Source organism: Lactuca virosa, chromosome 3, assembly GCF_052849685.1.
Source record: "Lactuca virosa cultivar CGN04683 chromosome 3, Lactuca_virosa_CGN04683_v6, whole genome shotgun sequence".
In the NCBI taxonomy this organism is placed as follows: domain Eukaryota; kingdom Viridiplantae; phylum Streptophyta; class Magnoliopsida; order Asterales; family Asteraceae; genus Lactuca; species Lactuca virosa.
This window is the reverse complement of record NC_136428.1, coordinates 61,183,065-61,255,153: the sequence shown is the minus strand read 5'-3', so window position 1 is coordinate 61,255,153 and position 72,089 is coordinate 61,183,065. Positions and strand designations below refer to the sequence as shown.

The 72,089-nt window shown below is 35.6% G+C and overlaps 5 protein-coding genes across 6 annotated transcripts in view; 3 read left to right on the top strand and 2 right to left on the bottom strand.

Annotated features, from left to right (window-relative positions):
- The window catches only part of LOC145165814 (glycosyl hydrolase 5 family protein-like), a 2,297-nt gene extending 1,601 nt beyond the window's left edge, over positions 1 to 696 (bottom strand). Inside the window, exons 1-2 of the mRNA XM_079084713.1 lie at positions 274 to 696; positions 1 to 142 (exon numbers count right to left, since the gene is read on the bottom strand). The exon at positions 1 to 142 is cut by the window's left edge and continues 106 nt beyond it. Coding sequence (XP_078940839.1) covers positions 1 to 142; positions 274 to 684 — 553 coding nt within the window. The 5' untranslated portion in view covers positions 685 to 696. The remainder of the gene's footprint in view (positions 143 to 273) is intronic.
- Positions 697 to 43,910: 43,214 nt separating this feature from the next.
- LOC145165812 (uncharacterized protein At3g49055-like) lies at positions 43,911 to 46,600 on the top strand. The gene is made up of 4 exons (XM_079084712.1): positions 43,911 to 45,515; positions 45,598 to 45,786; positions 45,866 to 45,982; positions 46,073 to 46,600. Exons 1-4 carry the CDS (start codon positions 44,175 to 44,177, stop codon positions 46,439 to 46,441), a joined length of 2,016 nt encoding a protein of 671 aa, XP_078940838.1. The 5' UTR covers positions 43,911 to 44,174; the 3' UTR covers positions 46,442 to 46,600.
- A 3,123-nt stretch (positions 46,601 to 49,723) lies between these two features.
- On the top strand, positions 49,724 to 52,656 carry LOC145165810 (protein-tyrosine-phosphatase MKP1-like). Of its 2 annotated transcripts, XM_079084710.1 has the most exons (3): positions 49,724 to 50,091; positions 50,160 to 52,264; positions 52,366 to 52,656. In XM_079084710.1, the coding sequence occupies exons 2-3, from the start codon at positions 50,213 to 50,215 to the stop codon at positions 52,447 to 52,449; spliced, it is 2,136 nt and encodes a 711-aa protein (XP_078940836.1). In that variant the 5' UTR covers positions 49,724 to 50,091; positions 50,160 to 50,212; the 3' UTR covers positions 52,450 to 52,656. The 2 variants fall into 2 exon arrangements, with proteins under 2 accessions (XP_078940836.1, XP_078940835.1); XM_079084709.1 differs by having other exon boundaries at positions 49,724 to 52,264.
- Positions 52,657 to 52,717: 61 nt separating this feature from the next.
- LOC145165811 (coilin-like) lies at positions 52,718 to 57,295 on the bottom strand. Its single transcript, XM_079084711.1, has 13 exons — positions 56,909 to 57,295; positions 56,160 to 56,224; positions 55,838 to 56,068; positions 55,628 to 55,748; positions 55,461 to 55,538; positions 55,289 to 55,360; positions 55,083 to 55,209; positions 54,737 to 54,768; positions 54,211 to 54,411; positions 54,011 to 54,082; positions 53,751 to 53,882; positions 53,449 to 53,653; positions 52,718 to 53,383 (listed from the first exon to the last, which is right to left on the bottom strand). The coding sequence occupies exons 1-13, from the start codon at positions 57,104 to 57,106 to the stop codon at positions 52,929 to 52,931; spliced, it is 1,989 nt and encodes a 662-aa protein (XP_078940837.1). The 5' UTR covers positions 57,107 to 57,295; the 3' UTR covers positions 52,718 to 52,928.
- Positions 57,296 to 62,043: 4,748 nt separating this feature from the next.
- Positions 62,044 to 65,391, top strand: LOC145165809 (O-fucosyltransferase family protein). The gene is made up of 11 exons (XM_079084708.1): positions 62,044 to 62,413; positions 62,963 to 63,013; positions 63,112 to 63,202; positions 63,304 to 63,380; positions 63,450 to 63,538; positions 63,650 to 63,769; positions 63,863 to 63,979; positions 64,049 to 64,192; positions 64,279 to 64,402; positions 64,481 to 64,672; positions 64,749 to 65,391. Exons 1-11 carry the CDS (start codon positions 62,120 to 62,122, stop codon positions 65,106 to 65,108), a joined length of 1,659 nt encoding a protein of 552 aa, XP_078940834.1. The 5' UTR covers positions 62,044 to 62,119; the 3' UTR covers positions 65,109 to 65,391.
- The last annotated feature ends 6,698 nt before the right edge of the window (positions 65,392 to 72,089 follow it).

Genomic DNA, 72,089 nt, shown 5'->3' with positions numbered 1-72,089 from the left:
CTTTTAACCAGACATCAGGGTCAAAATATTGATCACCAAAGAAGCCATTACCATCGAAATCACTGCAACACCATCCAGGCTTGCTTATCTGATTATCTAATATTATCATCACGTTGTTTCTATCCAGACTTGATACAACTTCCTGTAAAAAAAAAAAAAATCAAAAAGTTATTGCACTCTGACTCGATTGATGCTTTAGTTCGCTGTACTTTTATACACTCCGATCAAATTAGTTTATAAGAAGACATGAAGTCTTAAGTAAAAATTACGTACCTGAAAAGCTTTGATGAGTGGGAGATCAATAATGGAAGGATTGTTGGCTTGAAATCCGGCAATTGACTCGATCAATCCAAGTTTTCGAAGCGATTGTCTGACTGTAACTGACCCTAGGGTGTCGTTTGTGAATAAGAAAAGTGGGTATGTTAGTCTTACACAGTTGAATCCCATCTCCAAGATTTTCTTCGAGATCATATCCACCGGTTGTTTGCTTAATCCCTCTGCAACCACCGCATCTAGATGGCTAACCCAGTTCACGCACGATAGCTTCACTCTTTCTCCGCCGTTTCCGTCGTCGACAATCCATCGTGAGTTTGTGGAGAGTGGAAGTGCCGCCGCCCTGAGGTGGTGGTGGGCGGTGGTGGCAAAAAGGAGGAGGAGGTATAAAATATTCAGACCCATATACATTGTATATGATGATTTAGGATAAGTGTGTATTTAATATTTATGGATGCCCAATATTGTGAAGGTTGACATCACTATCACTTGTTGCCGCTACTTTAGTTTTTCGTATGTAAAGTCAATATTACCCTTGTGTTCTAACAAAAATTCCAAAATAAAATGCTTGTTTGCCGTATGATCGGTTTTTAAATATTTGATTATAAACGTGTGTAAACGAAAATTACAAGTTCAAAATTTATGCTTGATTTGACAATATAAGATGAGTATGTAATATTTTAAAGATGGATATGAATCATTTTAAAATTTTGACAATTATATAAATTTTTATAAAATATATCCAAATCTATTTTAAATATTAAATAAAATAGATTAAGTAATTAACAAATTAAAATTTTAATATCTAAATATAACTAAAGTGTAAAATAAACTGTTATGAAATATAAAATCCAAAATAGACAAACCATTAAAATAATTAAAATGTTAGAGAATAATAAATTGTTGGAATGACAGAAAAACTTCATTTCAATGGAAAAAAACTTTTCAAAATTTTTTCGAATAGTAAAAACTTCTGAAAAACTATCATTAAACACGGTCTAATAGAAAGGTTTTAAAAGGTTATTGTCCTTGGACTTTTTAAAATTGATTTAAAGATTTTTAAGATAAAACAACATTAATGCTCTTATTTTTAGGGCTGACAAATATGTACCACGGATAACCAACCAACATGTTACCAACCGAACCAACAAAATCGGTAGCCAATATGTTTGGTAGCCAATATGTTTGGCTGGTAATACCATGCCAATTAAGTAGTCTTGGTACGGTCACGGTACAAAATTTTGAATACCACTGTTGTACCATACCAACCAATATATATATATATATATATATATATATATATATATATATATATATATATATATTTCTTACATTTTCAAGTTTTAAATAGGAGTAACAACTAACAAGTAATAGTCGGAGTTAGTAATATAATTCTATTGATATTGATTCTTTTTTAAACGAAACATTATAGTAAAAGAAATTACTAACACAAGGTTAAGGAAGGTACATGACAGTAAGATGATTTACTAAAACAAGCGACGACCACAACTTCAACTCACGTTCATACTTGGAAAACTTTCTAACCATTAAGTGATGATTATAATGTGAAGTCTTATATATATTATAGTCTCAAACTCAGTATAGATATTATTTAAATATTTTAGTATATACCAATACCAATATGTACCAACCAAATTTGTTGGTAACCAACTAAATTGGTACCAAGTATCATTGGTACGGTATTGGTAGGTAAAACTTCATGTCAATTATAATTAGTACGGTATACGGTTTGAAGGAAAAAAATTTGGTACCGTACCAATTTCACCCCTACTTATTTTAACATAAACAGTAAACAAACGCCCATCTTCTATTCACCTTCATATCTTTTTCCATTGATGGTTCTCCCTTGTTATCACAATATAGGTCAAAATATGTAAGCAGTTTTTGCCAAATATTCTAAAAGATGTTTATCAGATTATAATATTTTACGTTTTGAAATGCTTTTTGTTTTCAAATTTCAAAACTCAATCCCCAAACACAAGTGTATGTTCGCATATGAAAAGGTAACAAAGATCTACATGACTGATTTTGTAACCTTTTTCCTGTTTAATTGTGTTTTTAGTTTTTAGATAGCAAATGCGTCCATTCTATTTTTTTTTTCTTATCTAAAATAAATAGTAAATGATTTAAGCAGCATATTTAATATTTTTTTCTTCATAACAATATATAAATGAATTACCAAGAAAATCTTACAAACATAAAAAACTTTTCATGATTGTTGTAACTGGTAAAAAGAAAAATAAAACACGTTTTTTCCTTTTCCCAGAAAACTAGTATAAATTAAGCTCATATTTTTTTAAATCTATTTTTTCTATTTCAATGCAGTATATTAATAAGATTAATATGGCTTAAAATATTTTTATGTGCATATTGAGAAAATCATTCCCATGGTTTCCAAAATATAGAATTTTTAGTCTACAAGATTCATTTGATAAGTTTTGTTGCATATTTGGTCCCTTAAACCGAAGCTTGTTATGTCATAATCGTTAAGCCCTCTCATGTGCCTTGTGCATGAGGGTATTTTGGTCATTGTAACTAGATGCAAAACACCAAGAACAAGATGAAAAACATGCAGAATATATGATGATCCTTATTGTCTTTTCCCTTAACAAAGAAACACCCAAAAACTAACTAAAAATCTCAAAGATAATTTTGTAAAATAGAAACATAAACATAAACAACCCACAAACCAATAATCTTAAGATAAAATCAAATCACTTAAGCAAAAAATCATAGATGAATTTATGTGTATATGTAAAATCTACAAACCTGCTACATGTATGGGTCTTTGACCAAAACCTTGTCATGGAAGGTCTTGAACTCAAACTAATTTTGAAAAGAATTAGAGAAAGAATTTGTATGGATGAGTCGAGTGACGGTGGTGAGTAGTCTTGTTGAAATGACGAAAATACCCTCATGGTGGCGAATTCACGGATACTGCTTAACGGGCATTAGGTCAAGGGAATGTGAGTGTAACAAAGGTGTGAAACAGGGAAGGAAACTTAAATATCCCCACTTATGTCCGAAATATTTATTTCGTAGTATTTAGTGTCACCGTTTCCAATAAAATGTCTGATTTTATGCATTAATATCGTATATAGTTCAGATTACTATGATTATTTTTTAACTTTTTGTTAGATTTAAATAAAAATGATTTTTTTCTCAAAATTCTGGAATTGTTCATCAGATTTCAGACGTGTTCTTGAAATTCCGAAGTTCTATTTTTTTGAAATCTGAAATTTTAGCCCGGAATCCGAAATCTCGGTCCAAAATGTAATTTTTGTTTTCTTGGTCCAAAATATGAATTTCGGACTAAATGGTTATTTTTGCTAAAAAACAAATTTTTTAGGTTATTTTTTTCAAATATACATTAAATTGTGGTTAGATTACTTAATTTCCATCAGGTATTTTATCATTGATTTAGATCAAATCATTCTTAATTCTTAAATAACATATAGTAGTTCCAAAAAGGAAATGGAAAAGTAGATCGCATGGACTTTAAGAGGTTTTGGCAAGACTTCAAAGGCAAACAACAATGGCAATGCTTCTTGTACAAATGAATCATTTTCTTTTGCTTAAATTTTGTGGAATCATTGTTATACCAAGGCACGGAATATGATTGGATTAAGATTATGGAGTTTGACTTCATTTTTCAGATAATTTGAAAGAAACAAAGTTTCTTATAGAAAATTGATGCGATCAGCGATAAATGACCATGGCACTAAATTTATAGTAGTTGTATCAAATCATGGTATTTTGTAAGAATATTTACCAAGTCAATATATTTTGAAACTTATGTGCCCAAAGGAAAAACAAATAAATTTGATCATTGTAAAGAAACAAATGAATCATAAAAGACTTTATACTTCGTTCTGGAGGGTTAATCTCGGTGTGGGACCCTTCGGTTTTCTTGAAATATCGAGTTTTTAGTTCAGATAAAATGTTAATTGTAGAGGGCCTGAGGGTGAATGGGTGTTCTTAAAATTAAAATGTTTCTTGATTAATGTTTACGCGCCTCAGGAAGACTGGCAGAAAGAGGATTTATGGCGCTCGATTACTTCTTTTATGGAACAGAACCTGGTAATTACATGATTTTTGGTGATTTCAACGTGGTTTGTTATGCTTCAGAGAGATTAGAGAGACTAGGGTCGTTGTTCAATAATACCGCAACAGATGCTTTCAATGATTTTATAAGTATTTTTCATTTATGGAACGTCCCCTTGGGTGGGCATGCTTATATTCGTATCAGAAGCAACGGGGAAAAATTAAGTAAGCTTGACAGGTTCTTAGTTTCGGAGGTTGTTTTCAATATTATTCAAAATCTAGAAGTGATTGCTCTTGACATATTGATCTCAGACCACATGCCTATCGTTTTGAGACAATTTATTGAAGATTATGGTCCTGTCCCCTTTAAGTTGTATAACTCCCGGTTACATTCTCCTGATTTTGATGACTTGGTCAAAACGGCTTGGTCTGAAGCTCAAGTTTGTAAAGGCTCTAATATGTGTATTGTTTTTAAAAACAAATTGAAGTTTGTGAAAGAAAAAAATGGAGCTTACGCTCGAGATTACTCAGATGAAAAGAACTCAAAGAAACAAGTTTGATTTTAGCCATTGCTGAAACCGAAAAAGCTATTGAGGGTGGTATTGGTACGGATGACATGATAAAAGAAAGATTCAATTTATTAAAAAACCTTCGTGATTTGGAAAATGAAGATAGACCTGATGCGGCGCAAAAAGCTAAAGTTAATTGGGATATAGAGGCTGATGAAAATACGAAATTTTTCCATGGTTTGATTAATCAGAAAAGGCGGCAACTCTATATCAAAGGAATAAAGAGTGAAAGGGTGTGGCTAACTGATCATGGGGTTGTTAAAGATGTTTTTTTTCCAGTTTTTTCAAGAGAAATATAAAGCCTTTAATGGGGGTGAAAGTGAGTCACAGAAGTAATCAGTACAAATCCTTGAATGATGATCAAATTAATTCCTTGGAAGTGATTATTACTGAACAAGAGGTGCGTGATGCTATATGGGCTTGTGTGAAACGTCCTAAGAATACGATCCAAAATTTTCATTTTTAATTTAATAAAACAGTATTCCAAAACATTATCCATACAACCCAAATGAAAATAAATGTATCAAACATCATATCAATCAGAGTGATATCTCAAAAGCGGAAACCATGTGGTGTGTGCGATGTAGTCATCCCGAGCTCTTCCCCTTGGAACCGGAAGTACCTGGAACATAAACTGAAAGTCGTAAGCACAAAGCTTAGTGAGTCCCCCAAGATACCGCATACCAAACATAAAACACATAACGAGCCCCGCCCAAGAGTATAACGGGCCATGCCCAATGAGCATAACGGCCCCCGCCCAATGAGCATAACGGGCCCCGCCCTAACTCGTATAACGGGCCCCGTCCAATGAGTATAACGGGCCCCGCCCTCACTCGCATAACGAGTCCCGCCCACATACAATTCATACTACATAACAAGTAATAACATACAGGATAATCATCGGGCCCTGCCCAGCAAGCATACAAGCACACACATATACTAGTGTCACACAGACAAAGAGTATTCTAACATATCAAGTCATGGGTCGGCATTGGTGCCTTCGAACCGCTATACATGGTGAGGAAACTCACCTCTGAATATGAGCGATAGCTGAATAGTGTTGGATAAGGTGTCTAAGTCCATAACAATATTTGAGATGCACTTGACCCGACCCGGCATGGTCCATTTGGGTTCCACTTCACCCGAACGATTTGGATAACCTTTTGAGAATAATGTGTTTATGATTTATTAATATATTATAAGTTATAATATATTAATATGAAATCATATTATTTAATTAGTATTGATCATAAATTAATTTAGAATTAATTTGGTGATAAAAAAGGTGACTAATTAAATATGGGCTCTTGTATTTTATATAGTGTGGGCTAATACTCATTTGGAATGGGCTAGGCTTGCATGGGAGTCCATGGATGGTCCATGGAGCTTTTAACCCATGGATCCTTGGAAAGGAAGAGTCATGGGTATTAGGGTTTACATGGATGTAACCCTAATACTCCACACTATATAAAGGAGTCCTTGGCACTTGATTTGGCACTAGTTGTGTGTGTACAAGAGTGGTGGCCATTTCAAGAGTGTGCATTATTCTCTCAAGAGTTTTCCAAAGTTTGTGGTGATTTGTGATTTCCATTTGAGGCATCCACACTATTGGTGCTAGGCTCTCAAACTCCAAGCAATCAACCACTACTAAAAGGTATGTCATTCTACTAGTAGTTTTATGATTCAAGTTCCCCATGCCATGCTAGTTAGGATGTAAACCTTGGAAATTCTTATTTGCATGTATTTTAGAGAAAACATAGATCCAAGGTTTATAGGGTTGCATGTACACCATAGGAGTGTTAGAATGCTCAAAACCCAACAGTGGTATCAGAGACTAGGCTTGTTTTCTTGAATACTTGATGCAAACACTTGAAAAATCAAAAAATCTTACTGTTTGGACAGTGGACTCGCCGAGTCCATGGGGGAACTCGACGAGTCCATGCATATCTTCATCCTACTCGTCGAGTAGGTTCATGCACTCGACGAGTAGGAGACCCAGAATGCAGTTTTTCGAGTTTTTAAGCTGGAATTGGACTAGAATCATTACACTAAACTGTTTTGGACTTATAAAACCTGTTTTTGATATTGTAATGATTATTCTAATCCAATTTCAAAGGCTATTATCAAAATTTCAAGTTTTGTATGTGTTCATATGATTCTTGAAATTGTTGATATGAATGTTCATGAACTTATGAGTTTTGTTAGATCATAGGAATTATTTGCAAATTGTTTGTTAGTTAATTCTTGATCTTGATGTGTTTTAATGGAATCCATAATGTGTCCTCAAGTTATGGATTACCAAAAGTCTTTTCTTTTAAAGTCCATTAAAAACCATAGGTTACATGTCACACCCCAAAACCAAGAACGGCGGAAACGTTCTGGGGTGGAGGACGTCATGTAAAGTATCACAACAGTGTAAAGTAGTAAACAAGCAACAACATCATCCATTGCATTAATAGTAGAATTTTAATACATGTGTGTTCTTTCATAGTATACGACATGATAATAAGAAATCAAAATAAAAGACGAGTCTTGACCGCTCCGTCTTCTCAAAACCTGGTCATCGTACCTGTCTACTGGTGACCTGAGAATACAAGTTATTTTGAAAGCGAGTATCAGCTTTAAAGCTGGTGAGATCATAAGTATTTTAGTGTCATTGATTTGTAAAACTGTAAAGAAAAGACTTGCAATTGTTTTATGAAAACTTGGTATAAGTATGAAAACCCTAGAAAATCCCATATTTCCTATTAGTATAAAAGCAGTCTTCTATCAAGACCCGACTGTTTTGAAGGTTTGCACCTCTGCAAAAATGAAGGTTTTTCCCCTAGTATAACTATTATTATCTAAATATAGCTACATAAACGTGTATGTGATAAAATCACAAATTAACTATAATAGGGAAAATAATATTTTACCTTAGCAGTGACACTGCTGAGTATAAAGTAAATAAAACATAGACTCTAGGTGGTATCGAATGAACAATACGCCTCGAAAAGCCTAAATGAATGAAGTGTAGACTCCAGGTGGTATCGAATGAACAATACGCCTCGAAAAGCCTAAATGAATGAAGTGTAGACTCCAAGTGGTATCGAATGAACAATACGCCTCGAAAAGCCTAAATGAATGAAGTGTAGAATCCAGGTGGTATTGAATGAACAATACGCCTCGAAAAGTCTAAATGAATGAAAAGCAGACTCCAGGTGTAGGATGGTTAGTCCCGTGGGGAGTAGTGTATGTACTAGTGCATCTTTATATAGCATACAATAGTGTCCCTAAATATAGTATGTAATAGTGTCTCTTCCTATAGTATGTAATATATTCATATAGACTCATGAATGAACTGACTCTTGTGTGATTCCTTTCACTAGGAATAGTAATTAGTATCTCCTAACTATACCCATTATAGTTATTAGTAATATATGTATATGAATAAATGGAAGTATGCCTTTGCTACCCAAAGGTACTGAACTGACTGATAGAACTTTTATGTCTATATATGTATACATAATATATAACTAATATTTAGACGACCTTCGGACAAATAACAGGATACCCTAAGTTCACAACCAAACAAGGAACAAGAAATAAGGCGGGTTAGCAGTCCTAAGTCCTTTAAACATTACTTATATAACTATACATATAGAGGCATGCAATTGATAATATAAAAGTTTAAAAGAAGTTTTGTAAAACATTTGAAAAGTTTAATAATAAGAATTGATGACTTGATGTAAATTTATAAAATGATTTAAAAGCAGTTTGTTTGATATAAACAGTTTAAAGTATAGGAAATCCCTTATTTGGAACATAGTTTGAAGTACATGAAAACCTTTGCTTGAAACATAGTCATAACAGAATTTGAAAGGAAATATGTAGTTTAGAAAACAAGTTTGATAAAGAGTTTAATGTGTAAAAGCATTCGAGAAATCATTTTGAAGTAGTATGCTTGGTAAAACAGCTAGAAGTGTAGTAAATCCATAGTTTGATAGTTAATAATCACATGTGATTGATATGATAACTATCCTGATTCAACTTGTATTCCCCCCCCCCCCCATAAAAGAATTTAAAAACATTTAAAAGGTTAATTAAGGGGTATGAACTCACCTGCAGTGAGTGGTTTGGATGGAAGTGCCAGATAGGATGCTAAGTGTCAAGTGAGGACTTGAACACACACACGGATCCTATGTAACATGTAGTGATACATAAATGTATCTAATTAGTCATTTAGCAACTAATTAATCAAGTAAAGACACCCTAATACATGGAAACACTTTGGTTAAAGTGCTAGGAGTACTAAAGGGTTGTATCTAAAGAGAGTATAGCCTCACATTGGAGTTTACTTCCCATTTGGTGACCACACAAGTGTTTACGGTTTTTGGACATTTCTCCCATGAGTTTACGGCCGTAAACTCATGGTATTTTGTACCATTGTGTGATTTAAGGTCTTATACCCCTCAAGGAAGTGTTCTAGGTTTGAATCAAAGGCTTAGGAAGGGACTAGAGCTCGAAATGACCCTTCTTTGGAGTTTACGGTCCATAGACCACTCCCTTGGAGTTTACGGTCGTAAACCCATGTGTTTACGGCCGTAAACTCATGGTCACTCCTACCATTTCGTGATTTGGGGTTTCTAGCTCATGCATGCAAGGTTCTAGTCCAATATCCAAGCCCTAGAAGGTGTTGGTGGCACTCAAACACCACTTGATGGTGTTTACGGTTCAAGGAGATCCCTTGACCGTAAACACATGTGTTCTTGAGGGTTTTTGAGGTTTTTCAATGGTTTAACAAGTATACTAGGTAAATAACTAGTTAGGAGGAGTGTACCTATTATAGGAAGCTTGTAAGAGTGTTTAAGGGCCAAGAACACTAGTGTGTGTTCTTGGTGTTTTAAAGAACACTTGAAGATCTAAGAAAAGAGGAGATTTCCATGGATGAAATCGTGTATAAACACTAGATAAAGTGTTGTATCAACAAATCAAAGGAAGAAACACTTACATTTTTGGAGGATTTGAAGAACTGTGTTATGATACTTGAGAGAGAAAAGGGAGTGTTCTTGAGCTTGAAGGTGGAAAAAGTGATAAAAATGACTAAGTGTCATATCTATACTCCTTGGGGTTTACGGCCGTAAACATCATGTTTGGGCCGTAAACTCCAAGCTCTTAGGGTTTTGGGACTTTATTGATGCACCATAAACCCTAGGGTATCTTTTCTCCAGTTATCTCCTGAAGCACTAAGCTTTAAAACACTCAAACGGACTTTAAACCGGCTAAAATTTAGCAGAAAGTATTTGACTCCTATTTGAAGTGCTTGACAGTAGAGTTTGTACGAATGGAAATTTCGGGTTGTCACATTACATTAGTTGAAGAGTCTTTTTCATCATAAATAGTTTTATGAACTCCATAACTTGTCCTCAAGTTATGGATGTCCAAGAGTCTCTTCATTAAAAGTTTTTTAAAACCTTAATTAAACTCATAAGTTATGACAATCCAAATGTTTTTGAATTGTTCAAAACTTGCCCTCAAGTTTTCGAATTTGTAAAGTCTCACACACACTTTAGTTCCAACCCTTAGAGTTTTAAAAGTTAAAATTCAACCCTTATACTTTATAGTATTATAGGTTAATAATATATATATGTATAAGAGCAAGTCAGTCTTACCGTTAGTAGGCCTCATTCACGAAGCCGGTCTATAAGGGGGGTATAAGGTTGTTGCCTATAAAATGACAGCTTAATGGGTGTCCACTCTCACCCACCGCTTCCTTGACCGGAGGAGGGTCGTTAGCCGAACGGGTAGGACAAGGACTATAATTATCATTAAAAGTATAATGATGAATATAAAGTAACTAAACCTTTTATAAATCCCAATATTAGTTACTTTAGGAAAATGTGAATGTGGTGCTAACCAATGAAATTTACACTTTGCACCTTACCAAGTCGTTGGTGGAGCGTGTGTGGTTAACCGGCACACTAACTTGGACTAGTAAGGATGGCAAAGGGTGACTTAATGTTTATCATAGATCGGTGGAGCGCGTGTGGTTAACCGGCACATTGATTAGGTGATAATATTAAGGGTACCAAGTGAATTTACATGGTTATTCACACCTTGTTTTGTGATCCTCGGCATCCCAGTCACAAAACCTGAAGGGCACAATCGAGATTGAAACATGCCATTGAAAAGTTCAATGAATCTCAAAAGATCTAGGAGTTTCAAATCCAATTAAAACCTAATTTTATTTCGTTTTTCATGGTGGAAATTGGTGAATCGTCATTCACCTACCTTCAAATATTGTATAGCTTGGATTACGGCATCCCTATTCCAAGTTATAAAATATTGTGTTGGGTCCTAGCCTTAATATTTTATATTGAGTGTTATATTAAGGACTTGAAATCAACTATCTTGAATATCTCCCAAAGGATGTCTGGTTTAGACAACTATGATCTTCCCAAATCTCATGGAAATCATACTTCTCTATCTCCACCTCCTCCATTTATTCTCCCTATCCCACAAGTTCAAGGTCACTGAAGCCCTATTGGCAAGCAAGGTCTATGTGTGATCACATCTTGGAGATGAAGTCACATATTGACAAGCCGGGAGATTTGGGTGTCAAAGTCTTGAGAAAGTTGGTTGTTCAATCACTTTCTAAGTCACATAGTGAGTGTCCTTTGGGACCACTATTTAAAAGACTATGACATGACCCTTAATGATCTTATCTATTTGCTTGGTGCTGCTGAATCAGCAATGATTTGGAGTACTGGTAGAGCAAATTTGATTAAGAAGATCAACTTCCCAGACTTCCATGGACATTGAAAATGGTAACATTGAATATCCAGAAAAGCTTTCTCTTCCCAATGGAAAGGGATTGGCTTTAGTCAACTCGGTTGACCAAATGGTAAAGAGAATGGCTAAGTCTGTGATAGTCCCATGTACCATTCCCAAAGGGTCCATATGTGTCTATTTCCAAAGGAAGGGGCATTGGTTGCGAAGCTGCCTTAACTACCTGAAAGATCTGAGAGAAGGTCTAGTCAAAAAGCTTGACTCTGATTCAGGTAAGTCCACTATCAAACTCTGTTAAGTTCCTTATTGATGATTCTTAATACAAAATGTGACTCGGTTACATTTTGGTGTTTGGCAGAATCAAGCAAAGGGAAGGACACTTAAAGAAAGAGTATGCTGAATCTGATCGCGAAGATGGATTTCGATCACATGGTTCGAAGATCGGATTCTTGAGCTACTACTTAGGAGTTATGATAGATTGCTAGGAAATATGTAATAGCATAGTTTTCATTTAAATTGCATTGTAAGAAAAAAAAAATTCCGCATTTTATAAATAAATAAAATTTTTGATTTATTTTAGTTTATATCTCCTTGCAATGGCTTTTATGGAAAATTGATGATTATATGTTTCTAGCAATAATGGAAATGTGAATTTGATTCTTTCATTTGTGGTAGTGTCTAAATTTACCAAATAAGGAAAGATTCTCATCACCCAAGTTTCAATTGGACCGAAACTTGGAATCATGCAGGTTGTATTGCATGATGAATGAGAACCTTCATCTTTGGAAAATTAAGACTAATTCCTTGTTCACATGTATATGTGAGTCAAGTGAAGGACTAAGGGATCGAGAACACATTCGTGTGCACTGGTCAAGTCCACCACAAAAAGATCGATAAGACTATTCGTCATGATTTACCAAAGTTTAGTAAATATGGTTATACTTAATAGCTTAAGTATAATTCTGAAACATTGGAAAAGTTTTGATGTATGGCAGAACGAATGGGAAGAATCAAATTTTGCAGAAAGGTAAAAGTTTCTCAAATCTGAAAAGATGGGAGAGTACTTTAGTATCATGTTTTATGATCATCTTAATGATTGTGAGACCATATCACAATTCATCCTCTAGGGACATCTTAGTGCATTCTTATGGCTAAGAAGAGGAGTCATGATTTATTGAAATGGTTAAATCAAGAAGGTGATACATACTTCGTTCCAAAACAAGTCTTAGAGTCATACTCCAAGATTGTAATTTGAGTGACACATCTTAAAGAAGGTTTATAACACTTGTCAAATGTAAGAGTAAAATGTTTTCTACTCTTGTACATTTGAAATTGGTAAGTTGTGATGTTTTGGATAAAACAAAGACCAACTGAGACCAATTGTGTGAACTGTTTATCTTGATAAGAATCCGCAATGACTCTTGAATATTTGTTTGGTTGTCAAGGAATGGTTCTTGACAAAGAGAAACTTATATGTCAAGAGGACAGTGGGAGTCTTAAAGGTCTTGCAAGTTTCAAGAGCCAATCAAGGATAAAACCTATAGTTTATCGCTAGCACACGACTTGAGGTTTGTAACCTATCGTGTTGACATAAGTCTTGTTTCTGTGCCTGTTCCGGTAAAGTTGAGTATGTATATGAGTTCTATGAGTTCTCAATTGTGTACATAACAACTTGGAAGCAATGGTGGGCCCTTGCGCTACCAAGAGGCAAGAAATCAAGATTGAACAAGTTCAATCCATATGGTTTTGAGTTTGTCACTAACCTTGTCTTGTGATTATGGTTTTGACAAATTCATATGGATAGTAACACATACACCATAAAATCTAAGTGTCATAAGGTTTCTTTCCGATTCATGAAAATGATGGTGAGGAAACGCTTTCACTAAGTAGATTTTAAGTAGATAGAAATTGTGATATTTGCATTCTCAAGGTCGTTAGTGGAGCGTGTGTGGTTAACCGGCACACTAACATGGACTTGTGAAAAATGGCAAAAAGGTCTAAACATTATGATTACGGCATCCCTCTTCATAATTGTTTAGACACACATGTGAGCTATCTAAGGAAAGATGTATGAGTCTGAGAAGCTTAGATAAAGTTTTATCAAAGCATCTCGTATCAGAAATCTGAACTTTGGTAAGAATGTCAATAACGTATTGATTTCTAGAAGTCCAGCTGATTTCTGAGTACATGCCAAAGCTAGTGGGAGCATAAGTGTTATGCTAATAATTATTATGCTAGTGGGTGCATAATGATAAGTATTGTTAATTATAGAAAACAAAAGTTTCGCTTGGAAAAAGGTTGTTTTGCTATAATTAAGGGAGAGGAGATTATACTTCATTTCAATCCTAAAAGTTTAGTTTGAGATTTTAAACATTTTTAGTCAAGAATATATATATATGAATTTTATGTTGAAATGGTTCAACATGAGGGAATTCTATTTATATTGCGTTCTCAAATTTTGATTATGATTACGGCATCCCTCTTCATAGTCGATTTTTTGAAAACATGGCAAATAAAAATATTGTAGCAAAAGACTGATCTAGTATCATGTCTTTATGTGAGACATCATGAATCGTGTCCCATATGCTTCGGGTGTAGGATCGATCACATGTGCTACAATATCTATCCGTTCTAAGTTTTCAAAATGCCTAGAGCATTAAGAGGGACAAAGGAATAAAACCGGATATGACTGAAATGATTAAGCAATTGTCGAGAACAATCTGAGGTTTACCTAAGATTGGTTTCTCATGGACAGTTGGAAGTATGATGCTAAATTTTGGAAAGGGCCATATTGACATAATCTGGAAAAAGAGGTAGCTCTTGTTCAGAAGTGATAGTCAAAATGGGAATATGGAAATGTTTTCCATATTGGGAGTTGGATTTTAAGAATCTATGATAAAGTTATAATCTTTTATGCAAGAAGGATATTCAAAGGAATGTACTTTGAATGTGAGACTTCGTTTCCATGGAATGGATCTCCACTGGAATACTTTGTAATGTCTGTTGCCAGGTCTCTATGACTTTTGTGCATAGTCATTGCAAGAGGAACAATGCATATGAGTTTAAAATCTAACAGATTACAGTAAATGACAAGAATTTGATATTCTTACGTTTACGGTAAGGATTTGGGATTGTGAAATAAGCATCATTGGAATCATGTTCAATTGATCTACTTCACAAATTAAGGATCATAGACAAACATAGTTTGCATACTTAGAGTATGGCATGACTATTGTTTAGAAAACATAGTGTACATGCTTGGAGCATGGGACGACTATTGTTTTAATTCAAATGTTCAGTTGATAAATCAAAACAGAATAATGTGTAATCAATATGATGATGAATAAAAGGTGTTTTATTTTTCATAAGTGCTGAGACCATATTGGATTCAATTATTCTTGTGTTTCACTTTGCATGTTTTGACTTCCATAATAACTAGGTTATTATTTCCGAATGACTAAGTTATTCAAACTTCCACAGTCGGTCATACGTCGGAAGTAGGTATGAACTAAGACTGTCATGAATTAGGCTTGTAGATGACTAAAGGTGTTTAGCCATAGCAATGGTTGCTACAACATTCATGAGTGCTCATAAGTTCTGAGTATTGGAATAAACCCACGCTCACTTGCATCACTTCATGGAATTTATCTCGAGTGATCGTGAGACGGTAATATCATATAAGTCTTCAAACCTAGAGATATGAGTTGTTGCCTATGAGTTGGTTATGCATTGATTGCACGAAAACGCATCAGTAAATTGATGTTATAAAACGTGCCTTTGTGTATAATTCAACAAGTAGTAGAAACAAGTATATGAGTCGAAGTTTATCTGCTCCTTCTTGGATTAGAAGCGATATCTGGGCCCCTCGATGATTTTGTTTTGACCTATGTATCGGGCCCGGTCAGAACCTAATTGATGTGTTCAATTTAGTTCTATGTCAAAAAAATCGGAAATTGGGAAACAAACTGCTGCACAATAAGTAAGACATTGTTCCATGTATTTGTCCGGCTGATATCTAGAACATAGGATTATATGATCACTTATCTAAAATGGCGCTTCATAGTTCAACAGAGTTTTGAGAGCTACGATTGTCGGTTGGTTCCTGAAGTCATATCTACAAATATAGTTATTAGACTTATCCAAGTGGGAGATTGTTGGATAAGGTGTCTAAGTCCATAACAATATTTGAGATGAACTTGACCCGACCCGGCATGGTCCATTTGGATTCCACTTCACCCGAACGATTTGGATAACCTTTTAAGAATAATGTGTTTATGATTTGTTAATATATTATAAGTTATAATATATTAATATGAAATCATATTATTTAATTATTATTGATCATAAATTAATTTAGAATTAATTTGGTGATCAAAAAGGTGACTAATTAAATATGGGCTCTTGTATTTTATATAGTGTGGGCTAATACTCATTTGGAATGGGCTAGGCTTGCATGGGAGTCCATGGATGGTTCATGGAGCTTTTAACCCATGGATCCTTGGAAAGGAAGAGTCATGGGTATTAGGGTTTACATGGATGTAACCCTAATACTCCACACTATATAAAGGAGTCCTTGGCACTTGATTTGGCACTAGTTGTGTGTGTACAAGAGTGGTGGCCATTTCAAGAGTGTGCATTATTCTCTCAAGAGTTTTCCAAAGTTTGTGGTGATTTGTGATTTCCATTTGAGGCATCCACACTATTGGTGCTAGGCTCTCAAACTCCAAGAAATCAACCACTACTAAAAGGTATGTCATTCTACTAGTAGTTTTATGATTCAAGTCCCCATGCCATGCTAGTTAGGATGTAAACCTTGGAAATTCTTATTTGCATGTATTTTAGAGAAAACATAGATCCAAGGTTTATAGGGTTGCATGTACACCATAGGAGTGTTATAATGCTCAAAACCCAACAAATAGATCCCGGCTCCGAATATCAGTTCAACCCGACACCTAAACAGTAACCAATCCTTAGATACCACTCAAAATACCTCAACACCCCCTTTAGGTCAAACTTGGTCAAAGACAGAAGTCAAGGTCAAGGTCAAAAATCCATGTTGACCCAACACGCCGTGTTGACTTGAAAATACACGTTGTTTCGCCATCATCCAAATAGTCAGGGAAAACCCCAGCGAACACGCCGTGTTGACTTGCAAACACGTCGTGTTTGCCTGAGTTCCAACAACTTAACACATTAAGCTGCCTTCTTCGACTCCAAGAGCTCCAAAGCTCAGATCTAGACCAAAATAAGATTTAGAAGGGTAAAGTTTCCAACTTTACCCATAGGGACTACCAAAAACGGTCCAAAACCCAACCATAAGGCTTGATAGAGCAAGGGCTTAACCAGTAAGCACTTAATCCTTGAAGACATATCCCCAGAACATAGATCTGACTTCCTCGAGCTGGAAAACCATGTAAAGTTGCCAAAGTTACGTTCATGCATGTCTAAATGAAGCTCTTAAGCTTAAAAGGGACTTAATAAGTGACTTATTGCATGCATGAAACCAATTATCTTGTAAAGCTTGCACATTTATGCTCAAGGAGTCCAAAAGAAACTCAGGTCTGCAATAACAAGCCCTTAAAACGACTTCACTCTCTCAACAACCCAAAAGGGACCAAAACCATAACAAAGCACAATATGAGGAGATCTAAAAATGATTCGAGCCGTATGAAGGGAAACTCTCACGTACAGTTTCTTTTTTTGGGGGGGAAGGAGCCCGACAGGGATCTATAAGTCAAGGTTCAAACTTAATACCTTAGAAAACTTAATACCTTAGAAAGCTTGCAAAAACAAAGATAATCCTGGATCCAAAACCTTTCCACCAAGCAAGACAACTTCAAGATCTCCTCTTCCTTCACAAAGGCCAAAAATGAGCACCAAGAACTTCTTACTAGCTCAAGAACACCACCAATATATTTAGGGATCGGTTTAGGGTTTTAGTGGCAATGGAGGCTGGTAAGGAGGCCAACCATGAGGACTTAAGGCCTTTAAATAGAATGCAACACCCTAAAAATTAGGGTTTCTCCACCAACCACCAACACGTCGTGTAATGACACAAACACGTCGTGTTTGTCCAATAAAATTTGCGGCCCAAAGGCCTATCGACACGCTATGGTGAGGCTTCACCACGCCGTGTTCAAGGAGAACCATGAAGACATTTGAAATTAATTCATACCTGGAACCGAGTGTTACATTGTGGTTCGGATAAATCGCCAGGTCCAAATGGTTTTACCTTCTTTTTTTTTAAATATTGGGAAATTTTGAAAGTTGATGTTATGGTGTTTGTAAGTGAGTTTTTTATTACGGGAGTGATTCCTTCAGGATGCAATTCATCTTTTATCACTTTAATCCCCAAAAGTTAACAGTCCGGTTATAGTGACTGACTTTCAGCCTATTAGCCTTATCGGAGCTCAGTATAAGATTATTGCTAAAGTCTTAGCAATAAGACTTTCTCGAGTCATTGACTCGGTTGTTAGCCGTAAGTAAACTGCTTTTGTCAGGGCGGGCAGGCAAATTTTGGACGGGCCACTCATGGTAAATGAAATATTGGACTGGTACCTAAAAAAGCTCATGATTTTCAAGGTGGACTTTGAAAAGGCGTTCGATTCGGTATCTTGGGACTTTCTTGACCGTATGATGTTTTTATTGGGATTTGGTTCCAAATGGCGGTTGTGGGTTTGTGGCTGCTTGAATTCGGTCAAGACTTCTGCCTTAGTCAATGGAAGTCCTTCTGCGGAGTTTTCCCTTCAAAGAGAGTTACATCAAAGAGATCCACTTTCTCCTTTTCTCTTTATTTTAGCTATGGAGGCTATTCATGTTGCAGTCGAGGATGCTTTAGTTGTGGGGTTCTTTCGAGGTGCAATGACCGATTTTCTTCAAATTTCTCATTTACTTTATGCATATGATGTGTTATTCTTGGGTGATTGGGATCGCTCCAATATACATGGGATTGTTCATTTATTACACTGTTTCTACTGTGTCTCTGGCCTAAAGCTTAATTTGCATAAATATTATATGTATGGTGTAGGTGTAGATTTTGAAGAGGTCAAAATTTTGGTGGAATTGCTGGATGCAAGGCGAATCAACTTTGGGATCCTATAATTGAGAAATTTAATAATAGGTTGTCTAGATGGAAAGCTAATATGCTTTCAATTGGTGGTCGCTCTGTGTTGGTTTCTGCTGTTTTGAGGTCTCTTGGTATATATTACATTTCTTTATTTCGCATGTCGATTCAAATTAAAATGAAATTAGAGTCTATCCGATCTAAAGTTCTTTTAGGGTTCTGACCAGAGCGAAAAAAAATTACTTTGATTTGTAACATCCCGTTTAAAGTAGAATAATTAAATGATAAAACCGGAACCCCGACTATTGATGGGCCATCCAAGAACAAGTAAATGGACCAAAGTAATTAGATGGGCTTTAGGATAAGGTCCATGTGAGGATTTGGGCCCAATTTGGAAAATTGGGCCATAGATGGGCCATAATAGAGCCTTTATGACTATGTGATAATGGGCCATGTGAATTGGATTGGAATGATTGAATGGGCCTTAAGGAAAGACCATGTAGAGGTCTGGGCCCAATTTGGAAAATTGGGCCATATGTTGGGCTTTGACCCATTATTTTACTTTTGGGCTTTTGTAGTGTGAGTTGGACATTGGGCTTGGAATCCAATTATTAATTGGGTATTGTTTGATGTTGACAGTTTGGGAATCTGTCAACCAACGGCTGGAGTTTTATCTGCGGGACTTTAGCAATGTCAGGTGAGTTATCCTCACTATACTAAGGGGTCTAAGGCACCAAGTCCGGCCCATTGGATATGTTATCCTAGCAGTGGTTATGTTGAGTATGAGTTAGTGTTGCATGCTAGTGGTTATGCCAGTTAGGTAGATCTGTAGGACTACCTGTGTTGTTATATGAATATCTGCATGCTCAGTAGTTATGTTATATGTTGATATGTTATGTGGGATGGGTTGAGGTGATACTGATCCGTGCGGTAACCAACAAACCCGGGAGCATTCCAGATACGGGCTAAGGGAGACTCGTACTATAGGCTCGATGGCAATCCAGATGTGAGCTGTGGGCCCGGATGGCAATCCAGACTATCACTGTGGGCCCAATGGAAATCTAGTAGGTGGAGCATTCCTGATACGAGCTGAGGGAGACTCGTACTGTGGGCTCGATGGCAATCCAGATGTGAGCTGTGGGCCCGGTAGGCAATCCAGACTCACACTGTGGGCCCAGGGGTAATCCAGTCTGTAAAGCTGTGGACCCATTATATGCTGTTCAGTTTGTTATGTTATTGTTGACATGGTTATGTGGACTGTATGTGTATCGGTATTTTGGGGGTAACTCACTAAGCTTTCGGGCTTACAGTTTCAGTTTATTGTTTCAGGTACATCAGGGGATCGTGGCAAGGCAAAGGCGTGATCGTACAGCTCCTCACTTTTTATGACTTTGTTTATGGGATACTCTGATATGATACATTTTGAAAACAAGTTTGTAATAGTTAATGGATTTGAAATGTTTTTAAAAGTTTAAGTTGGCTTGAATTTTTCGGGTGTTACATGATTGCTTGGAACTCGATTCTTGCTTCTAAAACCAAAGGTGGTCTAGGCATTGGTAGTCTTGACGCCTTAAATTTATCGCTTATTCAGAAGTGGAGATGGAGATTGGTTACTGATAAAAAAATGCCTTGTGGGTAGACGTCATTACTGCCATGTATGGTGAATATGGAGGTGGATGCACATTTTTCTTTCCTCATACTCATGGTCTAGGATTGTAGGATCCATAAATTCCATGCACGAAAAGGTTCTGGTGCTTCATTCTTTCTTATAAAAAAAGGTGGGTGATGGAAATTCTACACACTTATGGAGTGATGTTTAGCTAGGTGACTTACCACTTAATTTAGATTCTCTAGATTGTTTCGTTTGGAAACTTAACAAAAATGTTTGGTGCGAGATAAGTGGAATGATGGTTGGAATTGGAGTTGGTCTCGACCTATACGTGAAGGGGTTAGTAGCCGTCAACTTGAAGATCTTTTAATGTTGCTGCAAGGTGTAAGCTTTTCTAATGATCAATACCATTGGAGATGGTGTTTAGACGGCTCTGTTTCTTTCTCTATTAAGGAAATCAGGTTGCACGTTTACAATTTGACTCTTCCTTATAACAATATGGAAACTAGGTAGTCTAAATTCCTTCCTAAGAAAGTTAATATTCTTGTTTGGAGAATTTTACTTAACAGGATCCCTACTAGATGGAATCTTAGTCGGAAAGGTGTGGATCCTAACACTCTCATGTGTCATGTTTGCTTGATTGTTCCAGAAGATATAGACCATGTTTTGTGGTCTTGTGATCTACCAGCCACTGTTTGGTCCAAAGTTTTTAAGTGGGTTGATGTTACCCCTCCTTCTCTAGACAAGTTGTGTGATGTCTACGACTGGTTTGATGATCTAAGGTTGCATTCAGTTCGTAAATTAGCTCTCGAAGCTATTTTAGGAGTAGTGCTTTGGGTGCTATGGAGGTTTAAAAACGATATGTGTTCTATAGAAAAACAAATGAATCGTATATTTTGAGGTAATATTAAAGACTTTATATATCGATTAAATCTAACTTTTTTTTTTCTGAAAAAGACCTTCCATTTTTTCTTTTTCTTTTTTCAAATTGACCATTTTAGTAGTTTTTTTCCGAAAAAACTTGCCAAATGTAGGTTTATTTCGAAAAAAAAAATAAAAATTCGAGGGCGTTTTTGAAAGATTAAAAGGTTAAGGGTTTTCTTTGGAAAAAAAGTTTAGGGTTTTATTAGAAAAAATAATAATACAAGATGTTTGTTAAGGAAAAAAACAGTCTTCATGATATTAACACTTCTGTATAATCAAACTTCTGTCATGCTAATAAAATTTCCAAAACCTATAAATAAAAGGAAATCTCCAGAAAAGTCCTAAAATTTTACCTTAATTTACGAAAAAGTCTCAAACTAATTTTTTTTTTTCCGGAAAAGCATGAATTACTGGTAAAAATGACGATTTGACCACTTTTTTCCGGTTTACCGGTTTTATTACTTACATGTTTCACTAAAGTCCCATTATTTTACCCTAATTTGCGAATAAGTCCCAAAATAAAATTTACTGATGATTTGGCTATTTTCTTCATGTAACATACATTTTATCGGTTTCATTACTGACTTAGACACCTAGTCATTAAATTAGCTGATAAGATGAATACGATGGGTTATATAATGTCACATTTACTGTAAAATTTGATATTCATCTCATCGGTTCATTTATGACTATGTATCTACGTCAACAATGAAACCAATAAAATATGTGTTTCCAAGAAAAAAAAAGGGCCGGAAATGAGTTGATGTCTGATGAGATGGATATATTGGGTTACATAAGATTAGATAGACAATTTGATATTTCTTATAAACGTAAAAAATAACATAGTTGTTGTTAGTTTATGTAATTATTATAGTCTTTGTTGGATGCATTTATGTTCCAAAAAGATATACAATGCATCAGGATATTAAGTTTTATGTTAAACATAACATTATATAACTCAACATATTCATCTCATCATCTCATTTAATGACTAGGCGTCCGGGTCAGCAATGAAACCGGTAAATGTATGTTACATAGAGCAAATGGTCAAATCATCAGTAAATTTTATTTTGGGACTTATTCGCAAATTAGGGTAAAATAATGAGACTTTAGTGAAGCAGGTAAGTAATAAAACCGGTAAACCGGAAAAAATGGGTCAAATCGCCATTTTTACCGGTAATTCATGCATTTTCATAAACAAAATTTAGTTTGAGATTTTTTCGTATTAGGGTAAAATTTTAGGACTTTTATGGAGATTTCCTATAAATAAATATAAAAACTAAGATTTTCAAATAATAAGAAAGTCATAGTCTCCACCAAGTTCACCATAATGACCCTATTGTTCCACAACTTTGCTAACCTATGTCAATTAAAGCAACAAATATTGAAGGAAAAATTATTATCGTTAAACAAACTATGCCAATAATTTTTTAGCTATAAGCGAAATACATCAAAAGAAGACAATGGCGTGAAGCAACAACATATACTGATATCCATCAATGTTTACAACAAAATAAGACCGATAGTCCAATACAATGAAAACAAATGCCAAAACCGATGTCAGCAAAAGATGATACACCTTGGCACGGGTGCTTATGGAACTTCCAATACTTTAATCACAAGCAACAATAACAAAATACAAATTATATTATAAATGCGGAAATGTAAATTTGGGGGAAGACGAAACCTAACACAATAGCAACTTAAGGGATAAAGTGGATATACTTTTTTTTTTCTTCAGTAGATATCAGTATTTCCTTATGAAAAAAAAATGTTTTTAGACATGTAATATAATAGTAACTTAAGGGAATATGACTTATTAAAGTAATTAACTTTTCGATTTGTTCACATCTGGGTAACTATTTTTTTTTATACATCTAGGTAACAAACTTGTTGGAAGTGTTTACATATGACCATTATGACCTGTTGTAGCAGGTTACATCCGGCTACAGCAGGTCATAATGGTCATATGTGAACACTTTCAACAAGTTCGTTACCTAGATGTATACAAAAAAAAATAGTTACCTAAATATGAACAAAACGAAAAGTAAGAGTAAATTATGCGAATGGTCCCTGTGGTTTGGGGGAATATGTGTGTTTGGTCCCTAATTTATTTTTTTAACTCGGATGATCCCTACTGTTTATTTTTTATGCGCGTTTGGTCCCTGTCTTACCTAAAAAGACTATTGTGCCCTTATTAATTTATTTTTATAATTAATTTTCTTTTTTATGTATTTATTCTTTATATATCTAAAAAAAATTAATAGACACCACATATTTGTATCTCCTCACCATCCCATCTCTCATCCTCCTCAACTTCTATCTCTTTTCTATCTTTAGTGATATCGACGTCTTCATCATCCCTTCTTTTTTCGATCCTTCAACTCCGTCGAATCAACACCACAACCCAATAAAGATGAAGAGACAGTGAGTTATGGTGTTGGTTCGCCAGAGTTGAAGGACCAAAAAAAGAAGGATGGTGAAGATGTCGATGTCACTAAAGATGGAAAGGAAATAGAAGTTGAGGAGGATGAGAGATGGAATGGTAACCGGTGAGACCCAAATTAAATTTCTCAAATGTGGTTTTAGGTTTACTGTGAGGAGATACAAATATGTGGGGTTTATTAATTTTTTTAAATATATAAAAAAAATAAATACATAAATAAGAAAATTAATTAAAAAATAAATTAATAAGGGCACAATAGTCTTTTTAGGTAAGACAGGGACCAAACGCACAACAAAAATAAACAGTAAGGACCATCCGAGTTAAAAAAATAAGTTAGGGACCAAAAGCACAAATTTCCCCCAACCACAGGACCATTCGTGTAATTTACTCTTACTTTTCGTTTTGTTCATATTTGGGTAACTATTTTTTTGTACACATCTGGGTAACAAACTTGTTGAAAGTGTTCACATATGACCATTATGACATGTTGTAGGCAGATGTAATCTGCTACAGCAGGTCATAATGGTTATATGTGAACACTTCCAACAAGTTTGTCATCTAGATCTGTACAAAAAAAAGATAGTTACTCAGATGTGAACAAACCGAAAAGTTAATTACCTTAATAAGTCATATTCCCGTAACTTAATGGATATATATATATATATATATATATATATATATATATATATATATCTATACTATCTTATTATACAAACCTTACTATTTCTAAAAATAGATTTAAGACGTCCAAACCTTTAAGCTGAATGTACAAACATTTATCAACAAATTACAAAATACAATGCATTAAGTACAAATGTAAAATTAATATTGAAACATTCAAACCTACATCCTTATCTTACCCAATATAGAGGATTTAAATTTTAAAAAAATCATATTAAGAGGTACAAGGCCATAATGCTACTTGTACAATGAATTTATGCATTAAAAATCTTGATCTGATTTTGGTCAACTATGGAAAAAGTCAAGAATTGATGGATGATGGCTTTGAAGTTTGAATTAGTATTCCTCAGCCACTTAGAATCGGTCAAACCTCACTTTCACCCGCTTTAATCGGTCACCACTCACGCTCTCCCTCATCAAAACCCTAACCCCTCACAATCGCTATCACTCTTTATCTTCATCTACGACTATGTATGCGATTTCAAGATAGGAAACGATGAGCTCCCAAGTTGTTGTCATCACCATCATCCTACACCCACCGTCGCTCACTGATGCCGCCACCACCTTCCACAATTGACACGGTCACTGAGCTTCTCCTTCTTCTATGTTTTCAGCTGCAACCCTCACCACCGTCTAAAATTATAACGCCACCCAAAAGCCACCATATCACCGCCGTATTTCTTTAAAAACCAACACCACCACTCAACCTTTATCTCTCTGTCTCTCTCATAGAAAGCCTACAACACCACTATTTACATCCATTGATCACCGCCATTGTGTCGTTCTTGCTTCAAACCTCGATATATACCAGATCTTCTCTTTATCCCGTTGATTTGTCGGTCACGATCTTTGATTGGCTGGGTCATACAAATGACAGCGCAGCCATGAGGCCTCAGGTAAGCATCAATCCTCGAACCCACATCACAAGGCCAAGCGATAAACACATAAGGTTTGCTATAATTTGATGAAGATGGGAAAAATGGTTTATTCTCACAATCGAGCCCTAAGTCTATATGGATTCAAGCTTATGTTTTTATTTTGTCGTTTGCAGTTCCATCCGCCTCCCTCCTAGATTACAGTAAAGTACGTTATCCTTACAAATTCATCGATGAGTCTTTCAATAACCCATAATGACAGAAGCCTGGTAAGGAACGAAAACCCAAATTGTAACATGGTCGATTTAGATGGATATGTTGTGTATGATTTTTTATTTTCGTCAATTTTTCTTTGTGTTTTTTTTCCCAATTTATAACTGATGTTTTGTTTTTGTTTGTCATTTTCTTTCGTATCACACTTTCTATGAAAGATTCATATTATATGTCTATTTTTTGCTCGATTTTAGATGGATCAGGTTCGATTTTGATCAAGAAATCTCTATCTCAGTCGACTTCCATCTCCATGCACACTAATAATTGTTATTTAACTTGGTTTGACAAATTTTGTTTTCTATTTGTACTTTCAGCCATCAAGTCAAATACAAATAGAGGAAACTTCTTGCTAAGTTTCATGGAAGTTAGGAGGGTAACCATCTTTGCTATAATTCAATTAAAGTTTCAAATTATTAAACTTTTTGAGAATTACGATGTTATTTTTAGGTAGATTTATAAAGTACAGTTCTTTAATCTGATAATGGCCCTGTTTTCTTTAAGGAATTGAAAGCATATATGGTTTCTTCCAGGTAGAGAATGACAACTCTGGTTGGATCCAGTCTTGGATCATTGTCTTATTTCACTAAAATTCTGACTGTAAATAACTTTAGTTTTTTTTTCTGCATTGAACCACAAAATGCACTAAAATCTTGACTGGATTTGGGTATCAACAGCAACTGGTGCGAGGTATGCATCCAAGTGGTGCTCCAATGTCAAATTTCTTTATGCCAATGGTCCAGCAAAGTCAACGTGTAGGTCAGCAAAACCAGCAGCCTGTTCCCCTTATGCAGCAACATGTTTTAATTCTAATCTCAACTTGCTCCATATTTTTTTATAATATTTTAGTGAAATTATTAATTAATTAATTAATTAATTAACAAGTAATAGATGATCCCACATAGGAGGATGTATCATTACCCCCTGGTCGCAACGTTCCGGATGGTTCCATGAGCGGAATTGGAACTAGAGGTGGCGGAATGGCATTGAGAGAGACTGGAATCACACAACCCATTCTGATTGGTGCTTTGTATTCTGCATAAGGGGAATATATCTTCACCCATCGAACATAGGACAATATGTTGCATTTCTTTTTAGTTAATTTTCTTTAGATTAAATTACAATTTTGGTCCCTCTGTTTGGATTTATTTCCAATTGTAGTCCCAAAACAAAACCGGTTCATAATTTTGGTCCTTATAGTAATGTTTTACAAAAATGAATCATTAAGTTTGTCTAAAGAGTAAATTACAAGAATTGTCCCTTTGTTATACCCAAAGTTCCAGTTTAGTGTTGTTTTAAATAGGTACCTATTGTTTTTGTTAAAATGACTTTTTGACCCTTATATAACACAATTAATCTAATATCAATATGGGCAGTGTAGTCATTTTACATGACGAAAACAAAACCTAGGTGCTAATTTTTTGATTATATGACACAGGGACCATTCTTGCAACTTACTATTAAATCAAAAAAGTATATGCTGCTAAAATTTTTAAAATGACCATCTTGCCCTTGGAACCACAACTGAAAAAAAAGCACCAACATACTACAAACACCAAATATGTAAATTTTCCATAAGCATACTACTATTAAACTATATTTTTGTAATGCATATATTAAAAAGTATCCAATTTTTTTGTTGAGCTTTATTAGATGAGAAAAAAATGGCAATTTTGTCCTCTATTATGATTATGATTATGTGATATGATAGGTGTTGGGAGAGGGTCTGCAACTCTTCTTGAACGTTAAAAGAGGCATCAACTTGGAACTAGATCTTGCAGGGAAAGAGGCATCAGTTTGGTTCCTTAAGCGTTGAAAATCCAAATGGATTTGAGCTTCATGTTTTCATTAAAAAAAATGATACATGGATTCGAGGTGTTCTGACAGTTGAGGCTGACTTTAATCTTTGAATTCTTGATCCAGTGGACCTATTGGCCTTACATTCGACCTCATTTTACATCAATGTCGCACCAAATGGCCTTTTATGCTTGCTTTGGTGTTTATTGATGGTATATGGTTATGTGGTGTGTTTGGAATGTAAATGTCATTTTAGTCTTTAAATTTTGTTTTATCACTTATAGCGTGTGTATATTTATATTTATGAATATGTATCTGCCATTTGTTTCTATCTAATCATCATAATTATTATTATTATTATTAACTTGGTATCCGACAGGTTCAGAAACATATCTTGTCTTCATAAGACGTAGCTGCATTCGATGATGCCAAGACAAAAATGAAAAGTGTTTCACCACTTCTGACCTAGCTTTTTGGTATATGACTTTCGTTAGTTTGATTATTCGTATAGTACGCATGTATAATTTAACTGATATGTGTTGTAAAGATGGTTTAACCAATTCCAATAAAACTTGCATTCTATTCAAATTTTGATATTCACATTTCTACCTCACATTCATATGTATCTTTATTTAATTGAAATGATTACTTGGAGAATTCAGTCATTTTCGAAATCAAATATCCTTTTTAAGAGTCCCAACTTAGTATATGTAAAGAAAATATAACGTGGCTTAGAGTTTAGGGAGTTTGATCATGGAAGGGGAGCAGTACACTCCTTAAGTGTTCCTCACATTGTGAAAAAAGATGGTGGACCATGCTTATAAAATAACGAGATTGCATTAAATTCATAAAATTAGATAAAGATGAATCGGTAAGATATGGAACCCGATGGCATAGGAATTATTTTGGCCAACTACATAGATGTTACAAATTTTAAATAGTCGTGCAATTGGTTGCAACATTTTAGGAATTGTCACTTCTGGTTCCATGACCGATTCAATGTAATTTAGGAGAGTATCTGCCATTATGTTCTCCTAATGGACACACTTTCATTTTAGTCATTTATTTCTGATTAACTTATTTGATAAGAAAAAAAAGTATTTCACGGCTCAAAGATCCATTGATTGCCTTTTGCCAATTTATGTACCTACATATAAGATATCTACAGACCATTAAGATCCTTTTGACATAAAAGAAAATTATAATATAAAAAATTACGGATGGAAATTCGTTTCCACCTAACTATACTAAAATGAATCAACAAAAGCAAATCTCTCTCAGATTCCCACATGACCAACTTTATGTGGCATTATCCAGAGGAATATCATGTGTCAATACAAACGTATTAGTGAATCATGGCGAACAATTCAACGGCATTGAAGTTTATACATCAAATGTGATGTACAAAAAAGTGTTGCACGATTAATAATACACAATCAATCACGTGTTCATCTACATTTGTAAATAATATCAACTTTTCATTTTTAATTCTTATTGATTTCGTTTCTACTAGCATGACTCTTATCGATAATTGTTTTGATGTAGTAAATTATTTTCACAAAAAAAAAAAAACTAATCGAATCTAGAAACTAATTTCTGAAAAAAATATTCGCACCCGGCGCTTGGCGCGGGTAAACGGCTAGTATATATATATATATATATATATATATATATATATATATATATATATATATATATATATATATATATATATATATATATATATAGTTTACGAAGTCATTTCCTTCATGACTAGAAGTCTACAATGCACGATGCTCGATCCAATACATTAATATCTTATGATCAATATCAAACGGTTTGATAACCATGGGCTCAATACATCTTATTTTAGTTTTTAATGTGGTTACACTTCTTTGATGTTGTACATCAAAAGGTGTGATTGAAATCTAGATTTGAAAAAGGTATGTTCAAACATTTATTGAGTGCGGTTGTGTTGTAGCCATGGTAGTGTCCATTTATACATATTATTGTTGGATTAAGGTTCTAACTAAATTGGTATAATATTGATAAATAAAAGTAAAATCTTTTTTTTGGGTTGCCCTCATAACCAAAAAATTGATTACATTAATTATAGGAGAGAAATAAATGATTTATTAATATATTATAAGACTAATATATTAATTAGAAATAGTTAAAACTAATTTAGAATTAATTATAATTAATTTGGAATTAATTCCGGGTTAATTAGAATTAATAAAAAGTTAAAGGATGATGGTTGTAATTATTCAAAAGTTGAGCAGATGACAGGTTCTAGAACCCTCCTATGTTGGACGGTTTGGTGGCTCCTCTTAGAGCCTTTTGGAAGCCTTCATGTAGGTAATCAAGGAACTAGATAATTACCTTATTTGAAATAAAATTATTTTATGTTCAAATTAGAGTTTCTAGGTGTTTCATAATCAGTTATAAATAGGGCATTTTACCTGGGGATTTTCGGCCATGCTATCACACATACCACATCTAAAAATTTGTCTCTCTCCCCTCTCTCCTAAATCTTCTAGGTTTCTTGCATTATGGGTGTGAACCATTAAAGGCTTGCATACAATTGACGCTAGTTTTCAAGAGACTATTGGATTGATCTAGTTGGATCAAAGGGTTTGTTTACAATAACAAATCATAGGTATGTTATTCCTTTTGTGAAATTCGATTTCCATTAGGGTTTAGAAGTTTTATTGTTCAATAGTATGTTGCTTCAGTAGAGTTATGACATAGATCAAATTAGGTTGCATGTACCCTTAAGAGTTTAAGGTATTTTCTGCATTATTACATGTAAAAACCATCAGTGGTATCAGAGCTTGGTTGTCTAACAATTGAATGTGCATTAGTTGAACTTGAACAATTGAAGGATTGTAGAATCGTCATTATGTTGCGTCGCCACGTCGTGGTCTCTTCTACCACGTCGTGGCCAATGTCTGATCCGCGTTTTTTCTTCTCCTGCCACGACGTGGAGTTTTATCTACCACGTCGTGGGGACCTCCTGTTCAACGAAATTTTATGGATAATTGAGATTTTGATTAGGATAATTACATTAACAAATATTGTTTTAGTTAGATAAAATCTGAATATTTAACTTGATAATATGATCTCCTAATATCTTGAATCTTTGAATTATCCTCATGATTTATTTAAATTTAATTAATTAAATGAAAATGATTAATTTTGAAATCATTAATATAGTTTCTAAACATTATTTTAAATATTTAAAATACACCCTTATACTTATATATATTAAAAGTTTAATATTACATGTATAACATAAGTCAGTTGAACCAATAGTAGGCCTCCTTCACGAAGCCATACTCTAAGGGGGTATAAGAAAACGACCTATAAAATGACCGTCATTGGGTGTCCACTCTCACCCACTGCTCCCTTGTATGGTGGAGGGTCGTTAGCCGAACGGGTTCAATTTGACATAACCTCATTAAAAGTATAATGTTATAAAGTAATAGAACCTTTTTATAAATTTCTCACTCTAGTTACTTTAAGTAAAATGTGAAAGTGTATGATAATCCATGAAAACGCACATCAATCTTTATGAGTCGTTAGTGGAGCGTGTGTGGTTAACCATCATACTAATTAGGGACTATAAAGTTGAAATGATGGCACAACTCAAAAATTATCATTAGTTGATGGAGCATGTGTGGTTTACCGGCACATTAATTTAAGATGATAAAAGACATTGAGGTTGTCAAGCGGGTTTTCATGGTTATTCACATCTTATTTGTGATCCTCGTTATCCTAGTCACAAAATTGAATAACATAATCGATATTAAACATGTCATTGATAAGATTCAATGAATCTCAAATGATCTAGGAATTTCATATAGATTGAAATTAGTAAAATGCATTACCTACCTTAAATGAGTTTGTGATTAGCTTACGACATCCTTTTTCTTAATTTCAAATTGCATTATTGGATCCTAGCCTTGAATATTAATTTGCGTTAAATATTAAGGTTTGAATCAACTAACTAAAATCTTGTATTCATTTTCAGCGAAATGTCTTCATCTGGTGAACTTCCTCCTCATCCATCAAACCACAACTTCACTCTACTATCGATCCTTGCTAAGGACAAGCATGTCGGTCCAAACTACATGGACTGGATGAGAAATCTGAAAATGATGTTTCGCTACGAGAACAAAGAGTATGCTCTCACTACTCTAATTCTAGAAATCAACAAAGAAACTGCCACTCCTGAGGAGATTGCTGATTATGATCAGCACATGGATGATGTCACGAAGGTCACATGCATTATGATTGTAACTATGGCACCTGAGCTCCAAAAGACTTATGAGAATTACTAGTGATATGAACTTAACACGACCTTGTCTCAAATGTTCCACAAGAAGACAAGACAAGAGCGTTATGAAGTGGTGAAGTCCCTTACGGCGTGCAAACTAAAATAAGGGGAATTTGTGTGCGCTCATGTGTAGAAAATGCAGAAGAATGTGGAAATATTGGAAAAGTTAAATGTGAACTTTGATAAGGACCTTGTCATTGACATGGTCCTCAACTCTCTGCCTAGTAGTTATGATAAGTTCATATTGACCTATCATTTGAACAATACATAGACCACGTTGATTGAGCTTCACAATATGTTGCAAACGGCTAAAGTAGGAATGAAAAAGTCTCATTCCAACAGTTCTGAAAGTTCCCCTGTCATGGTTGTCCAACAAAGCAAAGGAAAGAAGAGAAAGGTCCCTTCCCAATCCAAATGGAAAGGGAAGGTCCATCATGGAGAGTCCAGTGGATCAAAAGCAAAGAACAACTTCAATACTCCTCCTGTTGCTGATCCAAAAAAAGTTGTGTGCTTTCATTGTGGCCAAAAGGGCCATTGGAGAAGTAGCTACCCCAAGTACTTGCAAGAAGTGAAAGATGTCAAGGCCAAAACAGTTGGGTCTTCTTCTAGTACGTTATTCAAGTCAATAATACTTGTATTTCAATTTTTTGGGTTCTTGATACATGATGTGGTTTCTACATTTGTTATGATATGTCGAGACTAAAGGAAAGTGAAGAGGTCGAGCATGGGAAGTTGAACCTAATCATGAGGAACAAACGAAGATCGGTTATTACCAGGATTGGGACATATGAGCTTATGTTTGATAGTGTTAGGGTTGATTTGGATAATTGTTGCTATTCGCCAGAAATGGCTCGAAATATTATTTCTTTTCATGCTTTATTTAGACAAGGATATCGTTATGGTTTTGATAATAATAATGGTACTATTTTAGTTTATTTTAATAGTGCATTTATTTTCAAAGCTTATCCTTGTGATGTTGTGTATAAGACTATTGTTTGTGTGGATGAATTAGACAACAATGTGTATAATATTCGTTCTTCTAATAGTTTAGACAAATCATGCATATGGCATTGTCGTCTTAAGCACATCAACAAGAAATGCATTGCCCAACTCCAAAGGGATGGAGTGTTAGAATACTTTGACTAAAAATAGGACAATAAATACAAGTCTTGTTTGTTGGGAAAGATAACTAAATCACCTTTCACAGGAACATGTGAAAGAGGTGAAGATTTGTTGGCCCTAATCCATATGGATGTATGTGGACCATTTAGATATGCCACAAAGGATGAAAAAGGCTACTACGTTACATTTACTGACGATTATAGTAGATATGCTTATATTTACTTGATAAAACTTAAATCGGAAACTTTTGAAAGGTTCAAAGAGTTTAAGAACGAAGTAGAGAACCAATTGGGCAAAAAGATAAAGATGCTACGATCTGATAGAGGTGGTGAGTATTTTAGTATCGAGTTCAACGACTATCTAAAGGAATGTGGAATTGTTTCACAATTGACACATCCTAGGACACCTGTAGCTGAAAGGCGTAATCGGACCTTACTTGATATGGTTCGTTCCATGATGAGTCGTTCTTCTCTTCCAATATCGTTATGGGGGTATGCCTTAGAAACAACCGCCCACATCATCGATCCTATTCCGACTAAGAAAGTTGCCAAGACACCTCATGAAATGTGGACATGGAAACCTCCCTCACTCGCGCATATCAAATTTTGGGGTTGTGAGGTTCTCGTTAGGCGAGAAACGTTGGACAAACTTGAACCCACAGCCGAGAAGTGTTTTTTCATCGGCTATCCACAAAAATCCTTTGGATACTTATTTTTACAGACCCAGTGACAACGTGGTGTTTGTGTAACATCCCGACTCCTAGGTATGAAATTTTAAGGATTTTGTGCATCACATAAGAACTACTCCATGAGTTGGAGGCCCCAACTCGTTGTGTAGAAACTAATAAAGCCGCGTAGAATATGGAACCTACTCGACGAGTTGGAGGACCCCAACTCGACGAGTTGAGGCTGTGCATGAAAACCCTAATTTTTAGGGTTTGCACCCTATTTAAAGGACCTTAAGTCCCCTCATCAGCCTCCCTTACCACCTTATTGTCCATAGAGAAACCCTAGCTGTGCTTTATTACTTTCTTGAGTGTGTGCGAGCTTTGGAGAGTTAATCTTGTGTTCTTTTGGAGGAAACTAGAAGCTTGAAGAGGTTGGATTGCGTAGAAGGCCTTGGATCCGGGAGCTTCACTGTTTTTGCAACCATTTGGAGGTAAAAAGTCGCTATCTTGATCACTCATTTGTTAGATCTCTCCATTAGAGAGTTTATGGTCATTTCTAGCTTATTCTTGAGTCATTCTTGGTTTTGAGCATGCTTTGAAGCTAGAACATCATTTCTGAGCATCTTAGGGCCTCCTTAGACTTAAAGTTGCCAACTTTATTAAGTCTTGGCCCTCCTTCATGTTAGTGTAGGTGTCTAAGCCCATAACTATAATTGGTGTGTACTTGATTTGATATGTAGCATGATCCTTTTGGGTTGCCTTCACTCATGCAACTTGACAGGATGACTAGTGGAGAGAGTGTGGAATTTATTATGTGAAATAATAAATTGGTACTCAAAATGATTTTATTAATATATTACAAGTTTAATATATTATTTGGAAATCATATTATTAATTAGTAATTAGTCAGAAATTAATTTGATATTAATTTTTGGATTAAAGGAACTGATTAATAATGGAGGGGCTGTTTTGCAAATCATTCATAGTTGCAAAACTGGGCTGATGGACTCCTTAATTAGGAGTGGACGAAATCCTATTGGGAGGCCCTTAGATTTCGTCCAAGGCCTCATAAGGACGAGTTCATGGGCTGCTTAAGCCTTAAGCAGGAATTAGGGTTTCCTCCAGAAACCCTAGCAGCCCACAGCTATATAAAGAACCCCATGTCATGGGATTTTCGTCCTATGCATAAGAATACATAACCCTAGCCGAAAATCCTTGTCTCTCCAACTTATCCTTTGCATAGGGTGTTTGTGACTCCATTAAAGGTGCAACACTTGGGGCACTAAGCTTTCAAGAGTCAAGGAATTCAAGGATTGTCTTGTTATTACAATATAACAAGTGAGGTAATCTTCTAATCCTATTTCATATGTAAATTTCGAAATTGTATGCTAGTATATAGGATTATTGCTTTGGTGTTCAATTTGTATGTTCAATAGAGAAAAACTTAGATCCAAAGCAATTAGGGTTGCATGATCACATAGGAATGTAGATATACTCAAAACCCATCAGTGGTATCAGAGCCTAGGATGTTTTTCAATTGAATTGATGCAATAGTGAATTGTCCAAAGAACAAGAAAGTCGAAATCTGTTGTCTGGAGCATGAACTCGACGAGTTCAATATAGAACTCGACGAGTTCACTTGCCAACTCGACGAGTTGACTCGTCAGTTTCCAGATTTTTCGATTTTCTGATCAGTTTTTGAATAGGATAATTACCATAATTTGTTTTTATATCCTAAAACTGAATTTTTTTTGAATGGTAACTTGATATCCTTATCAAAACTAAAGGATTTAGTTAAATTTTGGATAATATAAGATTATTTTGATTCAAATATTTAACCTAGTATTTTGAAAAGTTTTAAAAATACACCCTCTTGGTTTTATAGTTTAAATTTGAAATTAAAAGTTTTAATTTTTGGAAATTTAAATCGTTAAACCCTAGTATTTTAAATAGTTTGAAAATACACCCTCATGGATTTTATTATTAAGATTAATTAAGTGTTTAATTAAAAGAGAGAATTAATAAATCCATAATATGGTTTAAATTTAATTAAATTAAAAGTCTAATTTATTAAAGGATTAAACCACTTAGTATTTTAAATGTTTAAAATACACCCTTATACTATATAAAATTAAAAGGTCTAATATATTATATATGTATAAGTAAAAAGTCAGTTTTACCGTTAGTAGGCCTCATTCACGAAGCTGATCTATAAGGGGTGTTTAAGGAAGCGGCCTGTAAAATGACCGTCATTGGGTATCCACTCTTACCCACTGCACCCTTGACTAGTGGAGGGTCTTTAGCCGAACGGGTGGGATAGGACACTAAACTTCCATTAAAAGTATAATGAATTATAAAGTAACTAAATGTTTTTATAAATTCCCAATCTTAGTTACTTTAGGAAAATGTGAATTTGATGCAAACCCATGAAATTGCACATTACACCTTATTGGTCGTAAGTGGAGTGTGTGTGGTTAACCGACACACTAATATGGGACTAATGAAGGATGACAATGGGTAGCTCGTAAATTATCGTTGATTGATGGAGCGTGTGTGGTTAACCGGCACATTGATTAGATGATAAATGACATCGAGAGTACCAAGCTAATTTGCATGGTTATTCACACCTTGTTTGTGATCCTCGGTATCCCAGTCACAAACTTGAAGGGCATAATCGAGATTAAACATGCCATTTGAAAAGTTCAATGAATCTCAAAAGATCTAGGAATTTCATGCAAAACCTAATTCGTTTAAAATTTCGTTTTCGTGGTGGAATTGGTAAATCGTCATTTAGCTACCTTAAAATAATTTGCAATTAGATTACGGAATCCCTCTTCTGAATTATGAATTATTGTGTTGGGTCCTAGCCTTAATATTTCATCTGGGTGTTATATTAAGTATTAAATCAACTAACTTGAATTTTCTCCCTTTGTAGATGTCTAGTTCTGACAACTATGGTTTTCCTTGTCCTTTTGGGAAAAGTTTTCCTTCTAAAGATGATTTTCCACGTGTCGATCAAGGTGAGAGATTATTGCCTTCTTCGTGCATTGGTGGAACTGGAAATCATATTTCTCTTCCTCCACCTCCTCCAGTGATTCTCCCTAACCCACGTTTTCGTTGACTTGAAAAGTTCAAGGTCACTCAAGCCCTATTGGCATGTAAGCATCGAGATGGAAGTCCTGTGTGTGCACACGTTCTGAAAATGAAGTTGCACATTGACAGACTGGGAATGTTGGGTGTCGTTTTCCCGACGAAGCTGGCTGTTGACTTGGTTCTTCAATCACTTCCTGAGTCGTATAGTTAGTTCGTTAAAGACTACTATATGACAGACCACGACGTGACCCTCGTTGATCTGACATATTTGCTAATTGTTGCTGAAGCATCAATGTTTTGGCGCACTGGTCAAGCAAATTTGATTGGAAGATCTACTTCCCAAATTTCCATGGACATAGGCAACGACAACGTTGATAGTCCAGAAATGTTTTCTTTTCCTAAGGGAGAGAAATTGGCTAAAGTCAAAAAGTTTGACCATAAGAGAAAGACCAATTCTGAGATAGTTCCACGTGTCACTCCTAAGGAGTCTATCTGTTTTTATTGCCAATTGAAGGGGCATTGGAAGCGAAGCTGCCCTGACTACCTGAGAGATCTAAGAGATGGTAAAATCAAATTGTATGACTATACTTCAGGTACATCCACTATCTAACTCTATTAAGTTCCTATTTATTGATCCTTAATACATGATGTAAAGTTACATTTTGATGTTTTGCATGATGAAAGAGAAAGAAGGAAGCTTAAAAGAAGAGTAAGCTGAGTTTGATCGTGAAGAGATGGATTTCGGTCGCATGGTTCGATGATCAGATTATTGAGTTGCTACTCAGGAGTGATGATAGATTGCTTAGGAATATTTAGAAACATACTTTTCATATATATTCGCATTGTAAGGACAAGTTTTCCGCACTTTATCAATAAAATGAATTGTTTGTTTTATCTTGTTGTTTCCTTGCAATGTCGTTTATGAAAATGGGTGTTTAAATTTCTATTATTAGAAAAGTTGAAAATGGATTTGATTCTTAGATATATCGCTTGTGGTAGTGTCATAATTTACCGAGTGAGGAAGGATTCTCATAAGCCAAGTTTCAATTGGATAGAAACTTGGAGTTATGCGATTTGAATTATGTGATGTATGAGAATCTTGATCTTTTGTAAATTGAGTCTAATTCCTTGTTCGCATATGTATGTGTGTCAAGTGAAAGACTAAAGGATCTAGTACACATTGATGTGCACTGGTCAGACCCACTACAAAGGACGATAAAGTCTACTCATCATGATTTACTGTTGGTTCGGTAAATATGGTTATGCTTACAAGATTAAGTGTAATTCTGATACCTTGAAAAGTTTCAAAGTATAGCAGAACGAATAAGAAGAATCCATTGAGCAAAAAGATAAAAGTTTCTCCAATCTGAAAAGAAAGGAGAGTACTTTAGTATCCTGTTTTATGATCACCCTAATGATCATTGAACCATGTCACAATTGATCCTCTAAGAACATCTTAGTGCATCTGTATCACTAAGAAGAAGAATCAGAAATTATTGAAATGGTTAAATCAAAAGGATGAGTCATACTTCGTTCCAAAATCGAGTCTTAGAGTCATACTCTAATTACTCCAAGTTGTATCTTGAGTAACATGTTTTAAGTAGGTTTATAATGCTTCATGAAATGTGGAGTAGAAATGTTTTCTTACTCTTGCACATTTTGAAATTGGTAGCTGTGATGTTTTGGTTAAAACAGAGACCAACTAAGACCAATTATATGAAGTGTTTTCTTTATAAGAACTCACACTAACTCTTGAATATTTGTTTGTCAAGGAATGTTCCTTGAAAGATAATCTTATATGTCAAGAGGTCAGTGGAAGTCTTAATGGTCTTGAATAGTTTCAGGAACTAATCAAGAATAAACCTTTTAGTTATCGCTAGCACACGACTTGAGGTTGATAACCTATCGTGTTGACATATTTTTGTTTCTGTGCCCATTCCAGTTAAGTTGACTATGCATGTGAGTTCCATTATTTCTCATCTGATTGCATAAGGCAAAGCACCTTGATCAATGAAAGTACATAGATCTGTATGGGTGAGATGCTCAATGACCTGGAAGCACTGGTAGGCCTCTTGTGCTACCAGATGGCAAGAAATTAAGATTAAGCAAGTTCAGTCCATATGACTTTGGATTTGTCATAAACTTTGTCTTTATGATAGTGGTTGGAAATGACAAATTCACATGGATAGGAACACATACACCATAAAATATAAGTGGAAAAAGGTTTCTCTCTACTTCATGAAAATGATTGTGAGGAAACACTTTCACTAGTAGATTTTAAAGGATTAGAGTTAGCAGTTGTGACAATTGCGTTCTCAAATTCGAATATGATTACGACATCCCTCTTCATAGTTCGAATTGTGAGAAATGGAAAATAATTTGAACATTTGGGACTTATTGCTATAAGTTCTGAAAGGGTTTAGACAGACACATGAGCTATCTAATGAAATGTGTATGAGCTTGATAAGTCTAGATAAAGACTTATCGAAGCACCACGTATCAGAAATCTGATCTTTGGTAAGAAGTCAATAGGCATTGATTTCTAGAAGTCTAACTAATTTTTGGGTACATGTCAAAGCTAGTGGGAGCATAATTGTTATGTTAGAAAGAACATAATAATTATGCTAGTGGGAGCATGGTTGTTATGTTGAGTGTTGCAAGTTAGCGATGCTATTTATAGGAAACAAAGGTTACAAATTTGCAAAGTTGTAGAGTTTGGAAATTGTTTTGCTATAGTAAGATTTAAGGGATAGGATACTTGTACTTCATTTCGAATCTAAAAGCTTAGATTGAAATTTTAATGAAATTTAGTCATGAACATATATGAATATCATGTTGAAATGATTCAACATAGGAAATTCTATATATGGAAATATTATAGCAAAAGACTGATGAAGTATCATGCCTTTATCTAATACATTATGTATCGAATCCCATATGCTTTAGATATAGGATTGATCACATATGCTATAATATTCACGCGTTCTGATTTTCCAAATGCCTATGACATTAAGAGAGAAAAAGGACCAGAACCGGATATGACTAAAGTTATTAAACAATTGTCAAGGACGATTTGAGGTTCGCTGAAGATTGGTTGTTTGTGGACAGTTGGAAGTATAGTATAATTTAGGAAGGACCATATTGACATGTTCTGAATAGAGGTAACTCTTGTTCAGAATTGATAGTCATATGGAAATATGGAAATGTTTCCATTATGGGAGTTGGATATTGAGAATATATATGTAAGTTAGAAACTTTTATGCAAGAAGGATGTTCAAAGGAATGTACTTTGAATGTGAGACTTCATTTCAATGGAATTGTTTTGTAGCAAATCTCCAATGGAATGTTTTGTAATATCATTGGCCAAGTCTCTGTGACTTTGGTGCCTAGACATTACAAAATGATCATTGCATGTGAGTTTAGACTCTAACAGATTCTAGTAGTGGCAAGAATTTGATATTCTTACACTTGTGATAAGGATTTGGAATTGTGAAATGAGCATCATTGGAAATGTGTTCAATTGATCTCTTTCACAAAGAAAGGACCATAGATAAACATAGTATGCATGCTTGGAGCATGGAATGACTATTGTTTTAATTCAAGTATTAAGTTGATTAGTCGAAACATTATACAATGAATAAAGGTCTGATTAATATGGTGATTAAATAATAAGTGTTTTATTTATATTCAAAAGGTTTGAGACCATATTAGATTAGGTTATTCTTGTGTTACACTTCGCATGTTTTACTTCCCGAATAATAAGATTATTCAAACGTCCACAGTCGATCATACTTTGGAAGTAAGTAATGAATTAAGAGTGTCATGAATCCGACTGTAGATTGTCTAAGTTCTAAGATATAGCAAATGTTTGTTGCAGTGATCATGAGTACTCCTGAAATAAGAATTTGAGTATTGGATTAAACCCACGCTCATGTGAATCACTTCATGAATTTTATCACGAGTGATTGTGAGACGATAATATCTTATATTCTTGAAACAGAGACATGTGAGATGTTATTTACAAATCGGTTGTGCATTGATAATATGTAAACGCATCAGTAACTTGATGTTATAAAACGTATTGTTGTGCGTGATTTGATGAGTAAATTGTACAAGCATATGAGTCGAAGTTTATCCGTTCCTTTTACCCTAAATGGGATAAAAGAGATATATGTGGGCCCCTCGATGATTTAGTGATGACAAATAAAGCGCTTGGCTAAGCCTGGACTAAGTTGATGTGTTCAACTGTAGTCTATGTCAGTCGTCATAAATCGGAAATCGGGAAACAAACCTTGGACAATGAGAATGATTATAATCAATGTCTCGTGTCCGTACGATATCTTGTAGAACGATGGGATATTTGATCATTTATCTAAATGATGCGTTACTAATAAGATCAGAGTTCGACAACGGCTTTTGAAAGCTACGATTGCTAGTCAAATTTTGAAGTCATACTTGCAATAATAGTTATTAGACTTATCCAAGTGGGAGACTGTTGGATTTGGTGTCTAAGTCCAAAACTATAATTGGTGTGTACTTGATTTGATATGTAGCATGATCCTTTTGGGTTGCCTTCACTCATGCAACTTAACAGGATGACTAGTGGAGAGAGTGTGGAATTTATTATGTGAAATAATAAATTGGTACTCAAAATGATTTTATTAATATATTACAAGTTTAATATATTATTTGGAAATCATATTATTAATTAGTAATTAGTCAGAAATTAATTTGATATTAATTTTGGGATTAAAGGAACTGATTAATAATGGAGGGACTGTTTTGCAAATAATTGATAGTTGCAAAACTGGGCTGATAGACTCCTTAATTAGGAGTGGACGAAATCCTATTGGGAGGCCCTATAGATTTCGTCCAAGGCCTCATAAGGAGGAGTCCATGCGCTGCTTAAGCCTTAAGCAGGAATTAGGGTTTCCTCCAGAAACCCTAGCAGCCCACAGCTATATAAAGAACCCCATGTCATGGGATTTTCGTCCTATGCATAAGAATACATAACCCTAGCCGAAAATCCTTGTCTCTCCAACTTATCCTTTGCATAGGGTGTTTGTGACTCCATTAAAGGTGCAACACTTGGGGCACTAAGCTTTCAAGAGTCAAGGACTTCAATAATTGTCTTGTTATTACAATATAACAAGTGAGGTAATCTTCTAATCCTATTTCATATGTGAATTTCAAAATTGTATGCTAGTATATAGGATTATTGCTTTGGTATTCAATTTGTATGTTCAATAGTGAAAAACTTAGATCCAAAGCAATTAGGGTTGCATGATCACATAGGAATGTAGATATGCTCAAAACCCATCACTTCATGTTCTAAAACCCATAATAAGCTTCATATGAGTGTTTTAATCCCTTTGATGCCTTGCATGCCCGTAAAGTTAGCAACTTTACGTGGTATCTCAGTCATAAGGGGCTATATCTGTAGTTTGGGGCCTTGGATCCGACTGGAAAAGGCTGAATACATTAAGATAGGAAGACTCGACGAGTTGATGAGGGTTTTCTCGCTTTATGGATGATGGAGAACTCGATGAGAGTTGTATCGAGCTTTTCCCGCTTTCTGGATACTGAAGGAACTCGACGTGTTGCTAGATGCACTCGATGAGTTGGGTCAATATAGACTGTTGACTTTGACCATGGTTAACCAAGTTTGACTTTAAGGGTATTTTGGTAATTCGGGGTTTAATGAAGTAAGTCACATGTTGGTTGTAGGCAGTAGAGATCGGAGCTGAGATTTGGGGTTTGATCTTCTTGATTCAACACTACGTGTGAGGTGAGTTTTTCTCACTATATCAACAGGGTCTAAGGCATCAAGGTCGGCCCTTTTTGGATTGTATCCTAATTATAGGATGATGCTATGTTAGTGATTTGTTAGATCTATATCCTGGTATATAGGATGATGCTATGTTTAGTGATATGTTAGATCAGCATCCTGGTATATAGGATGATGCTATGTTTAGTAATCTGTTAGATCTGTATGACTGTCTGTACATGCTAGCTAGCGTATGATATTATGTGTTGATTGTGTGATTGTGGGGTGGGTTGAGGCGGTCCTGCTTCGTGCTCTAGGCCAACAGACCCAGGGCGGCCGGGATAGAATGAAGGCCCATCGGGGCATACCAGTCAGGCCGAAGGCCCGGAGAACGGTCCAGACAGGCTGAAGGCCCGGTAGGGCGAACCAGACATGCTGAAGGTTCTGAGAGTGGGCCAGATAGACTGAAGGCCCGGTGAGGGCGGTCCAGTCATACTGAAGACTCTGTATGCATGTTGTTTGTTATGATATTGTTCTGGTTTGTATGGCGTTTGTATTTTGGGGGAACTCCTAAGTTTCGGGCTTACAGTTGTTGATTTTGTTTCAGGTACTTCGGATGATCGTGGGAAGGCGAAAGCTTGATCGTGCACCCCCTCACATTTTATGACCTTGATTTCTGGGATTCTCTGATATGAAACTATTTTGAAAACATTTTGTAATAACTAATGGTTTTTGGATGTTTGAAAAAGTTCTAAATTTGCATGAATTTTATGGATGTTACAGTTTGTAGCTCAAAGAGAAGTCTATCGCGAGAGAGAGAGCTCATTTCCAAAGAGGGCAGTGGGAGCACGATTGATCTTGAAGACATTCAAAAGTCATCCGATGAAGCAGCTTTTGAAGATACTAGCTCTCAACCTGAGAATGAAACTGTTGAGCCCATTGACAATTCGTTGCCCCTTCGTCAATCCAGTAAGGTTAGCATGTCACCTTCGTTCTATGGTTTTCTTATAACTTGTTTAAACAACATTAAAAATGTTTAATTTTAAAATGATTTCGGAGAATGGCTAGTATTATTGGTACTAAGAAAAAGGATGAGAATTAAGATTGTATTTTTTTAAACATAAATAATAATACAACATTATAATTTATAAATTAATATTTTGATCAATACATGATAATATTCAAAGAATTATCAAATGAAATATATATTAAAGGTAAATGAGTTGGTGGGTTGAAAACGGGTTGATAATTTTTATCCAACCCAACCTATTTAATTAAATGGGTTAAGTGGGTTGACCCATTTTACTTAAATGAGTTGAAAATCTCAACCCAACCTGCTAATTTTCGGTTGGGTTCGGGTTGGGTCGATTTTTGTCGGCTTTAACTAAATACGTACAAAGTGAGAAATATATTATCCTATTAAGCCATTTTTTCCGACTTATCTGGAGTAGTCGGTCGTAAGGACCGAATGTGTACAGTTAAACAAGTTGAAGGAGCAAATATGAATAAAAAAACGACCAAATATATGCAAATTAAAAAATATATTACCTTCTAAGACATTATTAAAAAAAAAAAGAAAAAAAAAGCAACAAGTTGTTTTGTTGTTGTAAGCCAAGATGGTCGGTTAATGTTGAGCTCTTCCTTTGAATACCCAAATCTCAATTCCCCAATATTCCCACTTAAACCCTAACATTTATCGCCTTTGATTCCACTCATCATCATCCAATTTTGCATTATTCGTCGACAGCCTTGATCCTCCAGGCACACCTACTATAATTTGATTAATCATTTACCTAATGGAAGCTTGTGTGATTAACCGGTCATTGTGAGTTGATTTTCTGTTTGTTTCTCCTCAAATTTACCAATAATGGCCGAGGAAGAAGATAACGACGCCGTATTAAGTGATGTTGAAGAAGAAGATAATCCTCCGCCGACGGTGTTTGATGGAACTTCCTCGTCAACAGAGAATGTGTCGGTTGAGAGATTCCGAGAGGTGGTTGCGGAGCTTGATCGTGAACGCAAAGCTCGTGAGGCGGCAGAGAATTCGAAATCCGAATTGCAAACTTCGTTTAACCGGTTGAAAGTTCTCGCACATGAGGCGATCAAGAAACGCGACGAGGTTACTCGCCAGAGAGATGAGGTTTCTAGGGCGAATGAGAAGTTATCGGCGCAGTTAGCTGAAGCTGTTAAAGAGAAAGATGATTTGTTGAAGCAGAAAGAGGATTTCGCTAAGCAATTAGAGGAATCCGTGAAGGCAAAGGATTCATCTAGGTCGGAGATCGAAACTGCAGCTCAAATGTTAGTCACAGGAATTGATAAAGTATCAGGTAAAGTGAGTAACTATAAGAACTTCACTGCCGGAGGGTTACCTAGGTCTCAAAAGTATTCCGGATTGCCTGCTATTGCTTATGGAGTCATCAAGAGGTCAAATGAGATTGTTGAGGAGCTTCATAGACAGATCGAATCAACAACAAAATCAAGGAATGAGGCTCGGGAGCAAATAGATCAGAGGAATTACGAGATCGCCATTGAAGTATCTCAGCTTGAATCCACCATTGATGGACTTAGAGAGGACGTCTCTAAGAGGGATTCTGTCGTTCAGGATTTGGAGAAGTCCATAGCTGAAAAGGATGAAAAGATATCGAATTTGGAAACAGAGTTGTCAACGATACAAGGGTTAGTGGATGATTATGGTGTAAAGTTGAAGAACATGGAGTTGCGGATGGATTCACAAAAGCCATTGCTAGTTAACCAGTTGGATTATGTTTCAAGAATACATGGTCAAATCTGTAGTGTTATCAAGATACTGGATGATGATAAGAAAAACCAATTGGATTTGTCAGAATCCTTATTTCTCCCACAAGAAACAGACATTGAAGAGAATATACGTGCCTGTTTAGCGGGATTGGAATCCGTAAGTGACTTAAGCTCAATTGTTCACGAAAAAACAAAGGATTTGGTTGCTGAGAGAAACCTACAAGTGAAAAGCCTGAATGAAAGCATAACTCATCTAATAAGGGAGAAAGAACATATCGGGTCTCTGCTGAGAAGTGCTTTATCAAGAAGAATGTCAGCTGATCTATCATCTAAAACCAATGAACTTTTCAGAGTTACAGAAAATGGGTTAAGAGAAGCAGGGATTGATTACACATTTAGCAATCATACAGATTCAGATGTGGACAAAACAGACGATGAAATATACACTTTGGTGTGTGTGTCTTAACACCAACTTTACACATCACGACACTTAATTTTTTCACTTGTCTGATGTCTTAAATTGCTTTTCACAGGCTGGTGCTCTTGAAAACATTATAAAACAATCTCAGCTTGAGATTATCGAGCTACAGCATAGTGTTGATGAACTAAGGGAAGAAACAAGGGTACTTAAGGAAAATGCAGAAGCTCAAGCGAAAGAACTTATGCAAAGAAACGAAGAGGTGGAGGAACTTAAAGAAAAAGAGAGGGTAGCAAATGAAAATGTAAGTTTCCATTTCCATACTTACTCAAAATTAGGGTTAGAGTTTTAGAGTTACAAAGGTTATGTATATATGTCTGCAGGTTGAAGGGCTTATGATGGACATTGCTGCAGCTGAAGAAGAGATTACAAGATGGAAAGTTGCAGCGCAGCAAGAAGCTGAAGCAGGAAAGGCCATAGAACAAGAGTATGTGGCACAGGTAATGTGTAGATTCATATAAAATTATAAATAGTTAAATTATTCTATCTATTAACATTAAACATCATCATTCATCAATGGTTTTGTGTAGTTGTTTAAGGTGAGGCAAGAACTGGAAGAAATGAAGCAAGTGGTGATGGAATCTGAGAAAAAGATGAAGTTTAAAGAAGAAACAGCAGGTGCTGCCATGGCAGCTAGAGATGCGGCTGAGAAATCTTTGAGATTGGCGGATTTGAGAGCAGCGAGGTTGAGGGAGAGGGTGGAAGAGTTGACTCGTCAACTTGAAGAAGCTGATACACGTGTGAGTTCGAGTACAATTGGTCAAAGTGGTGCCAGGTATGTATGTTGGCCATGGCAGTGGCTTGGGTTAAATTTTGTTGGGTCCCACTCCCACACGAACACACCGGATACACACACACATAGTTCCAACGAAATGGAGCTTTCTGAACCACTTATTTAACATCATATTTTGGTTTTCTTCTCTCGGTTAGTTTCGTCTTTTTCATTTTCATGTGTGTATTTATTTATTTACTGGTAATTCTAGCATATTCTTTATTACTGTATAGAGGACTTTTTTTATCAGCAAAAAATTGGTAAGTGGCTTTGTTCTTAAAGATTATTAATTGGGGTTTTTGATTTTTAATTTGAATCTATATACAAAACAAATCTTTGTTATAAAGAGATTGAAAATCAAAGTGTCATTGATAATTTTATAAATAATTAACAAGTAAAATATTATGAAGAAAATAATGACCTTAATAAAGAATGTGTTAAAGGTGAATTTAATTGTTTTCGCAAAATCAATCTATTAAGTAATATAGATGGGTTAAAATTACCATTTTTGTGAAGAAGCAAACGTTTTTGTAATTGTAATCATTAATTTTTTTTTTCCTCAAATCAAACTATTAACAAATAGATTGGTTAATGAAAACGACTGAACATTTTTGTGTTTGGTAATTGGTAGTGGTATTTTGACTTGAGCTGTTGAGCATATTGGTTGTAACAAACGAAAGAGAAATTGTGAACTAACATGTTCGTTTTTTGTTTTTTTGTGACAAGTGAAAAATCATCCCATACCGAAAAGATTCTTGACAAATTACAAAAATTAAATACACAGAATACTTTGCATTGTTTATCCAAACATGTGTCATTATCATTAACCGCAACGCTTTTTCGTATCGTAGTTTCTCATCAATACCAACACATTTTTTTTTCTTTACAAACAAATAAGATACGTGCAAAACCTCAAAACAAAAATAATAAGATATAAGGTAAAGGGAAATCTCCGGAAAAGTCTCAATATTTTATCCTAATTTACGAAAAAGTCTCAAACTAAAATTTGCTTACGAAAAAGTCTCAATTACCGGTAAAAACGACGATTTGGCCATATTTTCCCGATTTACCGGTTTCATTAATTACCGGGTTTTAATAAAGTTCCATTATTTTACCATAATTTACGAATAAGTCCCAAACTATGGTAAAATAATGAGACTTTAATGAAAATTATAATAAAATAATGAGACTTTAATGAAACCGGGTAAGTATTGAAACCGATAAACCGGAAAAAAATGGTCAAAACGTCATTTTTTCCAGTAATCGGGACTTTTTCATAAACCAATTTTAGTTTGGGACTTTTTCGTAAATTAGGGTGAAATGTTAGGACTTTTCCAAAGATTTCCCTAAGGTAAATTACATGAATGGTCCTAATAGTTTGGAGTTGTGTGCATGTTTGGTTCATAGTTTTTTTTTTAAAACTCAGATCATCCATGTAGTTTATTATATTGTCTTTTATATAATTTTTACAATTTAATTATTATTTATTAATAATTAATATCTTTAGAAAATTTAATAACCCCATCGTCATTCTGTCCCAACCCCCCTTCTAAACCTGGTAGATCGTCTCACCCACCCCTTTCCCACTGTCATTACCCACCATAACTTACAGCTCTAACTTGAAAAAACTGAAAACCCAAACCAAATAAGGCGTCATCTCTGAATAACACCAACCTCATCACTCCTTCACTCTCCATCCTTATTCTCTCATGGCGCTCAATAACCCCACTGCCCATATCTTCTCTTCCTGTCTTCTTTTCCCTTCGATTTTCTAAATTTTCAATCGATCTTAGAAAAAAAAAACTAGAATCCTGAATTCTAAATTTAGAAATATATTGAAACCTACAATCTTATGTACCTTTCTTTTTCCCTAAAACCCTCTAAATCCCCCTTCATAGTTCATTTAAAAAAATCATTGTTCTTTTCACCTTCAATCAGGGAAGAGATCCTTTCAGATGATGGATTCAGATCGTAGAAGAAACATGTTACATAAAACGAGTTTTGTGGGGCATCTGAAATTGACTTTTGAATTCGCTTATGAGAAGATGAACTGTCGTTGAAATTAGTTTTAGAATCGACAATGATAAGATACCGTTGATGGATTTAATGTCGACGGTGAGTTTGAACGTGATTAGCAAAATGATTTTTGGGGAAGAGACATTTTGAGAACTCTAGAAGACCCCATGTTATTCACAAAACCTTCTTAAAGAAATGTATAATGGATAAGCTACATAAGCAATATATTGATTTTCTTCTCTAAGGGAGGAGGGAGTCATTCCCTCCCAACCCACTGAACCCACTGTCACATCAGTTTTTCTCTTTCATTTTTCTTCATCTTTCCCAACCCACAACACACGGAAATCCTATCTTTTTCAACTCATTCAATTAAAAAAATACAAAACAATCAAGGTAAAATCTTAATTAGCAATAGAGTTACCGCCGGTACCACTCTCTCTTCAGCAGGTTGTTTAATTGGTTTCAATAACCCACTTCATCCTGTATCTCTACTTTATCTCTCATTTTCTCTCTCTACTTTATCTCTCTTATTTTCTCTTGCACCATGTGTTTTAAAAGTTGTACCTTAGTTGTTTTGTATTTTTTTTAATTGAGTGAGTTGAGAAAGATAGGATTCCGGGTGTTATGGGTTGGGAAAAATGAAGAAAAATAAAAGAGAAAAACTGATGTGGCAGTTGGTTCAGTAGGTTGGAAGGGAATGACTCCCTCTTCCCTGAGATGCACAATTTCATAACATCAGAACGAAAGAGGTGAAAGAGTGGGTGGTCGTCGGAGACTATGTGGTATTACTAGAATACAGACGACGGGAGTGTGGTGACATGTGATGCCAACAATGACGAGATGGTAATGGTGGGGAAGGAGATGAGATCAAGGGTATATGGTGTTGCATGGGTTGATTAGTCTTTTAATTATTAATATAAAAGGGAAAAAAGAACATAAAAAAAATAGTAGATAAATCAAAAGGACAAAAGGATCATTTTAGGTTAGTTGGGGATTAAGCCGAAATAAAACCAAACCATAAAGATGGCCGGGACTAAAAAAATAATTAAAGATAATTATATATATATAACATATTGACTACCACAAATCATAGAGTACACTAAAATAAATTGCAACATTTGTAACAAACCACAAAAGAAAATTTGCGATTTTAGCCCGACGTGAAAAGAAAATTTGCAATTTTAGCCCGACGTGACGTGTTCACTCTCTCGTTCAACCATTCAAGAACGCAAACCAATTCATTTCTCGGATCTAGTTTCGTTTCACATATTTTTCGAGACTTAATTTGTTGCATAAAATCATTATACTTATGTTTTTTATTTTATTATTAATTTTGGTAGTAAATTCCAGTAAAGCAGTCCCTATAAATAGCAAGCAATAGGATCCAAGGGGAAAGAATTGGATGACGCTGGCACTTTGACCGCTTCTGGTTTCCCGGTCAAATATGGCCACCACCTTCCTCTTTCCTCTTCTTCTTTGCGATTCAATCTTGAATCTTGAAATAATAATAATCCAAATCTCTCGTATTATAATTATCATTTAATTATTACCATTAAAACTTTCACCTTACACTCCTGTTTTCTATCCTCCTCCTCCTTCTCCTTCTTCATCATCTTCTTCTTCCAAGTCTTCGTTCAACGATCTGCGCCCGCTTTTTCTGAATTCCTATTTAATGTATACCCCACGATAGCTCAGTCGTTTACTCAGTCCATTCTACTGCTAGCTGCTTTGCTTTATTTTCTTCACAGTCAAGGGTTTTAGGTGAGAATTTTTATTACTTTTGATTTTTGAATCTCTGATAAGATAATCAGTTTATTGGCCTTTCCTAGAACCATCCTCAGATGAGTTTAATCCGCTAGTTCTCTAGAAAAACAAAGGTATAATGTTCAAGGAAGAAGACAAACCAGCACAGCCGCCGCCTCCACCTGCAGCAGCAGCCACAGCCGGAGGAGGAGGAGGGAAAATATACTCCCGGTCAGTTTCCTGGGCGGGACGCTCGCTCACAAATCCAACTCCCGGCAACCCTAAATCACTCTGGAACAGCAAGGCTAGGGCATGTTTGCCGCCGCTTCAACCTCTTTCAGTTTCCCGGCCGAAAGCCGAGGAGTGGCCAAGAGCAGGCTCCGACGATCTCGGAGTTTGGCCGAATGTCACCGCCACCACCCCCGGCGCCAGACCTAGACCTCCTGCTCTTCCTCTAAACTTAGGAAAACCCCCTTTAGAGTTCGAATTTAAGAAAGACAAACTCGCGTTCTTCGACAAAGAGTGTTCGCGAATCATAGATCACGTATTTCTAGGAAGCGACGCCGTCGCCAAAAACCGCGACGTTCTTCGCCAAAACGGAATCACCCATGTTTTGAACTGTGTAGGTTTCGTATGTCCGGAGTATTTCAAAACCGATTTGGTTTACAAAACGCTTTGGCTTCAAGACAGCCCGTCGGAGGACATCACCAGCATCCTGTACGACGTTTTTGACTATTTTGAAGACGTTCGAGAGCAAAACGGACGTGTTTTTGTCCACTGCTGCCAGGGTGTTTCCCGATCAACCTCCTTGGTCATCGCGTATCTCATGTGGAGAGAAGGACACAGCTTCGAAGACGCGTTTCAACAAGTGAAGGCATCAAGAGGGGTGACTAACCCTAACATGGGTTTCGCTAGCCAGCTTTTACAGTGTCAGAAACGGGTCCATGCTGTTCCGGTGAGTCCAAGTTCAGTTTTGCGAATCTACAGGATCGCTCCACACTCGTCTTATGCACCACTTCATCTTGTTCCTAAATTGTTAGCTAAACCTAGCCAACAGGCTCTTGATTCTCGTGGGGCTTTCATTGTGAATGTTCCTTCTGCTGTTTATGTTTGGATTGGGAAGATTTGTGATCCGTTGATGTATGATAGTGCGAGGATAGCAGCTTCTCAGGTGATTAGGTATGAAAAGGCAAATGGGCCGGCTTTGACTGTTAAAGAAGGGGAAGAACCGGATGAGTTCTGGGATGCAATTGGGAACGAAGGAGATAAGGGTATTCCTGGAAAAAGAAAAATAGTTGAATACGATATAGATTTTGGGGTTTTCACCAAGGCGGCAAACAGCGGTGTGGTTCCACCGTTATCCATCTCCGGGAAGAACGATTCCGAGATGTGTCTGCCAGCTAGACGAAGTGGTTGGGAAAGATTAAGGAAGAAGTTTACAACTGGAATCATGAAGGAGTTGATTACCTCGTCTATAGTAGTTGAGTCCCCGGAATCGGAATCACAATCGCAATGTGACTCGCCGGATTCTTGTTCTTCGTTTTCCGAGGTTTCAGTTAGCCGGAGTTGGGTGAAGGCAACTCCGGGTATCGGTTCTAAGGGAAGTGAAGATGATAATAACTCGGAATGCATATCACCAGATTCTTTCTCTTCTTTTCTTGTTAAAGATCCAAGAAAGTTTGATGATAATAATAACACCTCCCCCTTGATCTCGCCTTCAACATCTGATTACTCCAATTCGTTTTCTTTCTCACCAACATCATCTAACTGGTCTGACTTATCTTTATCTGCTCAACCTTCCCCTTCCGGATTGGAATCTGTGAATCCGATTCCGAATAGGCCTAAAGTAAGAGAGATTTCACCTCCAAAGAACCTGCTCAGGACATGGTCGTTTTCCATGGAGGATCAAAGCATGGAAGATGCTGAAGAAGAGAGCTCGAGTGATGCGGATGAGCATGAGTCAATGTTTGAAGCTGAGTTTGTTCTTTATCGGTGGCCTAGTATGGAAAAAGTTGAAATGGGTAGTAACATGGGAATTCCTGATTCCAGAGGTGTGTATATAACTTATATTGCAGATGTAGTATATATTTGGGTGGGGCGAACAAGTGGGGAAGATGATGATAACCAGTGGCAGATTGTTGGTGATGACTTCATTGTTAGAAAAGGTCTGGCAACAAGCTCTATTGTTCAGGTAATGTGTTTAATTTGAAAAGGCTTCTAGAAACTAGTTTACTTGTATCTTCAAGTCCTATTACTTATAATATTTTGTATATGAATGATTATGATGAACAGATAGTGAGAGAAGGTGAAGAACCGGAGCAACTATGGAAGCATCTTCACTGTTTCTCATTCCAGAACACAGGAGAGAAACATTAGAAGCATCCGAGGCAGTTTCTGCTTTTGTGATGCAGTGATGTATGAAAATGAAAATGTTGGTTTAATTTTTTTCCATTATGTGGGTGGGAATTTATGTACAGTTTCTAGTAAAAAAGAAAAGAAACTGGATGGAATCAACTTATTCCTCGTTGGCTTTGTATATGTTACTATTCTACAACATGAAATGTTATTATTTTAATATCTTAACCTATCAATATTTTGGGAAATTCAATAGTAGAAAACCAAAAATTAGCTCATTCAAAGAGTATAGTCATTCAACCTTTGTACATACAAAGAAACCTAATAACAGAATCCAAGAGTATCTGATTGCATAGATTCTTAGATATTACATTACATAATACTAATAGGTATATATATATATATATATATATATATATATATATATATATATATATATATATATATATATATTAGAAGGCAGTAGGTCTCATACCTTAAACAGTCATATATAATATAATTTAGGCATTCCGACCTCGACCACGGCCACGACCTCCTCGACCACGTGGGGCCCATGGTCTCACATTGCCACGAGAACTTCCCCTGCCTCCCCAATCATTTCCTCTGCTTTGCACATTTACTGAACTACCCCTCAAGGGTGTAAAAGATGACCATGGCCTTCCCCAGGAACTTCCTTCTCCACAATCTACTTTTTTGCCACTTGTCCAACCAGTCAATGAACTTTGATTCTCTTGAGATGCATCTGGCTTGTCTGCATTCAACCATGGATTACCCATACTACCCTTCTCCTTGTCTCTGTTCTCAGAGCACTCAGCTATATTAGCATTTGGGACATCACTTGGGCCAGGGTCACCACTTACTACCATGCTTGAATGATTGACATCTGGCAATGGCAATGACATTTCTGTGTTTGAGTTTGCCTTGCTGAAATGATCCCATGGGTTTGCTTCTCCTCCTACAGATATAACATGTTTTAGTATCTTATTCTTATTCTTGTGAGATTTGAAGACATGTAGCTACCTGTATTGGAGTCTTTTGAGACATTTGTGTTGTTGTCATTACTGTTGGACACCAAGTTTTCTGCAGCATCTTTGCCATCAGTTACAGTTACAGTTACAGGAGCTTGTTCAACACCATTAGTGACTGCTTCCTTATCCTTATCCTTAGCAGCTTCTGGATCATATTGCTTCACATAACAGACATCAAGAAGAGCCGAATAGTTTATCTGCACAGACACACAACAAAACAAACATATGGGTAGTGATTAATTATTCACAGAGATATAGGGGATTATTTTTCAGGGTGAAAGGTTTGAGTAGTACCTCTAAAGTACCATCTTCTCCATAAAGAGAATCATTGGGCCTGTTCTCATCCGTTTTATCAGTAACAATGGGATATTCTGGCACTGGAATCAGAACAATGTCCCTCGCATCATAATATGATATTCTTCCAACCTGCAATATAAAAACATTTTTTTACTTTTTACTTTTCACACAAACAAGAAAAGAAATAAAAACATATATATATATATATATATATATATATATATATATATATATATAACTTCAGAGAAGAAAGTTACACGGAAGGATGAAAACTCAGGGATCCATGAAGAAGATAACTCAAGGAGACGATATGCAATCACATCACCTTCCTGCAAATTATAACAAATACAATTTGAAAAAAAAAAAATCTTCTCCAAGTATGTGGATGCATGCACTCTGTGTGTGTGTGTGTGTGAGAGAGAGAGAGAGAGAGAGAGAGAGAGAGAGAGAGAGAGACCTTTGGTGAACAACAAGGAGGAAGCTTGCTGAAATCATTGGGGTCAATTATGGGTACTTGCATATCTGTAATGGACATTTTGAAGGATTTTTTGTCTATTCTTTTAGTGTCATTCCTTCGTGAGGTTGAGAACTTTCCATTACTACCCCATCTTTGACCTTTTTTCTTTCCATTACTACTACCATTCCACCTAAAAGCTTCCTGAACCAAAACTCAACAAATTCATGGTATCAAAGACTCGTGTGACATACTGTAGTTATACTACTTTCATGCAAGGACATGAAAACTTCAGAATGTGAAAAATGTATGCTTATTCTCATATCAGCATTGCATTTAATCATCTAGGCCCCAATTACCCATGTGTTTAAGACGTAAAATTCCATGCCCTTTAAGAATTTAAAGTTTTAGCTTCTTGATAAGATCCCTAGTCACTCAAGCCATTTAACATGCAATACACAATGCATCAAAGACAGAATTATTGATTATGTGATATTATTGATGGCTAATCAAGAGTTGTGAAGCATACATTTGATACTTCAGTCTGTATTGCAGTTTGATCTGCATAAGACAAGAACAATGAAAATTAGCACTCTGTAATGAGACAAATAACTCGACCCATGACAAAATCAATAATAAGTAAATAAACGTAAACTACAAGATTATGGGTCAAAGTACACTACCATGTCTCTTTCAAATGGCTACTCGTTAAATTACACTTGACTTAAGTATTAAATATACATTCAACAAGGATAAACCAATCAGTGTCTCTAACCTCCCCCTTGGTCCATTCCTATGGGATTTGGATATTGTTGTTGTGATAAAAGGGTAAGAATCACATGCTAACAAATAATGTTGATATATGAAAAAACTACCTTCATCAAGATTTTCAAACCGAATATGTCCTGGCCTTTTTACAACAGCCACATCCCCATTCTGATTGCTTGCTTCTTCTACTCTATTCTTATGCACAGGCTTTTTAGAAGCCTGTTTCCAGTGTAGCTGCAAATTGAAATTTTTATCAAAGAATGCAAAAATACTTCATAGTTGCAGGAAATTTAATGCACAATTAGTTACTTACTAGTCCCTTAGGCCGACCATTAGCATCCTTGTTTTCAGCTGGAGTTACTACAGGCTTTGAATAGGGTTGTGGCTACAAGTTCAATATTGTCAACAAGTGGATATGAGTCTGGAGGCATAAATTACAAATTTGACCTTTTATTCATCCTCAAAAACTTTAGCAAAACAGTTACCTTCTTCTTTGAGATTTTAGCCAGTTCTTGCATCCATTGTCTCTTAGCCTTTTTCCTTCTAGCACTTCTACTAGGCATCTAGCAATTTGGTGGGACCCAGACATTTAAAACTTATAATTATATCAAAAGAAACTTTTTACTTTTTAGTATACACAACTATTACCAACCTTTTTCCCACCAGGAGCAGACACTTGTTTTGCTTGTTCAGCATTCTTATCATTGTCAAATTCCTGTGTCTCAGCCTCATTTTCAACATCATCCAACACCCTCAAACAGGGTCTCTTATTTCTGATATTCACAAAAGCAAACAAGTTTTTAATACCTTAGTGATGTTAGATTCATAATAAGATAAAAGGTACACAAGATATAGGATTTACTTCGAGTTTTGAAGTTTAATGGAGGCTTTTCTTTTCTTAGAAACTGGTTCTTCATCTTCTTCATCTTGCGACTGTTCTTCATCAACCTCCTCAGATTCACTTTGGACTTCTTCAGTTCCTTTATCATTTGCTAAAAGTAGCAAACCATTCTCTCCAGGTTCCAAGTCATCAGCTTCCACTTCATCAAGCAAATTGTCTGCATCAGGTGTTGCCCCACCCTTCTTTTTAACACTAAAATAACAAAAAGTAATGCATACTTGTTAAACATATGATTACATATTTACTGGAGGATGGTTAATATAAAACTAAAGATTTTAACTACCAGATAAGTTCCTTATCTTTCAAGATTTCAGTTGACTCGGAAGGTGGTAACACAAAGCCATCCATCTGCAAGGAAAGAAACAGCTAAGTATGATGCAAATAAGATAGCAAACACTAAACTTTATGCATCAACTCAGCACTTAACACAAATTACCATAATAGGTAGTATTCCTAGAGCTATAAGAATGGTAATGTACTAAATAAAATCAAATACATACCCACAACGACACTGGGACCAATTTGCATAGAATTATTTTTCTTGTTTTCATGTCTGTTACCTTTTTACAGTATTAAGGTATAAAGAGTTACAATAACCACCAGAAAACATCTAAGAGATCCTTTGCATTCATGTTAAGAAAGGACAATGGAAAAAACCAACTAAATTTACCAAGGGTGACTCTTTATATTAACTTTTTTTAAGAATAAATACATATGTATTATTTTTAAAGTACCAAAATCAGAATACATACATTCTTGTCAAATTTACATTTGAAAAGTGTCAACTCAAAAAATCAAGAGCAGGCTCTTTTTGGAACAGATTGAGTTGATAGCAACAGGAGATTAAAAAGTACCAACCTACAAAACTTAGCAATAAACTTAAGCAACAACTCATCAACACCCAAAAAGGGCGATTTACACAAAATTAACATTTGGAATAAGAATAGCCCTTGTTGGACTAACGATTTAGAAAAAATTAGGGTTTTAGCACATACATTACGGCATAACAAGAGAGGATAGAAAGAGAGTTACAGAAAGTAGGATCCCATTAGGGCAAGAGCGATGGAGTTTGAAAATGTGGAGAAGATGAGTGCAGACATCGGAGATAGTTCGATGTTGTTGTAATTTGAGCAGAAGCCAGCTTTTGTTCATCCCATCCGATCGCTGTGGTTTGCTAAGAATCGAACGATCTCCGAACTTCAGACGGACCCTTAACGATGGAGTCTCCATTTTTACATGCAGAACACACACTCACACCGTAATCTGTAGAGAGAGAGAACGAAAAATACGATTGACGGAAATCGGACAAAGTGCTGAGTGCATATAGTGACACAACCGCCGTGCTCCTCCGCGCTCTAAAACCCCACCACCGTAAATCGGTCTCGGGGAGTCATTGGTGGTGTTAATACGTTATATGTACTACCACGACAGAATATATACGGAGTTTTCTAACAAAATAGAGTTATTTGAAAAAATATTTACTAAACTAGCGTTTTTCTTCAATTTTTTCTTTATATTTCATTTTTTTTATTATTTTTTATTTATTTTAAATATCATTTTTCTTACTTTTTATTTTATTTCAGTTTTTACTATATTTTTTTATTTTTCTTAATATCAACTTTTTTTTATTTCAATTTTTTACATTTAAAAAAAATATATCCACTTAACATAAATGCTTTCACATTATTTATACAAATTATATAAATCATTTAGAACATCAAAATTTAACCGTCTTAACTTAAAACTACCATTACACATCCGAGTTCTTCCTACATCCTCATGAAGCATATTGACTACAATCACCGTTTAGTGAATTACTACCAAAATGTTTATATTTAATATTTTGGGCAAATGTCATATTAACTCATCAAATTTATCATGTTTGTTTTAAAAGGTTACTAAACTATTTTTTTTTTACACATTAAGGAGACTAACTCTCATATGACCGTTTAATCACGTCATTTTACCGATTGTAAAAGGTTTAAAAAATATTTTGGTGACGTGACCTCCACAGTGGAACGTGAATCGACTAGTATTGTTCCTATCTTGGTACCCAAGTTTGTCAAGTCATCCTCGATGGCCCCCCTTATAAATTGAAGGGGTACCCTAAATGAGTGTTCCCCACCCACTTTATTACCCTAATCGTATCATTTGCTTAATACAACAAATTTCGATATTTTCCCCCTTATAAATCAAGAAGATGACCTCAGAACAAAGCTTCTCTTATGATGGTTTCAGAGTATCGGACCTAGACGTACCAACTGACTACGAGCTTCACGCCATGGAAACCCAAGTGCAGATTGAGGAAGTGAGAGATGACATGCGACAATAGCTAGGCGATTTTAGGGAGGAAATACGTTACTTGAAAAAGATCGTGACTGTGATGTCTGTTGTTGGATGGAACTCTTATGGGGTGATGGAGGCTGAGGGTGGACACAATCACAAGAGGCTCAAAAATCAAAAGTGAGGTGTCAGGGTTTGGATGGAACTCTTATGGGGTGATGGAGGCTGAGGGTGGACGAAACCCTATCCTCTCATCCTTTAAATAGGGAACAAGGACCAAAATCCTAGGGTTTTGTGCACAGTATCATGCTACGCCATTTAAATGTTCATCGTGTCGTGGTGACTCGGTAATACCATAACACAGGGAGGCAATATCCACAAACCCAATTTAAACTTAAACCATGCACAAAATTAACTATTGAGTGTTACAACTAAAGCTTCTTTTTTATTAATTTTAAAGTGAAAACAATGGGTTACGAGTGTAATTGGTGATTCCAATGATAAAACTCATTGAAATATAATGAAATGATTTTGAGTCAAAACTAATATTTAAAATTTTTAATAAACAATCAAACGAAATCAAATTATTTAAATAAGGATATGTTAGAAGTTGATTTGGAACCTCAAAACTCAAAAGTTGTAATCATTGTTTAAGATTAAAGTTAGGTTCTTTTAAGGGATGATAATAAAACCAACAATATTAAAGAAAACAACCCATTATGTTTTATGAAAAATAACTAACAAGTCTAGAATATGTCATTCTAGATTGACAAAAAAAAAATACATTTCGGACTACACATTTTGAATTTCGGATCGAAGTTACAGATTTCGAAAAAAAAAACTCTTAGAGTTTCAAGAACAAGTATGAAATACGATGAATAATTTCAGAATTTCAAGAAAATACTTCGGTTTGTACTAAAATTTAAAAGGAAATGTTAAAGAAACATAGCAAAAATGGAAGTATATATGATACAAGGCCTTAAAATCAGACATTGACTAAATAACGATGCTATGATAGGATTTAATGTTGATGCAAACTCAATATTACATATATTTAAGCTTAGGAGCTTACAATAAGTAATGGATATTATATACTAAGATTTTCATACAGATCTTAATATGATTTTTTTTATTTAATCTAAAAGCTAGTTTAGTAGGTTAGAAAAGTAATGTTTAATTTAAATATTTTGTTTTGATTAAACAACTTGGAAAAGAGAATTGCTAGAGTTTGTTAGTAGTTCCCAGTACCAACTTAGATAGAACGTGTTCTAAACAAACAATTCGTTGATTAACTGCATAATTAGAAAAGTCACTGCGAAATAAAATCGTCTTTTAATTCTGAATTTTTAATAAACTTGTTTTATGTAATTTTGTTTCAATTTTTATTTAGTAATTAAAACTCATGTTTAAGTATTTGCTTGAATTAATTTTCTCTTATGTAAAGAGACATTGACTTTCAAACGTGTCTTTGTGGTTCAATCATAGTTACTTAGTACTATCATTTTATACAACAAGTAGTGAATTTTGACACATCCAAAAGTATACAGAAAGATTATTTTCCCATTGTTTGTGTTTGTTGCTAGATTATTTTCCAATTGTTCGTGTTTGTTGCTAATGCTTTACCAATTACCATCATATGTTATTCTCCTCTTTGCTTACGGTTTTTATTTACTAGTGTATGCTCATATTTTTTGTTAGAATAAATGTTCACTTTTTACATGTTTTTCTTTTTACCAATACTACTTGTTGCTTTTCAATTAAGTTGTTGGTATTTGTTCTTTTTTTTTTCTAGCCTACTACCACTGTTCCTCTCTTTTTATGGACAAACGTTTTATATGCAGAAGATCATCCAAGATTTAATATTGTTATTATAACTGAATACTATAATTTATTTTCTAATAATTTTTTTTTCTTTTATAGAACCAGCTCGGACTTCCCACCGTCTTACTTCCTTTTATCTTATTTACTAGACGAATCCCCGCGCGTTGCGCGAGAATAAAATTATATAGTTAAAATAATAACTTTTACCAAATTATTATTTAATATTTCTACTTTGAAACAAAATGTTAGTAGTAAAGCAAACATATAATTAACATATTAGTTTTATTAAACATTATAGTTTAATTTTTAAGTCATTATGATATATAAAATTATTTGATAATTTTATAAACCGTTTAAAATTGTGTAAATTATATATCAAATGAATGATAATATAACGGGTAAAAAAACGTATGAACAAAAATATGAACTGTAACTTTTAGTAACATAAAAATAGAAAAACATCTATTATAACATTTGCATTAAAAAAGATATATATACAACGAATAATAAAAAATATGAAAAATAAATACTATAACTTTTAATAACATAAAAACACTAAAACATCTATTATAACATTTATATTAACTATTCATATTTAAATCACAAATCTCTTCAAATACATTAATGTTTTTAATGAACAAAACTTTACAACCTTATAAAAGAAAGGAAAATAAAAAGTTATTAGTGATTACTAATTAATAATCATAAGTTAAAAACTCTTGAGTTGTAACTAATAAATATACATAAATTAGAAAACTCTTGAGTTGTAGTGTGAGTTTCAAATGAATACGGTACTTGGAAATGTATTATTATTATTATTATTATTAGTATTATTATTATTATTATTATTATTATTATTATATTCGTCTAAATAATTGGTTTTGATGCATCATTTTAATCCCTTCAATTATTAAACATAAAGATATTTAATTATAAATTTATAACATACATAGGTGCATATACATGTTAAACAAATCACATATATTATATATATTTTCGTAAATGTCATATGTAATTCTTGTCGTAGTAATATGGATAAATTACTTTCATATGAAGAACATATCATGATAAGTCTATCATAATTACATATCAAATGTTCAAAATTAATGTTATCTTTTAAATATTGTTTTTTAAATTTGTTGTGTAGGATAACTCAACAAAAAAATAATAGAAAATAAACATAATCAAAATAGGAAAACTACAATCAAATAAATAAGAGCATTGGGTGATTGAATATATAAATAAAGATGTTACATAAACATACATTTAAATCAAAAGAAAAAACTAACATTCGTCAACTTTGCTCAAACAAAAAAACCTATATTCATTTTATGAATCTTCTTTCTTCATTTAACACCATTCAACCATAGAAACTTGATGACAATTTTTCACTAACCTGCAATCAAATTTTTTTTCTTGAAAAAGAAGAATCAGAAAGATGTTCCAAGCAAAACATTGATGTTTGGAGAGTCACATTCAAGATCGAGTAATACACACAAATCACAAATAAAGATTAAATGAGAAACTGAATATAAAGAAAGAATAGAAAAGCTTCATTTGTTTTGGTTGAAAGAAAAATCATATTACAATTACCATCGATGCGACATAACACATTTCTTCAAATCATCATATTTGGATCGTGAATGCTTCAACTATATGAAAACTTTTGAATCACAATATCTTCAAATCATTCTTACATGTAAGATTTTATATAACACAAAATACACAAAAGATTGACCTTTTTATAGTAAACTTTTCACTAAATGCTAATTAAATATAATATAAGTTATAAAACTTTTGAGTGTTAAATCATAATTAAGAAAACTTTTGAGTTGCATTAGTTAAAAAAGGGGGTTTCAAATGAATGTGGTTTGAGGAAGTTAAAAAAGGGGGTTTCAAATGCATGAGATTCAAGAAAAAATGTTAGCTTTATAAATATGTATGATGTAGGATTGGGGTATTGTTATTGTTATTGGTGAAAGCTCACGTGATAATAATGGAAATTGGGTAATAATATAGGGACTGTTTCTGTAGTTTACTACAAATAATAAAACAGACAGTGCCAAACAGTAGACACCACGCACACTTAGCAGCGAGTAACCAAAAACCCCGAAGCTGGCCTACAGTCCGAAGCGAGCCATGGCGGAGCTCCGCCACTCTAGCTCGATCGGCGGCAGAGCAACACCGTCTCCTAGGAAACGCGATGATGTCACATCGCCGCTTTCCTCCGACAATCATCCCCTCCACGACGACGACGACGGTGGTCGCGATCGTTACCCTAGAGATCGGTTCCGTTCACTATTCTCCAATCATTTTCAGTTATTAGATGAAAGTGCTAGGTTTTATTCCAACAACTTCAAGATCTTGCTTCTACTCATCAGTGTCCTCGTCTTTGCCGGAATTTTTTCCGTTTATTCGGTCATAAGTCGTCTGGTGAGTAATCAAATTCAATTTCAATCGGTCTTGATTCATATAGTACACATATGATTTTTGTTCGAATACCATATAATGTCTCCAGAAAACAATCCGACAACACATTATACTTTACTTAAAATCGCAAGTCTGATTAATTCGAAAGGATTTTAGGGATTCCTACTTATCTTGAAGTGTACCTTTCTTTAATGATCTCTAAAGCGAATGCCATATGTGAAGATCTCATATATGGATGTAATCAAGAATTTAGGATGTCGGTGATGTGGAGCAGTGTGTACATATATTCAAATCGATTCCCATATACGTCTTAGTTTAGGCATAGGTCAGAATGTGTTATTGTACATTAGATTTAGCTGTAGTTTGAGCATTTCGTAATCATGACAAGATTATTGGATCTACCACAACATAGAAAACTAATCCCTGGTATTGATCAAGCCAATTGCATCTGCTTAGCCTTAGTCAAATCAAAGTTGACCTGTTCATAGTATTACTTAGAAGTTGTTTGTAAAACTAAACTAATGTTCTCTGATCTATTTTAACTATTTGTAGAATGCACCATACTTATGCAAGAAAGATGGCATTACACTCCATTGCCCCCGTGTAAGCTATACTGGACTTCTTGGTTTTTATACCATATTTAATCATGTCCATCAATTAACTTCAAAGCTGTATGTCTTTTTTGCTGCCTTACTCATTAGGTCAAGGAGCCACCTTCTTTATGGGAGAATCCATTATCAACCACCACTTCTTGGAAACCTTGTGCTGAAAGACGCATTGGTGCAATTTCAGGTAAAACTTAAACATATACACAATTCTATGCGGATTCTTTATCATGATTATTCATGAGACCAATCATCCTTATACAATCTTTTGTTATTGGTTGTCTGCAGATCTTCCTGAGGCAAATGAAACAAATGGATATATATTTATTCACGCAGAGGGTGGACTAAATCAGCAAAGAATTGCTGTAAGTTTCATTCTTTTAACACTTTCTGATAAGGCTATTGGATAGATCTCATTTCCTTTTTTAATGTAGATATGCAATGCTGTTGCTGTTGCCAAAATCATGAATGCCACTCTTATTCTGCCTGTGTTAAAGCAAGACCAGATCTGGAAAGACCAAACGTGAGTTATATATATATATATATATATATATATATATATATATATATTTATTATTTAGCCTGTTCTTGATTCCTATATTTGCTTATGAGTTTTAACATTTTTCTTTATTAGGAAATTTGAGGACATATTTGACGTGGATCATTTCATTGATTACTTAAAAGACGATGTCCAAATTGTGCGCGATATTCCATCATGGTTTACTGATAAATCAGAGCTATTCACAAGCATAAGGTTGAACAAAATATCAAAAAGAGAAAGTTTAAAAATATTTTATGCATTTATGATATAGTTTGCTAAAAAAATTTGTATTTAAATGTATGACAGACGGACAGTGAAAAACATCCCAAAGTATGCACCAGCACAATTCTACATTGACAATGTCTTGCCCAGAATTAAAGAGAAAAAGATAATGGCCCTGAAGCCTTTTGTAGATCGACTCGGGTATGTTTTTTCTTCTATTTAATTTAAAATATTTTATTAATTCTGAACCTTGTATTTGTTTTTATACAGGTATGACAATGTCCCTCAAGAAATCAACAGACTAAGGTGCAGGGTTAACTATCATGCTCTCAAGTTTCTTCCAGAGATTGATGATATGGCTGAGCAACTGGTAGCAAGGATGAGAAATCGAACAGGAAGTCCAAATCCTTTTATGTAAGTTTTAATTAGACAAAAAATTATGTGATGTGTTAGTTTTCAACTGTTTAAAAACTTGCATGAATGAATATGTTGTTGAACAGGGCCCTTCATCTTAGATTTGAGAAAGGGATGGTAGGGCTTTCATTTTGTGACTTTGTGGGGACAAGGGCAGAGAAAGCTTTGATGGGATTATACAGATTAAAAGAATGGCCTAGGCGATTTAAGGTTAGATGTTTTTTTTATTTTTTTATTTTTATTGGTGAAAATTGAAATATGAAGTTTGGTTGGTTATTGTTTGTGCAGGATGGTTCCCATTTATGGCCACTTGCACTACAAAAAAGGAAAGAAGGACGCTGCCCGCTTGAGCCCGGGGAAGTAGCGGTCATGCTGCGGGCAATGGGCTACCCAAAAGAAACCCAAATCTACGTTGCTTCCGGGCAGGTCTATGGTGGACAGAATCGTATGGCCCCGCTTAGAAACATGTTCCCAAATCTTGTATGTGCCACCCTTTCTTCAACTTTAAGCCACCTAAAAACCTACTTTTTCAATCAACGTTTTATGTCTATGACAGGTAACGAAAGAGGAACTGACAACAAAAGACGAACTAGATGGGTTCCGGAAGCATGTGACAAGTTTAGCTGCTTTAGATTTCTTGGTGTGCTTGAAATCGGATGTTTTTGTAATGACACATGGAGGGAATTTTGCGAAATTAATAATTGGAGCAAGAAGGTACATGGGTCATAGACAAAAATCTATAAAACCAGATAAAGGGCTGCTTTCCAAATCTTTAGGAGATCCGTACATGGGATGGGCTACTTTTGTTGAAGATGTGGTGATGACTCACCAGACACGCACTGGGCTTCCGGAAGCAACGTTTCCAAATTATGACATATGGGAGAACCCTTTGACACCTTGTATGTGCAAAGCTTAATCTTAAACTAAAAAACATAACATTTCCATCTGTTTTTCTTTTTGGTGTTAATTGCGGTTTGGTTTGGTTTGGTTTGGTTGGTTTCTTGTAATATTTGGAGCTCAAAACAGTTGTGGATTAGCTAAGATGGTGGTGTAAATTAAGATAGGGAAAATATAGTGTTTTTTTTTCTTGCCATTTTTTTGAAAGAACAAATTACTTTTTTTTTTTTTTTTGGTAGTTTAAGAAGTCAATTTGTTGTATCTTGACAATTGTTTTTATCTAGGAATACTTGTTTATTTGATTTGGATTTGGTCATTCTATATGTGAAAAAATTCCTTCCGTTGTAGCAAACAATGTACAATGGTTAATGGTACATGTATTGTATCTCATGAAATCCAATCAAGAGGTGAACACATGGGCCCTGACTTGAAGCCCGGGCATACCTCTGAAATTAAGAGTGATGAAACCTTGCATGTTCAGTCTGACCGCCCATTTATCAGTCAAAGCCCGCCCACCGGCCAATTGAGTCACAATGCTCAAATCAAAGAGTCAAGACTGCATTGTATGTGACTATGTTCTACTTAATTATTTATAAATTTCTATTGTTACTGTAATAATAGATTTTTGTTATCTTTTTAACAACTTCTGGTCGTTGGAGCAAAAGGTTTGTGAATAGTTTTTTGGACAAAAACTAAACACAATTTAAATTTTCACTATTTGAAAAAATGATAAAGGTAAAAACGCATTTGGAAAAGTTGGTTTCCTTGGAGGAGATATAATTCAACACAACTTTGCATTAAACTTGTAATGTCGTAAGAGGGTAATGGTTTTTGTTCATTGTACTAGTTGTGAGACTTGTATATTATACGAGTTGATTAAAACAAAATGTTAAATACGAAAGATTAAACGGAAAGTTTATTTGAATTTGAAATTTGAAATAAGTGAAAAGTATGAGGAAAAAAACCTATAAAAATAAATAAATTAAAATTATGTGTTTAGTTGTCAGACCCATGTACTAAACGAGTTAATTATTAAAAAAATATTAAATACGAAGATTTAAACTGTAAGTTTATTTGAGATTGAAATTTGCAATTAGAAATTAATATAGTCATCATGGTATATTTAGTTTATGGAAACTAAATTAATGATATATTGAAAAATGAAAAATGAAGTAAATGACAAGTGAAAAACAAATAGCTCAAAATTAAGACAAAATGACATGTGACGAATTGAATGAGAAGATGACACGTGACAAAAATTGGATTCATTTATTAGACTAGGTTATAATCCGTGGAAATCACGGTTACAAAATAAATAAATTTTTATAGTAAAAAGCCATAATTATTAATTAACTATTTTCAATAAATTATTAACTAATATATTTAGATTATAGCCCGCAGAAACCACGGTCACAGAAATAAATAAATTTTTATAGTAAAAAATCATAATTATTAATATATTAATTTTAATAAATTATTAATTAAGATATTTATGTTTTTTATTTATGTAAAATTATCATTGTTGATTCAAATAAAATTATAATTATTGATTACCAAATGTTTTGAATTTTAATTTTCAAAATGGTAATAAATAATGCTAATTTTAAGGGATTTAGAAGAATTTTAATTTAAATGTAAAATCATAGAAAAAGTCACGTGTAATTTTAGAGAGTGGAAATGACATGTTGCAGAAAGCAGGATGCTATAAAAAATATTTTAATTTTAATTTTCCAGTCCATGTTCAAAATGGATTGCTATTTATTACAAACAAACAAAATATGTTGCTATTTATGGGATTTTATCATGAAATACACACAAATAGTCATATACTTACTCACACATACAATCACTTACATACTCACATACAGTAAAAGACATCATCATAGACCAAGAGGATGAACCCAAAGTCTCCCAGTAGGCTGCAATTTTCACATCTATTAGTTAGCATCAACAAAAGAAAAATAATGAAAAATGGGGAATTAAAACATGAAATATTAAAAAAAATCAATTTAGGGCCAAAAACAATTTACATTAATAGAAAAAATGGTGGGTCTGATAGATATCTAAACAAAACATATGATAGGCACATAAGCAGAAAAACCAAACCACATTAAGCCACAAAAATACAAAAATGTAATCATGTAACGCCCTGACTCTCAAGTACTAATTTTATAGCTTTATTTTTCATATTGGAAGGTCTACTCGACGAGTTGGATGCCCTGACTCGTCGAGTAGGAACGTTTTTTGCCACGTGTTTAAGTGACCAACTCGACGAGTTGGAGCTGAAGGATGAAACCCTAATTTCCAGGGTTTTGCACCCTATTTAAAGGGTCATTAGCCTCCCTTATCCTCCCTTACAGTCCCTTGTGAGTCCAGAAACCCTAAATCGCTGTTTTTTCCCTCTTTTTGTGTGATATTAAGCTTTGTGGTGGATTGTGGAAGGAAGATCTTGAAGTACTCAAGCTTGGAACAAGAGGAAGGCAGTAGATCTGAGTTCTTCTTCATCTTAACATCATTTTTGAGGTAACAAGTTGTTACCTTGACCTTCTTCTATCTAGATCTATGCATGTATGAGATTAGGGCCACTTTGGCAATGTTAACATGTTATTGTGGGTATTAGCCATGACCTGAAGTTGCAACTTCAGATCTAGGCTTATCTTGGTCTGTAAGATCATAAAGTTTCAGCCTTTAGTGAGTTAATACCTTTTTCATCCCTTAGAACCTTTCTTTAGCTTGATTTGAGCCATTATCACCTTGCATGTACGTAAAGTTTGCAACTTTACGTAAGAAGTATGCCTTAGGAGCTTAGGTCTGCATTATGGAGCTTTAAAGTGGCTTAAAATCGTCTGGATGGTGAAAGGACTGAAGGGACTCGACGAGTTGCATGGCCAACTCGGCGAGTCCGATGAAGATTGTCATGCAAGGATTTCTGCATAGACTCGGTGAGTCAGTAGGGTGACTCGGCGAGTCAGCTAGGGTTTTCTCGACATGTGGACATGCATGAACTCGACGAGTTTCAGGGAAACTCGATGAGTCAACTGGGGATTTCACGACTTCTCGAGTTCAGGAAGGACTCGACGAGTCGGTGAACTACACTCGACGAGTCGGGTCAACATGTACTGTTGACCTTGACCATTGACTTGGACTTTGACCAAGGGTTGACTAGTTGACTTCTGGGGAATTTTGGTAAATTGGAAATTTATGGAAATGATCTTATGGTAACTATAGGTGGTGGAGTTCGTGGCCGGGGTTCGAGAGTTTGAGTTATCACTTCGATTCGACAGTTGAGAGGTGAGTTTTTCCTCACTATACTCAAGGGTCGAAGGCACCAAGGCCGGCCCTTTGGATTGTTATCCTGATATGCTATGCTAGTATGATCTGTTAGATCGGTATCCTGGTAGATAGGATGGTATTATGTTATTACGTGGGTATGATTCGTTAGATCGGTTTGTTTGTCTATAGACTGTTATGTGATTATTTGTTATATGTGCACATGTTTGATTGGTGGTTGAGGCTTATCTGCTTTGTGCGAAAGCCAATAGACCTGGGCATTCCAACTTGTTGGTTGTGGGTCGTGAGTATTCCATCCCGAGGATGATTGGACCCATAGTATGTTGGCATTCCAACCGGATGGTTGAGGGCCTGGGGTATTCCAACCCGATGGTTGAGTGGACCCATAGTATGCTGTTTGTGATTATATGTGTATTATTGTGTGTATGAGTATTTTGGGGGAACTCACTAAGCTTTGGGCTTACAGTTTCAATTTTTGTTTCAGGTACATCAGATGATCGCGGGAAGGCAAAGGCGTGATCGTACAGCTCCTCATGTTTATGATTTGTTTATAGGATACTCTGATATTATACTATTTTGAAAACAAGTTTTGTAATGATTAATGGTTTGAAATGTTTTGAAAAAGTTTAAATTTGACATGATTTTTATAGATGTTACAAGTTGGTATTAGAGCCTTGGTTTGAGTGAATTGGAGGAACACTTGTGTGAATCCAGTCTCAAACTAAGGAAAAGATTTTCAAAATGATTTTCCAAAAGGTTTTCAAAATATCAAAGGAGGATGCAGGGTGTACGATCAGTCGGAGCCAGTAAGTAGACCCCAAAATATTATACGGTTATTTGATATTGTGGTATGTTAGAACAACATGCTAGTACTAGGCTAGGGATCTTCAGGAATTGCATGATAGAATTACCTGATTACATGATGTCTGATAGCCTAGGGTTTCCTTATATGAAATTGACATTGTTACTGTAGTTGCTTGTGTATGCATCACGACTGTACATAATTAAGATCTTATAGCCTGAGAATGTTTGGCTTGGCCATATTTCCTGTTCTTGTTTGATGAAGGACTTAGGGTAGGATCAGGTATTAGAAAGTCTATAGGGTCCATAGTTATGTATGGTTAGCATACACGAGTGCTGCAGGGTTAGTGGAAGTTTCATGGGTGGGTTGTGTGGAGCTGGTAGGTCAGTTATGAGATCGTTAGCTTCCTTTAGGAGTGAAGAATGAGCGACCACCATGCATATGTATATTGTTAGGGTGTTGTGATGATACTTGAGACAAATATGGGTAGGTGTGGAAGGTAGTATGGGCCCGTACTACTGAAAGCACAGGACCCATACACGTAGCAAGGAAGTCACAACCCCTAGGGTTTAGTTGTGAGTTGGTTCCCTGTTATTATGCGGATTATCTGATATCTTTCTGGTATATTTTCATAATGGTGGTTACGAGACGCTTTGTGGCTGGATCCGGATCAGGATCAGGATCAGGATCAGGATCAGGAGATGGCGGCCAAGAGGGATCGACAACACCTAGAGTTATGATACAGATGGGGGCAGATGAGTTAGACGCCGGGATTCGAGAGATCTTGCACGATGAGGTTGCCACTTTGTTCCGGGCACAACTGCCAGAGATGTTTGGGTCTATTAAGACCGCCATGGTCGAGTACTTCGACGAGCGTTATGCAGCCCTTGCAGAGACAGCTGCCGCCACAGCTGCATCGGCTGTAATGGCGGCCGGGGGAGGAGCCAGTCGGGCTTTTCAGTATAAGGACTTCGATAACACGAAGCCCCCTACTTTTTATGGGACTCAGGACCCCATCAAAGCCATGATGTGGGTTTCTGATGTGGAGGGGTGTTTCTTTACTTGCCCGTGTCCTACTGACCAGAAGGTCAGATGTGCCCTGAACCTGCTAAGGTCCGGGGCCAAGGACTGGTGGAGATTGACGACCGGGTCGTACACTGATGATCAGAGAGCTACTGTTACATGGGAGCAGTTCAGGGATATGTTCCGCGCTCGTTACATTCCACGGGTTGAGTGGGAACGATTGAATCAGGAGTTTTTGGGATTGAGACAGGATGGGGAGTCGGTAACGGAGATCACCCGCATGTTCACAGAGAGGGCGATGTTCTGCCCGAAGTTTACTTCTGAGCAGGCTCATATGACACGTTATCTGAGCATGCTCAAGACTGACATTCGTCAGTTTGTGTCTACCCAGTGATGTGATACTCTGTTGGAGTTGCAGGAGGCCGCTAGGCGGCGTGAGTTGGAGATTGAGCTGCAGTTGAGGGAGCAGTGGCAGGCCCCGACACAGACACAACCAGCGCCGAAGCGGTCTAAGACCGTTGATACCAGGACTGGGGGACAGCCAGACCACACTTGTGGGGAGTGCGGAAAGGCTCATTCGGGGATTTGCCGATTAGGGAGCGGGTGCCACCGATGTGGCAAGCAGGGCCATCTGGCCAGGGATTGCAGGCAGCAGAATCTGACTCCCGGAGTCAGACTTTGTTACCATTGTGAGCAGGTGGGCCATATGAAGGCCCAGTTCCCCCTACTAGCCGCCAAGACGGCGCAGGCTCCCGCGCCAGCTACACTGAGGATTACGGATGGGAGGCCAGGTAGAGCGGAGCCCCCGAAGGCTCAAGGGCGTGCCTTCCAGCTCACAGCAGAGGAGGCCAGGGAAGCACCAAATGTGGTTGCTGGTATGTTTCTATCCCTTATCTTATTGATTATATATGTTTTATACTTACATGTTTATGCCTGTGTTTAGGTATGTTTTTAGTAAACTCCTTGCCTGCATTGGTTTTATTTGACTCGGGGGCAAGTCGGTTGTTTGTATCTCAGACATTTAGTAGGACGTTCAGTGTGCCAGTAGGAGAGCTAGAGTGTCTGTTGCGAGTCTCTATCGCCAACGAACACGGGGTTTCTGCTTCGTCAGTCTACCAGGGGTGTGAGTTAGAGATCTTCGGGGTATCCTTCCTGATTGACTTGATTCCGATCCCCATGGGGGATGTGTGTGTGATTGTGGGGATGGACTGGCTTAGTCGATTCGGTGCCATGAACAACTGAAAGGGTCAGCGGGTAGTGGTTCGAACCCCAAGTGGGGGAGAGTTGATTGTCTATGGCGAGGGTACCAGAGTGGGATCAGGGTTTTGTTCAGCCACCAGGGCTAGATAGTATATTCAGCACGGGTGTGCGGGTTATCTAGTATATGTGGTGGATATGCAAGACAGAGATCAGGTTTCAATTTCAGAGGTTCCAGTGGTCAGGGAGTTTGCGGACGTGTTCCCGGAGGAGTTACCAGGGATACCTCCGGAGAGGTAGTTCGAGTTTCGGATCGACCAGGTGCCAGGTGCGGCCCTTATCGCCAAGGCACCGTACCGATTGGCTCCACCAGAGATGCAGGAGCTGTCATCATAACTGCAGGAACTGCTGGGCAAGCAGTTCACTCGTTCGAGCAATTCTACATGGGGAGCATCGATCCTTTTCGTCAGGAAGAAGGATGGTTCGCACCGGATGTGCATTGATTATTGGGAGTTGAACAAGCTGACGGTGAAAAACCGTTATCCACTCCCGAGGATAGAAGATCTCTTTGATCAGTTGCAGGGAGCATCTTGTTTCTCCAAGATAGAACTGAGGTCTGGATACCATCAGGTCAGGGTTATAGAGGAGGTTGTGGAGAAGACCGCGTTTCGGACTCGTTATGGACAC

What these genes read in the sequence shown, in the direction of transcription:
- LOC145165812 (XM_079084712.1), top strand. Translation starts at nt 44,175, where the DNA reads ATGGCCGAGGAAGAAGATAACGACGCCGTATTAAGTGATGTTGAAGAA. An exon ending in ACGATGAAATATACACTTTG is followed by an intron (nt 45,516 to 45,597) that starts GTGTGTGTGTCT and finishes TGCTTTTCACAG; the next exon opens with GCTGGTGCTCTTGAAAACAT. An exon ending in AACAAGAGTATGTGGCACAG is followed by an intron (nt 45,983 to 46,072) that starts GTAATGTGTAGA and finishes GGTTTTGTGTAG; the next exon opens with TTGTTTAAGGTGAGGCAAGA.
- LOC145165810 (XM_079084710.1), top strand. Translation starts at nt 50,213, where the DNA reads ATGTTCAAGGAAGAAGACAAACCAGCACAGCCGCCGCCTCCACCTGCA. An exon ending in CAACAAGCTCTATTGTTCAG is followed by an intron (nt 52,265 to 52,365) that starts GTAATGTGTTTA and finishes TATGATGAACAG; the next exon opens with ATAGTGAGAGAAGGTGAAGA.
- LOC145165811 (XM_079084711.1), bottom strand. Translation starts at nt 57,106, where the DNA reads ATGGAGACTCCATCGTTAAGGGTCCGTCTGAAGTTCGGAGATCGTTCG. An exon ending in CTAATGGGATCCTACTTTCT is followed by an intron (nt 56,225 to 56,908) that starts GTAACTCTCTTT and finishes CTTTCCTTGCAG; the next exon opens with ATGGATGGCTTTGTGTTACC. An exon ending in CTCAAAAGACTCCAATACAG is followed by an intron (nt 53,384 to 53,448) that starts GTAGCTACATGT and finishes TTATATCTGTAG; the next exon opens with GAGGAGAAGCAAACCCATGG.
- LOC145165809 (XM_079084708.1), top strand. Translation starts at nt 62,120, where the DNA reads ATGGCGGAGCTCCGCCACTCTAGCTCGATCGGCGGCAGAGCAACACCG. An exon ending in CAGATCTGGAAAGACCAAAC is followed by an intron (nt 63,539 to 63,649) that starts GTGAGTTATATA and finishes TTTCTTTATTAG; the next exon opens with GAAATTTGAGGACATATTTG. An exon ending in GAAACATGTTCCCAAATCTT is followed by an intron (nt 64,673 to 64,748) that starts GTATGTGCCACC and finishes TGTCTATGACAG; the next exon opens with GTAACGAAAGAGGAACTGAC.